Below are 72,089 nucleotides of genomic sequence, written 5' to 3'. Positions count from 1 at the left end.
TATGTTCTTCCTTCTTGATTGCTGAGCCTGATATACTTGAGAGATCAAATCAATCATAAAACTATCAGACTCCTCCCCATATGGGAAGGCCAAGATGTACAGACAGAATCTGATCATGAGAGAATGCTTCACCAGGTTCCAGATTACAATGAGAAGAACTTGTGTTTTGGATTTTAAAACTCACATGACATGCTCAGAGAGAGGTTTTACTGTACTTTAGACCTCTTCCGTGCCAAATAGCGTTCTTTTGCTGCAGCCACAGCATCTCCACTTCTCTTATGATGGTTAGTCTTTGGCTCTTCTGAGGATGGTTGTTCACCTGAAGTTTTTTCTTCAATTGAAGTGTTGGTAACTGGCATTGCATCTGAGGACATGAAGCTTCTAGGCAGAGTGGAAGTTTCACCTCCATGTTTTTCTTCCACAACGGAAGCCTCCAAAAGTGGATTTGAGTTATCCGATGTCTGACCTTTTTCTGATGTATCAATGGAGCCTTTTTCTTCAAGCTTCTCTAGCTCCCTTGACTCCGGTTGTCTCTCAGCCTTCCTTGACTCAACCTGCTTCTCTGGTTTCCTCAACTCAGCATTATTCGCACCAAAAGTGACATTTTTTTCGAAGGTTGAAGTGAAAATCGCTCAAGTCCTTTGTAACCTTTAAATCAGCCCAAAAATAAATTATCAGTATATGTTTTTCTCAAGAATACCAAGAAACAAAAAAGTATGTATATATAAAGATGTTTTAAAGACATTTAATTTAGTATCGTCATCTACAAAATTATAAAACCAGAAACCTGCCTAAAGCCGCCTGATTAGATCACATATAAGGTTAACATGCCAATAGTACTGGAGCCACTAAGCCAAACCAACCTGCCACATCAAGGTAACACCAACATGCGCCACCCTCACTCTCATGCTTACTGCCCAGGACCTTCCCCGCTGATTATGTCACACAACCCAATCCTAGCCTGTCTAGACCATGTCTGGCCTGAACCTAATGATACAGAGGCTCCATCTCTTAATGGTTAGCTGAAAGCCTATGAACTGACATTTACAATTGAAAACATTCAGGAATTATATACCACCCCAAGGATAAAGTTAACAAATAGGATTAAGATACCCTCGTGGAATTACATCATAAAATATAATGTCAGTGAGCCAGTTGAAGAATTTTTGGAAAAAGATGAACAGAAAACCCTTCCTATAATGCAGTTATAATCAAAGTAAGTGTGTGATGTGACATGTACAGTTAGTGTATGAGTGTCAAACGAGAGCTATCTGGTATTAATTGATTGGTCTACTATTTCATGCCGTTAGTCAATTAGATGGTACATTGAAAGAGAGCCTATTTAAAACCAAAGGAAAAGGATCTAATTATTGAAATTAAAAACCTAGAGACTAAATTAAATCGTATGAAAACCTACGGATTAAATTTGGTTTTTCCGTAGGTTTTTTAAAGCTTCTTGGATAGGGTTTGATGATTAAGGACTTGAGAATGGATAGATTACCAAAGAAAAAAAAAATTGAATCTATGTGTAGAACAGAAGGTAAAGAGTTTTCTCTCTAGAAAAAATTGCTAAAGAGAGAAGCCAAGATGAACGTTCTTTTTCTTTTTCTTTCAAAATCTCAATATATCTTTTTTTTTTTTTAGGCGTGACCATCAGGGTTCCCACCCGTTGTGGAATGTTCGATTTGAGCCATAACTACTGTCTGGGAAGGAGAGTCCGTCACCACAATCTCACCAAAGTGCAAGCCATTGAGATCTTAAGATCTCAATCTTAAATCTTAATTTAAGATCTCAATATATTATGGAAAATCACTTTTAATTCAACAAAACATTATCTTTATTTTTTTATTTTTGATAGTTAGCAAAACCCACAGATTATTCATGATTGATATACCTCAAAAGTTTAAGAAAACTACTGGAAATCTCTTTGAATTTGACAAATTACATAAAAGACTTTATCTAAGCATATTCTCAATCATTTTCCTATATAGACTAGGATTCCTAATTAAAAAGAAAAAGAATTACTAAAAAGAGCAGGAAACTACTAAAACAAATTAGAAAAAGACTCTAAAAGTTAAAATAAAACTCCTTAGCCTTTCGTACAGCCCATTCCAGAAAATCTAAGGTTTATCAGATTATCCCTACTTAAGTAAAACTTAATTAAAACTGAAGCAAGTTTCCAACCTAAAGTAGCTTATGAAGGTAGCCAATTAGGTCCCACATCAAAACTAGACCATTTTTTCCATTTTTTTTTTTTAATCTTTGATCTAGTTTACTTTTTGCTGACTGCATCATTCTACCATGGTTGGTGAAAACTCAACCTAGACATTGGAATCCAACTACTAACACCCATATGCCATCTGCCTAAATGAAAAAAATGAAAACATAATAAATAAAAATAAATAAATAAAAAATAAAAATCTAAAGTACAACGAACAGAATAAAAAATAATTAACATAAGTCACAAGACGACGCAAGAATTAGATGCATAAATTAAACTAGCAATCTTCAGTTCATCATATGCAAAAGTAATACAAAACAAGCAACGTGATCATTATTGTCAATCAAAACTGAAGTTAGATCACAACAAGACTTGAAAAAAGTTAGACATACATCCTCCTTTGCTTCCCGAAGTTCACACAAACGTTCTTACTCCTGCCACTTTGCATGCTTTGCAAGTTTCTTTTTGTAAGCATGCGTGACAAATTTGTCATTGTCTGCATAGAGGTGGTCATCTTGGCTTCTCTCTTTAGCATTTTTTCGCTCAAACACTACCTCACGGTATTGCTCACGTTCTTTTGCTTTTTCTTTCAAAATCTCAATATATCTTCTTCTTCTTTTTTTTTTCTTTTTTTTTTTTTTTCAAGCAAAAGGATGGGAAATGGTGACCAGTGTAATTTCTCTCCTTGGGCGTGACCATCGGGGTTCTCACCCGTTGTGAAATGTTTGGTTTAAGCCATAGCTACTATCTGGGAAGACGAGTCTGTCACCAACACCCCACCAAAGCGCAAGCCAATAAAGCCCCTTCTTAGTAGCATGTGGTTCATGCAACTACTATCGCAAGCGAATTCGAACAAGCGACCACTAAGAAGAAAGGAGGGGACTTGACCGTTAAATTAAATAATTATCTAGTAGATTAACGATCTCAATCTTAATTTAAGATCTCAATCTACTATGGAAAATCACTTTTAATCCAGCAAAACATTATCTTTATTTATTTATTTTTGATAGTTAGCAGAACCCATAGATTATTCATGATTGATCCCAATTCCCGTGATCTCGACCTCCACTTTGTTATACAAATAGGAAAAAATACAGAAAACAAAAATGCTCCTAACGTGTGTTACAAAGTTACTTTCCTTAAGAAAATATTTGCCTCCACCAGAACTGGTATGCAATAGGGTTACAACAATTTTTCTACAGGATACAGTAGAGTCCTGAAACTTGTGTGTTATAACTGCGTTCTACACAAACGAAGTTAAAACCCAAAAATACCCTCAAATTTTCTATTCCAATCAGAGACAAAAAGAAAATAATATATTCAAATTTCAAAAACAAATAAGGATATAAAGAGAATTATATTCTCAGAGATTAATCAATTATCTCTTAAAACAGATCAGATAATTTCAAAATTTGAAATTAAACTGCTATTTTTGAATTTCAAAAATAAACTGCTATTAAACTGCTGTAAACTGATAATCCAACTGACACTTAAATCTGACCGTTCGATTAAATAATTATCTAGTAGATCTCAATCGTTAATTATTTAACGATCTCAATCTTAATTTAAGATCTCAATATATCTTGACTGCAACAGAAACGAGCATGTTGATCAGTTACAACCACTATTTAATTACTTCTTCTTTTTTTTGTTGGCAAGCACAACGACCATTTAACCACATCAATGAAGAACAAGAAATTTAAAAATAATTGCTGCAATTTACTTTTTCAGAATTAAAAACAAATGCTCCAATTTCTCAACATACAAAATAATAACGAATAAAAAAAAAGGTCAAAAGCGCTGAAAAAAGAGGGTGTCATATGCCCATAACTAACTACCAAGTTTTCTAACTAAAAGTGAATCCATATTTAGAAACTTGAAGATGTTGACTTTCTTAGCTACTGAAATTTAAATATTAACATGAGAAAAAAAAAAGAAATTTATTCGGAAAAGGCTCTTTGAGACATGAAACAAGATGTTGCTACATGAGACTAAATTCCATTCACCGACTAAGTATCTCTTTAGTGTTTGATCACATGGTGTTGAGACAAGTAAAGAGGTGAGACTTTTCCTACTGAAACCTCAAATATAAAGGTCTTTCACTTTTTAAAGAAGAAAAACATGGTTTCATATGACATATATGGTAAGATTCACAAGTCATATGACACCGGACTTCATGAAAGCTAAAAGCTAAAATGTGTGCAAGGGTATGGAGTTGCAATTTGCGATAAATCAGCCCACAAAAAAAAAAAAAAAAAAAGGCAGAGGGGCGTAACCCTAATACACAAGACATATACAAAGAATGGACTAAAAGCAAAAAGAAGAACAAAAACCCACAAATTGAGGCATAGTAGAAAATTGAGAAACATTAAACACTCCTACCCAATTGAGAAGGTCTTAACAAACATCCTTTTGAGCTCGTTTGTCTTCTCATGATTTTCAAAACATCGTGTATTCTGCTCTCTCCAAATAGTCCACATTAAGCATAGTGGGGCTATTCTCCACACATCCTTAACTAAATGATTGCCTCTTTGACATCGCCAACACACTAACAAATCTACCACCCTTCCAGGCATGACCCATGGGACCTCAAATAGAGATTTCTTAGATAAAATTATAGAAAATCACTTTTAATTCAGCAAAACATTATCTTTATTTATTTATTTATTTTTGATAGTTAGCAGAACCCATAGATTATTCATGATTGATCCAGATTCCCGTGATCTCGACGTCCACTCTGTTATACAAATAGGGAAAAATACAAAAAACGAAAATGCTCATAAGGTGTATTACAAAGTCACTTTCCTTAAAAAAATATTTGCTCCCACTAGAATTGGTATGCAACAGGGTTACAACAAATTTTTTTCCAGGATACAATGGAGTCCAGAAACTTCTGTGTTATAACTGCGTTCTACACAAACGAAGTTAAAACCCTAAAATACCCTCAGATTTTCTATTCCAATAAGAGACAAAAAGAAAATAATATATTCAAATTTCAAAAACAGATAAGGATATAAAGAGAATTATATTCTCAGAGATTAATCAATTATCTCTTAAAACAGATCAGATAATTTCAAATTTCGAAATTAAACTGCTGTTTTTGAATTTCAAAAATAAACTGCTATTAAATTGCTGTAAACTGATAATCCAACTGGCACTTAAATCTGACTGTTAGATTAAATAATTATCTAGTAGATCTCAATCGTTAATTATTTAACGATCTCAATCTTAAGATCTCAATATATCTTGATTGCAACAAAAACGAGCATGTTGATCAGTTACAACCTCTATTTAATTACTTTTTTTTTTGGCAAGTACGACCATTTAACCACATCTATGAAGAACAAGAAATTTAAAAATAATTGTTCCAATTTATTTTTTCAGAATTAAAAACAAATGCTCCAATTTCTCAACATACAAAATAATAACGAATAAAAAAAGGTCAAAAGCGCTAAAAAAAGAGTGTCATATGCCCATAACTAACTACCAAGTTTTCTAACTAAAAGTGAAGCCATATTTAGTAACTTGAAGATGTTGACTTTCTTAGCTATTGAAGTTTAAATATTAACATGAGAAAAACAAAGAAATTTATTCGGAAAAAGCTCTTTGAGACATGAAACAAAATGTTGCTACACGAGAATAAAGTCCATTCACCGACTAAAGTATCTCTTCAGTGTTTGATCACATGGTGTTGAGACAAGTAAAGTGGTGAGACTTTTCCTACTGAAACCTCAAATATAAAGGTCGTTCACTTCTTAAAGAAGAAAACATGGTTTCATATGACACAAATTAAGGTTCGAAACATTAAGATCAAACTACCCTCAGTTACAAAAGAAGTAAAACAAAGTAGTGGGACTTCGTGGAAGCTAAAAGCTAAAACGTGTGCAAAGGTATGAAGTTGCAATTTGCGTTAAATCAGCAAAAAATAAATAAATAAATAAATTCTGACCATTGAAGAAGTTGATAATGATAAATTAGCTTTAAATCAGCCATCATAAAATTTATCACATTACCTTTAAAAGTTGATAACGATAAATTAGCTTTTGAATATCCTTACTATATTTTTTTTGATAAATAATTGATTCATTGAAAAACGCATAAGGGCATAACCCTAGTACACAAGACATATACAAAAAAGGGACTAAAAGCGAAAAGAAGAACAAAAACCTACAAATTGAGGCATAGAAAAAACTGGGAAACATTAAACTCTCCTACCCAATTGAGAAGGGTCTTAACAAACATGTTTTTGAGCTCGTGCATCTTCTCATGATTTTCAAAACATCATGCATTCCGCTCTCTCCAAATAGTCTACATTAAGCATAGTGGGGCCATTCTCCACACATCCTTAACTAAACAATTGCCTCTTTGACATCGCCAACACACTACCAAATCTACCATCCCTCAAGGCATGACCAATGTAACCTTAAGGAGAGATTTCTTAGATAATATTATGGAAAATCATTTTTCATTCAGCAAAACATTATTTTTATTTATTTATTTTTGATAGTTAGCAGAACCCATAGATTATTCATGATTGATCCAGATTCTTGTGATCTCGACCTCCACTCTGTTATACAAATAAGGAAAAATATAGAAAACGAAAATGCTCCTAACATGTGTTGCAAAGTCACTTTCTTTAAAAAAATATTTGCCCCCACCATAATTGGGATGCAACAGGGTTACAGTAAATTTTTCTCCAGGATAAGCTTAGAAACTTCTGTGTTATGACTGTGTTATGCACAAACGAAGTTAAAACCCGAAAATACCCTCATATTTTCTATTCAAATTAGAGACAAAAAGAAAATAATATATTCAAATTTCAAAAACAAATAAAGATATAAGGAGAATTATATTCTCAAAGATTAATCAATTATCTCTTAAAACAAATCAGATAATTTCAAATTTCAAAATTAAACTGCTGTTTTTGAATTTCGAAAATAAACTGCTATTAAACTGTTGTAAACTGATAATCTAATTGACACTTAATTTTGACCGTTAGATTAAATAATTATCTAATAGATCTCAATCGTTAATTATTTAACGATCTCAATCTTAATTTAAGATCTCAATCTTAAATCTTAATTATTTAATCTCAATCGGTAGATTAAACAGTCTAATAGATTCAACCACTAGATCGAACGATCTTTATCGTCCAAGTGCGCCACTAGCGCCCTACAGCCTACGCCATGTGCGCGCTTGCTTGTGTGCGTCCGGTGCTTCGCACTGTACTATAGCATGCACTAGGGTGTACCCTAACATAGCTCATTTAATAGCTTGAATTAGTTAGGCCTTATAAATGCCAACAAAATCTTCACACTTTCCAATGTGAGACAATCTTCATTCAATGCTCTTTAAAGCCTTCCATTTAAAACATTCCCAAGACACAAAATAATATATAATATATATATATATATATATATATATATATATATATATATATATATATTGAAAATATTTCAACACTCCTTTCTTTTAGAGGGAAGAAAATGCCATTTGGTCCGAAGACCATTAGCTAATCCATAACATTGTTACCTTCTCTAATTCTATACTATCTAAATGATTGTTACCTCTCATCAATTATTATGAACCAATCAAACTTCTTCTTCAATGGTCTCATTCAAAATCATGGATTTGTTCATTAAATATAAATTACATTGGGACAATTTTTTTTTCTTTAATTGGTAAGTTATACACACACTCGGTGGAAATGAACCCATGCTCTCACCCTCCACCTTACTATAAAGGGAAGAAGTACCATTTGAGCTAAAGCTCATTCGTAACTTCTTTGTGAGAGGGAATTGTGTTATGTAATCGCTCATTTTCAATAGCCAATTATCTTACACAAATATTATGCTTTCACAGTCCCAAGCTTGATAATTGATACAACTATAGTTTCAACATACTCATCTAAAAGTAAATTACATTAAGACAGATTTTAACACTTCCCTAATGATGCAAAGTACATTTTCTTCAAGGTTGATTTCCAAATGTCAATGGTATAAATGCATACAGTCAAGCAAAAAAAAAAAAAACATACTGTAAATTCTATAAACAGCACCTCTTCAGCTGCTATAGGGGAAGGAGGCAGAGAGAGAGATATAAATAAAACAAAGATGTAACAACAGAAAAAGAAGTACGTGTGGTGGTAACCTGAAGAGCTTGGATGCTCAACAACCTCTAAGTAGAAAACAATCATTTAGAAAGGAAGAAGCCTCACGTAAGCCCATTTTCCTTTTCTTTTATTTTATTGTATAGGCAAGACTTGTACCTAAGACCTATCCTAATCTTAGGGGTGGACAGATTAACCGGTTACCGATTATCGGCCGTGTACCGGTTTCGACCGAACCGATATTAACTGTAACCGATATACCGATATCCTTAGTGGTTAAATTTTTTTATACCGGTATGCTTATCGGTTCGGTTAGAAATTTCATATCGGTTAACCGTTTAACCGATATAAACCGTTAAGTATGGATGCCAAAACGACATAGTTTTGGGATTGTATATATACCTATGTAATCTTATCTTAATTTGAGTTTGGGTAGGTTTGATTTTTTTCTTTCAGTAATGGCATTGGATGTGATTTATTTGCATTTGGTGAAAGCATTTTTTATTAACTAGTTTTGTTAATCTAATTAGCATTCATTATGTTAATTAGTCCATTTGCTATGGAAAAATGTATTTTATAATATAAAAAAAAGTTGTGGTGGATCAATATAAAAAAACTTCAATTTTTATCCTAAAAAACAAATATTTAGGTCCCAATAAAAAGTATCTGAGCCCTAAACAGCTCATTTTTAATAGGTTATTTTAGCCCAACAAAAAGTATTTGGGCTCTCAAAAGTTAAAAAAAACTCATTTTTGACCCAACAAAATAAATCAATATAAAGCACACGGTTAAATCGGTTAACCGGTTTAACCGAACCATTTAACCGTGTACCATTATAACCGATAATTTCGGTTAAAATTCTTATTGGTTCGGTATCGGTTAATAAACCATTTAACCGAAAATTATCAGTTAATAACCGATAAGAGCCAAAACCAGACCGTTTTGACCGATACCCAGGCCTACCTAACCCCTAACACTTCAAGCATCCTCATTATTTCAACTAGAAAATCCCAGTTCCTTAACCTAGCTAAAGAAATTTGAAAAACGCTTAACATGAAAAATATCACAATTTATGCAGAATTAACGGATATTTAAAAATAAGCAAACAATCACCAAATTATGAACAATCACACACAAGGATTTTGGTGGCGAAGATGAAGCATTTTAGAAAACGATCTAAAATTAAACCTATCCGAGACAGCCAAACCCAGGAAATCACTATTAAAAGATGTTCAGAGATTACAGACACTATGAACACTTACAAGCCGATGCAAGACCTTGACTCTTTAAGATCGACAAGCCTCCAACTCATCTCCTCACTCACAATCTTTTTTAACGTGATTCTCCTTTACCGGACCTTTCCGGTAGACTTCAATTAAGCACAATGAAACTAACACAAAATCCTCTACGAGGAATAATAAGGCTCATGACAATTGATCGCTCAAGCACAGCCTCTCACGAACTCTAGGGTTCTCAAATTCATGTTTCTCTCTTCTATAAAGTTGTATTTATATCACATACAACACCCTAGACCTAGGCCCACATAAAACATACATTTTTGGCATAATTTCTATGAGGTGTCCGGACAGGGTTAGTGCCTGTCTGGACAGCAAGCTTCGAAGACGCATTTCGGCACTTTCGGGAAATGCTGTTTGGATAGGGTGAGGGGCTGTCCAGACAAGGCCTGCAAAGGGAGAAAATAGCTTTCTAGAAATACTGTCCAGGCAGGGAGAGAACCTGATGAGAATGCAAAATGTTAAACTTTTCTCCCTTAATGTTTAGTCTTTTATACTTATTTGGTGCCTAAATGTACTCATTATTCTTTTATTTTGATTTAAGATGCAAATGGAGGCATTAAATGCAAAAGAAAGCTAATTGGGCGGTTTTGGACAGTTTCGACATCGCTTCGTAATCTGGGCCTAACTCTCTCATCCAAGCTCCGATTAAGATGATTCAAGATTCTATGGAACACCAAGAAAAAGTTCTACAACTTTCATGTTTTGAGTTTTGAGAGATACTAACCACATCAAGGTCGAAATTGGGCTTGAAGTTGCGGCATCTACACTGTTGACGTTCTGGAATGTTCCTTAGCATGCAAATCTAATATATGGATCTGATGTAGTTATTTGCGGAAGTTTTGATCTGGTGCACGAAAATTCCAGCTGCAAATACCACCTTCCTAGTTATATTAATACTTTATTTTATTTTTAATATTTTCCTTAATTATTCAAATTTGGACATTGTTATTTTAGGATAATATTTAGAATATTTTTTTAGGAGATTTTGGAAGCTTCTAGTATAGGGCATAAACGTGTATAAAGAGGGGAATCATCAGACTAGAAGAGCATCTTCTCCCCTCTTCTCTAACTTCTCCTTTGAGTTTTAATCATGGCCTTGCGTGGCTAAACTTTCATAATTGGTCGAAGGAAACGGAAGCCTCGGAATCAATAAAACTGTGAGATCTAATTTGTTTTTATTGTACAATTTATGCTTTGAGTATTAGATGTTCTTCTGTGCCTATTTTTATGATTGTCACGTTTAATTACTAGGAGGCCTACTAGTTTATTATTCGTTGCAATCTACTGCTAGGTTAGACATCAAATCCGTAATTGTTTGATCCCTTTAATTTGTGAAGCAACTAAGATTTAATGATTTACTGCGTCAGAAATTATTAAATCTTAGGAAGAACGTTCGACGAAATTAAATGCAACCGCTTGTGCTTGTGTTGTTTAGCTTCATCGATCTCTCTAATTCTTAAAGCTGCTACTAGATTAAACCCTTAGCGCTTGTCTTGGGTTGTTTAGTAGTTAAGGTTAATTAGATCGTTTGTTTTCTAATTAATTGCGACTAAGGAGAGATAGGAAAATAGTTCCAACGGTGAATATTCAAAGTATGAATTGATATATATTTGCATCGATGATCAGTTGTAAAATTCCGATGGTGGATGTTGACTTAGACCAATGTTTGTTCTTTTGATTGATTTCAATATTTTAATTTGAATTGTTTCTTAGTTATTCTTCTTAAAATTGTTTTCGTTATACTAAAACCCCCCATCCTTGTTCACGTAGCATAAAATTAGGCTAAATACTCTCCGTGGGATCGACCCTTACACGCACTACTACATGTATTTTTAGAAGTATAGGTTTTATTTTTGGGTGCCTACGACAGCACACCAGAACTTGTCCAGACAGCCTTGGCAGGGACTCGAACTAGACTCAAACTTGATGCTTTCAGACTTCCTTTTATCACCGAATTCACCAAACAACAAGAACTAATAAACTCCTCCTTTGGCAATTTAGTGACAAAACCAATATGCCGAGCCATGCTATCATCTCCTCATATTTACTTCCCCTTTTTGTCATAGAATGAAAAAAGGTCTCCATGGTTCCTGAAACACTCACAAGAAAACATCAATGCATATGTGGAACAAGAATAAACGAAAATGCATGAAGAATGCGGCAAGATCATGAAGACACGCAACCAAAAACTTCCCCTCAAACTATGACTCATTTATCAACAAGAAACTAGAAAAGAAAAACATGTTTCTCCCCCTCAAAAGTCAAATGAATACACATGATACACACATCAAAGACTCATGTATTTCAGCAATGAATATCCCAAACATGTTCCAAATATGCAAAATATACATGAGACTAGAAATGACTAGAAACTCTTATTGCTTAACCCAAGCAAAGAAAAATGTTTCATTCAACCTATGCTTGTGTGCTGTGTGTAAGCCATTCAATGAGAAAAATTACCAACTTACAAAATGAGGAGAAAGTTTCAAAAAAAAAAAAAAAATTGCACAAGTTTGACACAGTGAAATAGATTCCATATAGAACATGATCTTTTGATTTTTGCTTCACTATATTGCTTTTTTTTTTTTTTTTTCTCTTGGGAAAAATGCACTTTACCTCCTTGAAGTTTCAGGTGTTTTTCAATTTAAACCTTAAAGTTTAAAAATTGGCAATGAACCCCCCTAATGTTTCAAAAAATTTTAATTTAAATCTTCCGTTACTAATTTCCGTTAAATTGGACAGAAATTATAAATAATAATAATAATAATAATAAATAATAAAAAAAAAAAAGCCTGAAGGTAATTACGTAATTTCATTGATTTTCGTCCACTTTGACTGAAATTAGTAACAGAAGGTTTAAAGTAAAAATTTTTGAAACATTAGGGGAGTACATTGTCAATTTTTAAATTTTGGAGTTCAAATTGAAAAACACCTGAAACTTCAGAGGGGTAAAATGGATTTTTCCCTTTTCGCTTTGAGAAAGTGTCCTTAAACAATTGGTGTTTATCATAAAAGAGAAAGCAAAAATTTTTAAGCCCTAGATTCAACTAGCATATGGTAAATTTGAAAAATATAACTAGTCAAACACCTCATATAGTTACCTAACAGACCTTACACTTAAAGTTTGGGACCCCCCCAAAGTTGACAGTGTTTTTCAATTTGAACACCAAAGTTTCAATTTTTACAATCCACCCCCACAAAGTTCCCATTTTTTTCAATTCGACCAATATTATCCCAAAGTTTCTATATTGCCCATAATTTTTATTTTTTACGAAAAAAATAAATAAATTTGGGGATGCAAAAATGGCCAGATGGCTAAAGGGTTGGCTACGGCCACCCCGAATTGTTTTTTTTTTAAAAAAAAAATAAAAAAAATTAGGGGCAATATGGGAAGTTTTGGATACAATTGGTCAAATTGCAAAAATTTGAAACTTTGGGGGAGTAGATTGCAAAAATTAAAATTTTGGTGTTCGAATTAAAAAACGCTGTCAACTTTGGGGAGGTAAACTGTAATTTTCTCTTAAAGTTAGAAATAGTCTCAAATTAAGCTTACATGTGCACAAGAGAAAATCACAGGCAAAATGTATCACATGCTTTAGGTAACCACAAAAACAAGTCTATTGACACAAATTTTCATCTCATGCATATTAAGAACATTCCAAAATGTAAGGAATTAAATCCATGAAAGCAACAAGAGAAATTAATGGACTATCTAGGTGCATAAGACAAAAGAAAGAAAGAAAAAAAAGAAAAAAAAACAAGTAAAGAAAAATATTTTTGTCTTTTTGAAATTTTTCGCAAATGAAATGCACACAAAATGAAAACACATGGAAAACAAATAAAAACAAAAATGCATTGCAAAAAGAAAACAACATGCTCTACGATATGCAAAGATATGTAATAAAATCAATTCTAGAGATGTTATTGACTCACCTAACATAAGGTGAGATCACTGCCACTCATCCTCAAAAGGTGAATGATATCATCCTTCCTAACCTACACTTGAGAAATCTTAGGTCTAGACTTATGAATTTGTTCATACTTATCTAGCTTAGATAACATTTCTCTCATCATCAAGACCAAACCCTCACTTTCATTTTTAGGTACATGAAGTTTCAAATTAAAACAGTTTGGTCGAATGTGACCAATTTTTCCACAGTGATGACATGTATGGACAAACCTTTGAGAATGTAGTTTCCTAGGAGGATGCATGACTCTAGATTTAGGGTAAGATGCATGAGGCTCAATGTAGATTTTCTTTCCTCTCTTACCCTGAGGAGTCGGAGCAATTGCCTACTTTCTTCACTTGAAGATTCTTCTACTTTCACTGATTTAACAAAAACAGTCTTTGAAGTAGAAGCAAGGTTAAAAGACAAAGAATAAGTTTTATCAAATCCTAGGCCAGATCTGTCACTAGAATGCTTTTGAATATGCAACATTTGATCAAGTTTTTCACTAGAGAATTTACTCAAGTGATTTCTAGATGCAATCAGATCATTTTGAAGGAATTTATTTTTAGCAATTAACACATGATTTTCAGATTTGAGAGTATTGTAAACAGCATGTTGTTATGCCAAATACCTACCTAAATTAATAGGAAAAAATTTGGTACGTTTTACTTGCAAGTGCACAAAATCAAAACGATAGTATAGCAAGCAAATACGAGATCATTTCCATGAGGATTAATAAATTATGCTTATAATGTATTTTCTTATTTAATTAACAGTTTTAAAATAATTGTCACTAATTGAATTAACATAAATAAATAAAATAAAAGATTAACTAAACTAAAAAGGATTAGGGTTTTAAAATCCATCACTAACCATACTCAAATAAGATTAACAATATGCCAATATTCTAATTATTTCTAGATATTCAATGTTTGTCAACCTAAGAGCATGGTATCTACTCCTTAAGCTATTGATTTCCCTAAACGGCGAACTAGACATAGTATCTACTCTAGGTCTTTTATTCCTCAAAGGATTTAGCATGATATCTACTAAGTTGTTCGTTAAGGAAGTATAGATCTATGGAAATCGCCAATCACACAAGGCCTAGAACATGGTATTTACTCCCGGTTCCCCATGTTGATTAGCCCAAGAACCTGTGATGGGATTCTTTTGTCACTTTATTAAGCCTAAGACTCGGTCATCATAATTGACTTAAATAACATAAATCCAAACACATGTATATGGTAATCAGACACACACAAGACACACACATATGAAGAATTCAAGTAAACATGAATTAATCAAATTAAATACCCAAAATATAATTGTGGCAAATACGCCAATATTGTAATCCTAAACAAACATGATTAGGGCTTCAAACTAGCCCTAATTAAAGTACTAACTACATAACAAAAATAAAAGGGGAGGAGAAGAAAAACTCAAACTCTTCTTGATCTAACCTTCAGTTCTTTTTCAGAGCTTGTGTCTGCTTCTCCACCATTGAATCTGTAGAATAGAGGGTCTATTTATAGAGCATAGAAAAGACCTAGAAGCCCTAGTAATCCTAGGAAATTCGGAGGTTTATCTCTTAGTTCAATTAGGATAAATCCAAGTACAAATCGGAATAGGATTCGTCTAGATTTGCGTTCTTATATTACGGGACAATTTTGGCATAACATACATCTGAAATAGGAAAATCCTATTTCGTAATGATTTGTAGCATTTTGAGTTAGCTTTCGAGAGCCGCTTGTTTCACCTCAATCCAATACTTGAGCAGAAAGTTATGGTCAAAATACTGAAACATGTGCAGAATCCAAATTTGAATCAAATCTGATTTTTACTCCAATTAGAGAAATTCCGAATTAATTATTTTATTGATTTAATTAAACTTAACCACATCATATAGGTCCTCTATTATGATTGGTTATGCTTAACCACATCTTCTAGATCTTCTCCAATTGTGCTTTAAGCCCAAAGCTTCCAACTTTTTCCCAAATTGCCTTTTAAGCTTGTAACTTTTCTAGAAACCTATAAAAAGACAAAAAAACACAAAAAGAAAACAAAACATCACAAAATAACAAAAGTAAGAGATTAACAAATGTAAATTAATTGGCTAAAATATGTGAATCACTCAAAGATTTCAACAAATTATCTCATTCAAGCTCATGATTCTTAACATCCTCAACAATTTTCAGGTTAGTATTTCTAAGCACAATTTTTTTTTTTTTCCATCAAATTGTCGAAGGAGTTTTGAAGATCACTAACCCTATTTGATTCATTATTAGAAGCAGACTGAACACATGCATGGCAGCTGTGGTTTGTTCTCACACAACGTTGTCCCACTCACAAGGAAGCCATATCATGGTATGACGAGTGCATGTTGCGCTACTCAGGCCGCAACATATTTAGCACCATCCTGAATTTTCAATGGGGAACCTCTATAACGTTTCAAACGAAGCAAGGGCTCAATTCAATAACCAACTCTTGAGCTTGTTGCAAAGCCTAAGATATGGAGCTGCAGCAGTTGGTTCTTTCGTAAGTTTGCAGTAGGACATGCTGCAGCACTAAATTTTAATACCTTCTATGCAATTGTGCAGCTGATTTGTCTGAGCAAGGCTGTAATTATTGCTTGAGTAGGGCTTTTGGAAATTTCCGGAAGTATATGCTAGAATAGGATTATCTCCGGTCCAAATGGATTGGAGAATATCTAGTTCATGGCTATAATTTTTTCTTAGAAATCCTAAAGCCACAAATAGGACATCTGTTCACTAACTAAAAATAATAATAAAATATTATTTTAAATTTAAATAAAAATAAAAAACAAAATAATAAAATATTAAAGGGTAGCCAAACCACCCCAGTTTGGGGCTAGGGTAGCTTCGGCCACCCCATAGCCCTTGGAGGGCCACCTCCAAGGGCCAAATCTTAAAAAAAAAATAATAATAATAATAATAATAATAATAATTCGTTTGGCCCTTGGGGGTGGCCTCGACCGCCCCAGACGGCTGGTCTGGGGTAGCCGAAGCTAGCCCCAGGCCCAACAAGGGTGGTCCGGCCACCCCCAAGGGCCAAATCGAAATAATAATAATAATAATAATTTACTTAGCCCTTGGGTGTGGCCGGACCAGTTCAGCCACCCCCATGGCCCTTGGGAGTGGCCAGACCACTCCCAAGGGCCAAACGATTTTTTTTATTTTTTATTTTTTTATTTTTTTTAGACTTGGCCCTTGGGAGTGGCCTCCCAAGGGCCATGGGTTGGCTTCGGCCACCCCAGACCACCACCCAATGGAGTGGCCAACCACCTCTTAAAATTTTAATATTTTATTATTTGATTTTTATTTAAATCTAAAATAATATTTTATTATTATTTTTAGTTAGTGGATAGGTATCCTATTTGTACCTCCATGAACTGAATATTCTCCAGTCCATTTTGAATTGGAAAGGATCCTATTCCTATTATGCTAGGGAGAAAGGTGGTAGAGTTAATAGGCCTAGCTGTAATTTTAGGCATGGGATCTACGCCTTCTACGACCCCACAGCTGAAGCACCACCACCATCGCCGCCAACTTCAAGTACCGCCTCCTGCTAGCTTGCAAGCTAGCTGTTTCTTGAATTTGTTTGTTATTTTCCTGATCATACTTTTTAAAAAATAAATAAATAAATAAATAAATTTTTACGTTATTATTTCTTGTTGTTTGTCCGACTGGGATATTAGAGTTCCTTAACTTTTAAGTGCATAATTTGTTGAGTTTCAAAACAAATGTTAATTATATATGGTAGCTAGCTCTTTCTATGTATTCCACCGCTTAAATTTAAATTCAACCCCCATAATTAATATAGTTTAATGTGAACAAATATATATTTCTTTTGATAAGTCTTTAAAAAAAAAAAATTTGATAAGATCTCCGACACAAATATATATTTCTAATCTTCGCAGGTAAAGGGAGTCACAAATCTCTAACTACAATCATTATAGTTGGGCTTGCTGTTGTGGTAATAGCCATCTTCATCTGTTTTATAGTGAAGAAGCGAAGGGAGAAACCAAGTATAGAAATTGGTTCGCATTTATTTGTGATGAAAAGAGTTAGAAGTTGAATTATCAGTGTTCGAATTATCAATGTTCAAATAATCACAAAAAATAAAAACAATCACACGATTTTGGTAATGAACAGGAAACTTTTTAGAAAACAATCTAAAAGTAAAACCTCTTCGGGGCAACCAAACCCAGAAAATCGCTATCAAAAGATGTTCAGAAATTACAAACACTAAGAACACTTACAAACCGATGGAAGACTTTGACTCTGTAAGATCGAAAAGCCTCCAACTCGTCTCCTCGCTCACAATCTTCTTCAATGTAATTCTCCTTTACCGGATTTTTCCGATAGATTTCTCTCAGTACAGCCTCTCATGAAACCTAGCCTCTAATTTCGTACATCTCTCTTAAATGAGATGTATAATCACACACCAAAACCCTAAACACCGACACACGTAAAATCACATTTTGGGGCGTAACACGGTTTCTCGGATAGGTTAGTGGGCTGTTTGGACAGGGCCTTGCAGATGATAGAAACTAAGTTTCTAGAACTACTGTCCAGTCCGGATAGGCCATGCAGTGGGTGAAACCTGCATTTTGAAAATGTTGTCCGACCTTGATCAACAACTCCGATCAATGAGCGTTTGTAGTCCAACTGAGCTGAAACTTTGTGAGGATGTTCATGAAACGAGAATTTTCATTGTGAACGATGGAGATTGGATTATGAGCATTTTATATCAATGTTTGAGCCTGTGGACAGGAGCCTCTCCATTTTAGAACCGAATTAAGCCAACTAAAATACTAATAAACTCCCCCTTTGGCAATTCGATGACAAAGCCAATATGCCGAGACATCTCATCATCTCTCCATCTTTACTCCTTTTTTGTCACAGAATGACAAAAAGTTCATGTTTCCTTAAACACTTCACAAGATACATCAAGGCATATGTGAAACAGGAATAACATAAGAAAAACTCATGATCACATTTAAACGAAAAATGCATGAAGTTAAATGCAGATCATGGAGGCACATCAACACAAACTCCCCCTCAATGTATAACTCATTTATCACCAAAAAAAAAAAAAAAGGTTTCCTTCCTTAAAAGTCAAATGAACACACATGATACACACATCAATGACTCATGTATTTCACATGAGACTAGAATTTGTAAGAAACTCATATTGCTTAACCCAAGCAAAGAAAAATGTTCCATTCAACCCATGCTTGTGTGGTGTGTGAGTAAGCCATTCAAAGAGAAAAATTATAACTTACAAAATGAGGAGAAAGATTCACCACCATGAGGTTTTGACAAGTATATCAAATCAAAAGTCAAACCTTATCATACTAGGGCTTAGCCACTCTCATCCTATACATTTCTCTTTGTAAAACAAATTGCACAAATTTGACACAGTAAAATAAATTATTTTTGGATTGTGATCTTTTAATTTTATTTGTTTCACTATTTTGTTTCTTTTTCTCTATGAGAAAGTGCCCTTAAACCGTTGGTGCTGATCACAAAAGATAAAGCAGAAATTTATAAGCCCTAAGTTTAACTAGCGATATGGTCAATTTGAAAAAATATGACTAGTCAAAAACCTCATATGATTACCTAATAAACCTCACAAATAAAGTTAAGCAAAACCTCAATTTAAGTTTAAATGTGCACAAGAAATAGAACATGGGCAAAACGTACCACATAAGTTCAGGCTTTAGGTAACCACAAGAACAAGTCAAATGAACAAATTTTATCTCATGTATATTAAAAACATTCCAAGATGCAAGGAATTAAATCCACGAAAGCAACATGAAAAATTAATGGATTATCTAGGTGCATAAGACAAAAAAGAGAAAAGAAAAAGAACCAACAACTTTTTGAAATTTTTCAAAAAAAAAAAATGCAAACAAACTCGATGCAAAAAAGAAAAATAAATAACAAAACAAAGCATAAGACAACAACATGCTCTAGGATATTCAACCGAATGCATGACAACCAATCCTAAGCATGTGGGTAACTCACCTAACATAAGGATGATACCATTCACCACCATTATGACCAAACTCACCTAACTTGAGAAATCTTAGGTCTAGACTTATGGTTTTGCTCAAACTTATCTAACTTAGATAGTACTTCTCTCATCATTATGACCAAACCCTCACTTTCTTTCCTAGAATATGAATTTTCATTTATATGCATATGAGGTTTCAAATTAAAACATTGAGGTTGAATGTGATCCATTTTTCCGCAGTGATGACATGTAGGGACAAACCTTTAATAAGGTAATTTCTTAGGAGGATACAAGACTCTAGGCTTAAGGTAAGATGTATGAAGCTCAATGAAAATTTTCTTACATTTCTTACCTTAAAGAGTCAAAGCAACTGCTTGCTTTCCTTCACTTGAAGATTCTTCTACTTTCATTGGCTTAACAAAAACAGTCTTTGAAGTAGAAGCATGATTAGAAGACAAAGATATAGTTTTATCAAATCCTAAACCAGATCTGTCACTAGAACGCTTCTAAACATGCAACATTTTATTTAGCTTTTCACTAGAGAAGTGAGTTCTAGATTCAATCAGATCATTTTGAAGAGATTTATTCTTAACAATTAACACATGGTTTTTAGATTTGAAAGTATTGCACACAGCATGCGAATCACTCAAAGATTTCAACAAATTATCCATTTCAAGCTCAAGATTCTTAACATCCTTAACAATTTTCAAGTTAGTAATTGAAAAACACTTAACAGGGAACATATCACAGTTTATGCAGAATTAACGTATATCTTAAAATAAGCAAACAATCACACACAAGGATTTTAGTGACAAAGAGAAAGCCTTTTAGAAAACGATTTAAAAGTAAAACCACTCTGAAGCAACAAAACTAAGGAAATCACTATGAAAACATGTTCAGAGATTATAGAAACTATGAACACTTACAAACCGATGCAAGACCTTGACTTTTTAAAATCAACAAGCCTCCAACTCGTCTCCTCACTCACAATTTTCTTCAACATGATTATCCTTTACCGGACTATTTCGGTAGACTTCAATTAAGCACAATGAAACTAACACAAAATCCTCTACGAGGAATAATAAGGCTCACGACAATTGATCACTCAAGCACAGCCTTTTATGAACTCTAGGGTTCTAAAATCTGTGTTTCTCTCTTCTATAAAGTTGTATTTATATCACATACAACACCTTAGACCTAGGCCCACATAAAACAGACGTTTTCGGCATAATTTCTACTAGGTGTCCGGACAGGGTTAGTGCTAGTCTAGACAACAAGCTTCGAAGACGCATTTCAGCACTTTCGAAAAATGCTGTCCGGACAAGGTGAGGGACTGTCCAGACAGGGCCGACAATGGGAGAAAATAGCAATCTAGAAATGTTGTCCGAACAGGGAGAGAACTTGTCCGGACAGCCTTGGTAGGGACTCAAACTAAATGCTTTGAAACTTCCTTTTATCATCGAATTTGCCAAACAACAAGAACTAACAAAATTGATGCTTAAAGTTTCAACATCCAAAAAGATATCTTCCATCCCTCCCTATCTTTTCCAAGTCAGTGCCAAACTGCAATCCTTAATTAAGTACCACGCTGCTCTTAAAAATGTATGAAACATTCAAAGTTGGGTTACATGCCCTGTTGCTATAGAAGTGTATTAAAACTGAGCACAAAATATAAGAAAAATGGAGGGTGCCTCTCAAGCTTCAGAATATACCAAACTTTTACGCTCTTTGAAAGATAAAATTTTTACTGTTTCGAGATTAGCTACTTGATTGATTACCAGACCTTCTGACCATAAACCATTCAATTATGCTCTATAAAAGTACTTGCACAGAGTGAAGGAATAAGACATACCTTTCTCTCTTCACGGTCTTGCACTCGAGGCCGAACAGCTTTCTCTTTCAATTCATCATAAACTCCATCATAATCAAAAACCGTGGGACGCTCTTCCAAAGCTTTCTTCCGCTGCACCTCAATCTTCAAAAGCATAAATTCAAAAAAATAAAAAAGTCAAACCAATAAAAACAACATTACAAAGAAATCAAAACCCAATTGGGCATTGACTTGAGAGACTTGTTCTTGCTAGCCTGCCGAGAAATATCCCTTTCCAAATCATCTTCATCCTCATCATTAAATCCAAAAGGAGGAGGCCGGTGCGGCTTTGATGACTGTTGCTGCTTCTACTTTTGTGCTAACAGCCTCGGGTTCAACCTGTACCCTAACTTGTTCATTTCACTTTATCCTATCTCTCCCTCTCAAATATTGAACCAAAAATCTGTTCAAACCATTATCATAAACCAAGTTTTCTCTTATATAATCAATGTAATAATCTCTACTAAGATCAGCTTAACCAATTTCAACAATTGACAATTAATTATGAAATCTACTAAGAATAGAAAATTTTCAAGAATTAAACAAACCTTTCAAAGGAAAAGCTTGACGAGTAAAAATAATCTATGATTCTGACCAAAAAGACAAACCTAGATTGACGAATATTGGCAAATTCTGTAAAATGAAGGGTAAAACCATGAACAAATTATGAACAGAGAGAGTGAAAGAGAAGACAGCCTCAGGTTCAACCCATACCCTAACTTGCTCATTTCACTTTCTCCTTCCTCTCCCTCTCAAATACTGAACCAAACCATTCAAATGAGAAGCTCGACGAGTAAAAATAATCGTAGGTTCAATGATTTTGACCAAAAAGACATACCTAGATCGACGAATATTGGCAAATTCTGTAAACTGAAGGGTAAAACCGTGAACAAATTATGAACAAAGAGAGTGAAAGAGAAGAGCTGTATTTCGGACTACCTAATCAAACCGGAAGTTAATGGTCCAGGTTGATGGGCCTCGGTCTTGATTTTACGACAAGGTTAGTGCTCTTTCTCATTATTCGAATGCTAATGACGCTCACTTCCGTTATTCCCATGATGTTGTTTAGGCCAATTGAGAGTTATGTTTGCTCCAAGACTTTGAACATTATCATTTTTTTTTTCCTTCGTTTAGGCCAAGAGTTCTGTTTGCTTCCTTCATGTTAATCAACCAAAATGTTTAGCTGTAACTCCAAGAATCTTGTCAATGTAGCAGTTGTAATAAAGGAATAGATGCATCCACATGAGTTGCTACATCCATGCAATGGTGTGGGAGGGGAGAGTGTAACAAGAGGTCTTGTTTCGTTTGCTAATGTATAGAATGTGCCTCTTGTTGATTGATTTATTTACTTGTTTTTGAAGCTGAGCCTTAGCATAGGAAATCAGCCTGTGAAGCAACAAGAAAAGCGAGAGATACTATTGAAGGTTGTGCTTCCTCTGGATCGTCCATATGTTAGGTGGCTTGCTCGGGATGTTGAGAGGATTCCCTGCGGATCCGGCAAATAGAGTCGGCAAATTTTGATGAGTCAATTATTTATAAAATTGTATCGAACAGGAGAAGTACATCATGCGAATGTGCCTTACGAGATTACAAAGTATCTTGTCTCCAGCTATTGGGGATCTTTTCCTCTAGCTACTAAGATGTTTACTCCAAGAAACCCTCATGCTGTAAAGCCACCAGAACATTCTTTAGAATACATGTGCTTCAATGGATGGTTGGATGTGAACTTGGCTGATCTGAATCTTGCCCATTTGTTCAAGTTGAGAATCATTTACTTATCTAAAAGTATGGATGATCTGAATCTTGGCCTAAACGAAGGAAAAAAAAAAATTGATAATGTTCAAAGTCTTGGAGCAAGGGAATAACGAAAGCGAGTGTCATCAGCATTCGAATAATGAGAAAGAGCACTAACCTTGTAGTAAAATCAAGACTCTCGCTTCCTTTTTATTTTCCTTCCGTTTTCTCGGCAACCAAATAGAGGGTTAGGAGAGCAAATTCTAGAGAGAAGAAGTGCAAATAGAATACTCACAGTCATAGACCGTTTTATCAAATTGCGATTAAGAAAATGGAACGTTCATGAAATGGTTATATGAGCTAGCCCACATCCGGAGGCCTTAGATAAGTGACTGAGGCCCATCAACCCAGCCCATTAACTTCCCGGTTCGATCAGGTAGCCCGACATATAGCTCCTCTTTCACTCTCTCTGTTCATAATTTGTTCACGGTTTTACCCTTCAATTTACAGAATTTGCCAATATTCGTCGATCTAGGTATGTCTTTTTGGTCAAAATCATTGAACCTCCGATTATTTTTACTCGTCGAACTTCTCATTTGAATGGTTTGGTTCAGTATTTGAGAGGGAGAGAAAGGAGAAAGTGAAATGAACAAGTTAGGGTATGGGTTGAACCTGAGGTTGTCTTCTCTTTCACTCTCTCTGTTCATAATTTGTTCGCGGTTTTACCCTTCATTTTACAAAATTTGCCAATATTCGTCAATCTAGGTATGTCTTTTTGGTTAGAATCATAGATTATTTTTACTCGTCAAGTTCTCCTTTGAAAGGTTTGTTTAATTCTTGAAATTTTTCTATTCTTAGTAGATTTCATAATTAATTGTCAATTGTTGAAATTGGTTAAGCTGATCTTAGTATAGATTATTACATTGATTATGTAAGAGAAAACTTGGTTTGTGATAATGGTTTGAACAGATTTTTGGTTCAGTATTTGAGAAGGAGAGGAAGGAGAAAGTGAAATGAACAAGTTAGGGTATGGGTTGAACCTGAGGCTGTCAGCACAAAAGAAGAAGCCGCAACAACCATCAAAGCTACCCTGGCCGCCTCCTTTGGATTGAACTATGAGGATAAAGATGATGTGAAGATAGACATTTCTCGACAGGTTAGCAAAAACAATTTTTTCAAGGATGTGAGTCTATACCCATTTGGGTTTGATTTCTTTGTAATGTTGTTTTTATTGGTTTGAATTGTTTTTCTAAATTTATGCTTTTGAAGATTGAGGAGCAGTGAAAGCAAGCTTTGGAAAAGGACCTCATGGTTTTTGATTATGAAGGAGTTTATGATGAAATGAAAGAGAAAGTTGTTCGGCCTCAAGTGCAAGACCGTGAAGAGAGAGAGGTAAGTCTTGTTCCTTCACTCTGTTTAAGTACTTTTATAGAGCATAATTGAATGGTTTATGGCCAAAAGGTCTAGTAATCAATCAAGTAGCTAATCTCCAAAAAGTAAAAAATTTATCTTTCAAACAGCGTAAAAGTTTGATATATTCTGAAACTTGAGAGGCATCCTCCATTTTCCTATATTTTGTACACAGTTTTGATACACTTCAATAGCAATAGAGCACGTAACCGAGCTTTGAATGTTTCATACATTTTTAAGAGCAACGTGGTACTTAATTAAGGATTGCAAAAAGAGAGGGAGGGAGGGAAGATATCTTTCTGGAGTTTGAAACTTTAAGCCTCAATTTCTTTAACTAGGTTAAGGAACTATGATTTTCTAGTTGAAATAATGGGATGCTTAAGGTGTTAGGGGTTAGGATAGGTCTTAGGTACAAGTCTTGCCTATACAATAAAATAAAATAAAAGGAAAATGGGCTTAAGTGAGGCTTCCTCCTTTCTAAAGGATTGTTTTCTACTTAGAGGTTGTTGAGCATCCAAGCTCTTCGGGTTACCACCACCAGATACTTCTTTTTCTGTTGTTACATCTTTGTTTTATTCATCTCTCACTCTCCCTCTGCCTCCTTCCCTGGTAGGACCTGAGGAGGTGCTGTTTACAGAATTTACAATATGCTTCTTCTTTTTTTGCTTGATTGTATGCATTTATACCATTGACATTTGGAAATCAACCTTGAATAAAATGTACTTTGCATCATTAGGGAAGTGTTAAAATCTGTCTAGATGTAAATTGGTCATAATTGGATGGATGAGTATGTTGAAACCATAGTTGTATCAATTATCAAGCTTGAGATTGTGAAAGCATAATATTTGTGAAAGATAATTGGCTACTGAAAATGAGCAATTACATAACACAATTCCCTCTCACAAAGAAGTTACCAATAAGCTTTAGCTCAAACAGTAGGGTGAGAGCGTGGGTTCATGTCCCACCGAGTGTGTATAACAACTTACCAATCAAAGGGAAAAAAAAATTACTTATTAATTGTCCTCGTTATCATTGTCCCCGTAAATTTACTTATTGGATGAATCCACTTATTAATTGTCCCCACCGAATGGTACTTCCTGTTATCATTGTCCCCGTCCCTGCCAATTTACTTATCTTTTTTTCCTGATAAGTAATAGTCAAGTTCTATTAAAAGCCTAAGCTTCCCCAACATATACTGAAAGTATACAAGCGGAAACACCTAACTAGTAAGAAAAGCGAACACCAAAAACCCTCCAAAACAAACACCCAAAAAACCCAACCAAAATCCCCACACACCTCCCAACAACCCTCAAAACCCACACAAAGCGCTACACCGTAATTGTGTTGCCCTTCCTTCTCCGAGATGACGCACTAGCAATGCCATAGTTAATGAAGCTTTCTAAATTCAACAGCTCTCTCTTGCCCTTAGTCCTATGCTGCGTGCCCTTTATTTCCCGTAGAAATTTCTTTTTCACCTCATTTAGCGACGCCAACTTCTGATCCTCCTCTTCATTGCCATCCAACACCTAATCAGGGGGATTTACCCGACAAAACTCCTCTTCCATGTCCTTCCAGAACGCCATATGTGGATCATCATCATCCTTTGCACCTTCCTTAAACCACTCAATAAGCCGCTTTTGGGATTTGGTCAAACCATTTTCAATAGGTATGGTGTCAGAGGTGCATACATCCAAAGACAACCCAATTGCTCTATTAGACCAAAGAACAGCTTGTTCAAACCCCAGCAAACAAGAACCCAGAACAAAGCCATCCAACCCAACTTTGATGGGAGGCATGATCATCGGCAAAACTGTCGGTACCAACAACACCTCCGGTGAGGCATCCCCGCACCCACCCAAAAAGGATGGGAGAGAACCTGGAGGCGAATTAGCCCCTTGGACATCACTCTTCTCTGCTATGGGGATCAAAGAAGTTGTCCAAGAAGTCACCATCAAATTCTCCGGCGACCGGGAAGTGTCGTGGAGACTAACCCCCGTCAGCTTAGCCACCCTAGAGGAAGAATCACCAAAGAACACTGTAGAAACAGCCGCCCTAGAGGAAGCAGCATAATCTTCCTTCACAACCAGTGACGATAGAGACGCATCCTTCCCCTTAAGCGGAGCTGGAGAAACGAATCTCGGCCCAACCCTCGCATGAGCAAGCCCTTCGCTGAAGAAGGCTTACAATCAATATTGCCGAAAGCTTTCCCCACCGCCGGAGATACAAAAACCACCGTAGGCTAAAGACTAGCCAAACCCTCCATACTCACCAAAGGCTAAAGACTAGTTGAACCCTCCACCGTAGAGGCGATACTGTCACTGGGTTCGTCGAAGAAGCCATCAAAAACCTCTGAAGTCATTGTCGCTGACAGCAAGGACTCAGATCCACCGTAGAGGCGAAACCACTTCGTCGAGACATACCCTTGACCCACTACACACCCCAGCAATGACCCAGAAACATGTTCTGAATCCGAACCCAGAAAAGAGGTCTTACCTGATTGGGCTTAAAGAAAAATCTCCTTCGGCTGAAGCCTTTGGCCTTTAAACCCAATCTAGCATAATGACCCAACCAGCCTTTAACCCGATCCAGCTCAAAATGAAAATGCCTAGAATTGTCTTTAGCCAGCGAATGACGAAAATGCCCTTCAGTCACTTTCTTCTTTTTCACGGTAGCGCTAGCTGCAGCCGCCAATGAACCAGAAGACCCTAACTCGTAGGTCGAAGCAGTTCATCGTCATTCTCACCTCCTTACTTTTATTCGCCGACATCGGAAACATATCAAGAATTGTGTGCGGCGGCGCTAACCCAATAGGCTTCTCAACATCACTAGCCGCCGAATGAAGCACATCCTCGAAAGATCGGCCGAAAGTAAGAATGCACCTCTTATGTTGCCTTGCCGAGGCCGGAGAAGAATCTCCAGTTATCTAAGAGTATGACAGTTCCCAATGAGAAATGCTAGATATTATAATTCTATTTAACATTCATCCAATAAAACGTGTGGCATTGCCAACTAGCTCTTCGATTAATCATTGTGAAATAAATAAAGTTCAATGTTGATTTAGAGTGTCAAGTCAACATTATTAGACAATTGTTTACATAGAATTATAGTATCTAACACTACTCGTTCCAAATATAGTTTACTAGAAAGTACTAGATGCTTGGGTTGTTGAATGGGGTCGAGATAGGCCTTAGCTTAGGATGCTGCCTAGCAAAAATTAAAAACAATGTAATTTGTTTGGTCTAGATGCATTATAAACTCCCAACATGTTCTTCTATCCCATTGTTTTATGAAAATATATATAAAATTGAAGTCCATACTTAGCAAAAAGCCTAAAAAAGTGTGTAATTAATTTCCTTTTGATCTTCTTGAATCCTACGAGAGGTACCCTGCCAATTTGAGAGTACCAAGCACAATGATATAACACATGTAGAGTTCAAGAAACAATTAACAAATATAGAATTCAAGAATAATGGTCTATAGTTGAAAAGAAAAAATAAATGAGATGAGTAAGTTATAGAATTGGGAGCCCCTACTATGCAGTCCTGCTGCAAAATGGGTGTTTTGCAGCATCCACTCTTGTCGTGACACATCACCAAGCTCATTTTGACGAAATGAAATCAAAACAGCAAACCAAAACACAAACCAGCGCCAGCAAACCCACCCCCCCACCGGAGCCGAAGAGCATACAACCGGCCAGCATCGCTCGCCGAAAACCAGCTTTCCAGCCAAAAAAAAATCAGCATCGCCAACGAGCTTTCTTTCTCCTAAACCCTCTTTTCTTTCTCCCAAACCTAGCATCGCCAGCCGGAAAAAACCAAAAAAAACCCCTCTTTTCTTTTTTCTCCTTTCTTCATCCAGAAAAAAAGGCCGGCGAAAAAACAAGAAGAAACAATAGAAAAAATCAACAAAATCAGAAAAAACAAAACCCAAACTCCAAATTCCCTCTTCTTCCCAAACTTCAAACACGAATCAGCCGAACCAAGAGAAACCCAACAAAATCAACAAAAACAAATTTCTGCAATTAGCTACATCAACAACCCAATCAGAAATTACAATCAACCTAATCAAAAATCTGATAAGACCCAGCAAAATCCAGCCTCAAAACTCGTTTCTGATGCCTCTAAATCGTTTTCGGATTCAAAACTAAAACCTAGAGGGGAAGATTAACCCTTAAAAAATTTTATCACCCTAAAGGGATCCACCGAAGAGGGCTGCCGACTGGAGAAAGGAGACCTGTGGGTCTGCAGACCCACAGCCGGCGTGACCCTGAGAAGAAAGAAGAAGAGAAAGTGGGAGAGAAAGAGAAGTGCTGCAAATTTTCGGTGAAAAACATAGAAGAGAGAAAAAGAGAAGAAGAGGTGGGATAGAAGAATCAAGTGTATTAGGTTGTAGAGTTTTTCTGTGCATTTTATTTTCTTTATGTGATGTGTCTTGTTGCTATTGGGTGCTGCAAAACACCCCTTTTGCAGCATGACCGCATAGGAGGGTTTCTCTATAGAGTTTCTTTCTTTGGGAAACTTCACAAAAAATCTCTGAAGTACCACGCGATTTTAAAAGACCCCCGCAAATTTTAAAACCTCTCAATTTCACATTCCGAACTTTCAATTTGATGTAATATATCCCATTCATCAGTTTTGGAAATTCAAAGTGATGAAATTACATTTTATAACCTTGAAAACTTTTATAAAAAATTTCAAATTTACCCTTAATTTCAAATTTATAATTAAAAAAAATTAAAAAACAAAAAAAAAACAAAAAAGGATAATTTGGTCATTTTAGTGGTTTCCATTGCGGTTTAACGTCAAAATTTGACAGAGAGAGTCAATTGCATCAAATTGAAAGTTCAGGGGATAAAATTGAGATTTTTTGAAAATTTAGGAGAATCTTTTCAAAACACGTGGTAGTCCAGTGGTCCTAAGTGAAGTTATCTCTTATTTATTTTATTTATTTTTATTTATTCATCTTGTGATGCAAGAACTTAAGGCTGGATCTAAAATGTATGTTTTTGGTTGGCCTTATACTATGTCTTCAATAGCTAAGAGGATATAACCTATAATGCTATGTTAGAGTGAGGAATTTTAAAATGGGATTCAAAATTTGTGAATTTCACATTAATTTCTTTTATTTGGATTAATAAGACAATCATTTTCAAATTTTGATAGCATTTTGAACTTGGGACTTTCAAATATTCAAATTTATAGTTTAAATCATTGGAGGAAATGTCAATATTCATATCTCATTTATAGTTTAAATTATTGTTGCCATCATAACTGCTACTGTTGTCATTGTCCCCGTCCCTGCCATTGTTACAATAAGGTTTCAAAAAATAAGTATTTGAGTCACTACACCAGTGGATACAACAATCACATTTTCCAATCAGTTAAAAATGTGTGCTCAAAATGGTAAGTTCAGAAGACAATAAACGTTCCATCGGTCATATTTGCAACATAGTTGGAGTCATTAGGCATCATAACATTGTTTCAAAGTAAGAGCATTTTTAAAATATAATTCTTCTGTCTACAGATATACTAACTCAGTTGTGCCTGAACCAATCTTTCAGGAAGGTCTAACCTGTATGCTCTTATTCCTGTTTTCAAGTGAGAAACAAGAGATTTGCATAATCTCCAAATGACAACAAAATTAGGGGTAACTGGCACATTAACAAAAGACGTTTATTTTTTTACTGAGCGGGATATACATGGTTGGTCACATAACACCCCAAATAACACCACAAAATTAACACGGAGCACCCCAAAGAACCCAAACACAGAATCTAAATCTAAGTAATTTAGTCTTATTTTGATTTGAAATCGTCAAGAAAAAATAAAAAGAAGCAACCAGATTATGCATTGGGACGCACCTTTGGGCGATCGGCTTTCACGGAGATGGAAACCCCTCAAACTCAGAATCGCAGAGGAAAACCTTCAAACTCATACCCAATCTACAAACAATCAAACCAAAATCTACCACAATCAAACAAAAATCTTCACTCTCAGCCCCACCCATATCCATATCGCTTACAAGAAGGGGAAACAGAAGAGGGGATGTCCACAAAACGGGATACCGGAGAGCGAGCCGAGAAAGAAAGATAGACAGAGAGAGGAGCTTACTTTGAGCACGACGGAGGCAAGCGGTCTACAGAGAGAGACGCCGTGTGGAACTGTGGTTTTCCGAGAGAGAGATGCGATCTAGAGATAGAGAGAGAGCTGGAGAGGTGGGAAGACTGAAGCGGCTGCCGAGAGAGTGAGAGATAGAGAGAGGCTTTTGAACTTTTGTTTTAGGGTTAGGACTGCTGGAAACATGAAAGTGATGAATATATAGAAGTGTAAAACTACGCAGTTTTGACTAAGAAATGGTTTAAAAAAATATTAAAAGATGGAATAAAAAAAAAGTTATTATATATGTATAATTATTATTTAGGGATAAATATAAAATTAGTCTATTTTTTTTTTTTTAATTGAACTTTCTTTTTTTTTTAATTGAACTTTCAATTTGATGAAATCGATGTAATCTACTCCTTTCGTTAGTTTTGGAAATTCAAAGTGATGAAATTACCTTTTATACCCTTGAAACTTTTTTCTAAAAAATTTCAAATTTACTCTTAATTTCAAATTTTAAATTAAATGAAAAAGGGCAATTTGGTCATTTTGTGGTTTCCATTGGGATTTAACGTCAAATTTGATGGAGAGAGTCAATTGTATCAAATTGAAAGTTTAGGGAATAAAATTTAGAGTTTTTAAATTTTATGAAAGCATTTTCAAAACGAGTTGTAGTCCAGTGGTCGAAGTTATCTCTTATTTTTTTTATTTAATCATCTTGTGATGCAAGAACTTTTTTTGAAAAATTACAGTTTACCCCTCCAAAATTGACAGCGTTTTTTAATTCGAACACCAAAGTTTCAAATTTTGCAATCCACCTCCCAAAGTTTCAAATTTTTGCGATTTGACCAACTGTATCCACAGCTTTTCATATTGCCCATAATTTTTTATTTTTTATTTTTTATAAAAAAAAAATTAAAAAAAAAAAAATTGGGGTGGCCGTAGCCACCCCTTTGGCCATCTGACCATTTTTGCACCCCCAAATTTTTTTTTTTTTTTTTATATAAAATAAAAATTAGAGGCAATATGAAAATTTTTGGATAATATTGGTCGAATAGAAGAAAAAAAATTGGAACTTTGTAAGGATGGATTGCAAAAATTAAAACTTTTGTGTTTAAATTGAAAAACGTTGTCAACTTTAAATGAGTAAACTGTAATTTTCTCATCTTTTTTTGAAGAAACAAATTCATCATTCATTCATGTAGGAAAATGTCAATAAATTGACAGAGCCGCAGCTCTACAAAAATAGAGCACTAAGATCTAAAGTAATTTCAGATTTCTTTGGTAATCTTGGTCTATTTTGGGGAGCGGTGACTTGGTTGAATCTGTTTGGTTCTTTGACTGACTTCATTTCTTGCTTAATAGGTAAAATTTGAAGTCTTTTTAGGGGGGACATTTGGTTCATTGTGTGGTTGACTATGTGGATATGGTGATTGTTACATTTCTTGTTAGTCATATTGTGAAACCATGATTATGATATGATAATTGGCATCCTGTTGGTCCCCTCATCTGCAAATTTGGAGAGAGGTTGATAGTCACTAATGCTCTTTTTGTCTGGAAGATGCTTGGGTCTTGCGCAAGAGAATGTATTCCTTTGCAAATTGTTAATAGTTGTTCTAATGATAATATTTGACCAACTCTTAGTTACTGATTTGTTTGGGTTGCTATCTATTCTCAGCCGCCTACACAAGTGTTTGACTAATAAGTTTCGCATTCTTAGTTTTATACTCTTCTTTGGTGCTTGTTGGAGAGCAAGCAGCTCAAATTTGATGTAGAACTCTAGCTACATCTAGATCTTCTTACAAGCAATAGAGTGACCTATCTGAAAAAGTGAATGCTCATCTAAGTAAATAGTTTGCACATTCAATGTTCTAAATATGTGTTGATAAGTATGTTGAGATCATAAAATAAGGAGCTATGGTGTTCTAATATTTTTTGGAATTATCGGAGACATCAATGTTGTTAGTGATATGGATAAAAGCTGTGTCAGAGTCATTGATAAACAATTAATAGTCAAGATTTTGGACATGGTAATTGGGCTAAGAATATCGGATTCAAAAGGATCAATGATCAAAGTACTATCCTCTGTCACCTTTGACATAAAATTACAAGATGCGGATGGAATACGGCAATGATGTGTACTGGAATGGTGATCCATACCACATGGTATTATGAAGGATTGAAAAACAACCTCTTTTCCATAGTGATGCTAAATAAATAACTTGGGGTAACTTCGTTGAAGACTCCCGAACTTTCACCCGTTTTGAAATACACCTTTTAAACTTTAAAATCTCTCAATTTAATCTCCTGAAGTTTCAATTGCTTTCAATTTAAACCCCTCCGTCAATTTGATTCGTTAACTTCAGACGGAACCCTAACACGTGACCTGCACGTGGTTTTTTTTCGTCATACCCCTTATACCCTCATACTCCCTCACCCAAATGTCCAAACTACCCTCATTCGGAAAAAAAAAATAAAAAAAAAATAAAAAAAATCCAAATTTAACCTAAAAGTGAAATCTCGTTCGATATTACCAAAGACATCGAGAAGCTCTTGCAAACCCATACCTCTTTGTTGTCGGCAAACCATAGTGATTGAAGATTTGGTGTCGATTTGCAACGGTTTAGTCAGAAATCCTTTCTAACTGAGTTCATGATTGCTATAATCAAGTAAGCTTTACGTTTTGTGTTTGAATTTAGGGATAAATGCAACATTGGTCCTTGTGGTTGGCCTAATTTACAAATCACTCCATGTGGTTTAAAAAATAATTTATAGGTCCCTAAGGTAGGCCAAAATAACATTTTACTCCCTAAACTCATTTTCCGTTAAATGACTTAATAGAACCCGTTACATTGCCACATCGCACCCAATAAAAATAAGACACTTGGTCTTTTCCATTTATGCTTTTAAAAAATGACAAATAAGCTTTCACACGTCATTTTGAGGCTCCAACACATACTCCACGTCAAATTAAATAAACATAATCCCTCTATATCCCTTGTGCCGCCGTCGTCTTCATCTTCCCCAGTGATTCTTGCTATCGTCTTCATCTTCCGATGGGTGTGATCTTCGTTCTGTGAGTTACTCTGAGATTTTTGAGCATCAGCATTTTTGGATTAGTGCATTTTTAGGCAGCCTTTCTATGGAAATTTGGATTTGTTTTTGGGCATTGAAGCATCTTCAAAAATTGTTTCCGGGCATCGGAAACAATCTATTCCTCTCTCTATGTGTCATCTTTTTTGGGGAAGATGAAGACGATGGCGGCAAGAATCGGTGGGGAAGATGAAGACGATGGCAAGAATCGTAGGGAAAGATGAAGAAGACGGCGGCACAGGGGATATAGAGGAATTAGGTTTATTTAATTTGACGTAGAGTGTGTGTTGGAGCCTCAAAATGACGTGAAAAAGCTTATTTGTCATTTTTTAAAAGCATAAATAAAAAAGAACATGTGTCTTATTTTTATTGGGTGTGATGTGGCAATGAATGTTAAGTCATTTAACGAAAAATGAGTTCAGACAGTAAAATGTTATTTTAGCCTACTCTAGAGACCTATAAATTATTTTTTAAACCACATAAAGTGATTTGTAAATTAGGTCAACTACAGGGACCAATTGTGCATTTATCCCTTGAATTTATATTGTAAGGTTTGTAGTTGACATTTTCTGAAAGTTGTTTTTCATCTTTCATTTGTATTGGATATTTGGGGGTTTTGCATGTAACGGTTCTGGAATGGATTTTGTGGAGTTTTAGTGTGGCTATTTTTGTCGAGTTGCAGTGGGTCATCCGTACATTTCGTCCTTGTCGCTTTTTTTGCATTGAAAGTTGTTGGGTTCTGTTAATGTTGTTAAAAGTTGTCATAATATTTGGTAATCCTATCGTATGATAGTCATTGTTTACTGTTGAAGTGTGGCCCCCCAAATTTCTTTTTCTTTGTCTGATCTAAGTGTGGTCCCCTAGTTTGTGCTTGTGTTGGACTTATGTCTAGCACTACGAATATTATACATTAAATATAGTGGTCACTTCCATTACTTTTCATTATTTGGTTGCTGATTTTAATGGAAACAAATAAAAAATCATATTGGCAGGAGAAAACAATTTGTGAAGTTATTATTTTTTTAGGTGTCCAATAGATATTTTAGATGGAAAATATTTGGGCTACTTCACTTTTTAATATAATTTTCCTATAAACTTACATGTCGGTTTCTATTATGAATGACATGCCACATGATGTTTCATACTTTTTAAATGGTCCTTTTTGCTTTTTATCATGCTTTTTAAATTGAAATGGGTTGGTTTAGTCATGCTTTTTAACTGGTTCTTTTTGCTTTTTAGTGTTTAGTGTTTGCACATTTAAACTTGACAATGTAATGAATGTGGTAGGACACGTGATGGGGTCACACACTATGATGTTTAAGATGCACCATGGGGGTACTTTTAACAGGCAACATATGGTTCATTATGTTGGAGGCGATGTTATTAATTATCCAGACGTATATGATGGGTCTAAATTGAAATTTTCTAACATAGAGGATATATGTAAAACATATGGGTATAGATCTGTGGACCATGTTTATTACAGTGTACCAGGATATCCTTTAGAACAAGGGTTAAGACTTATGTCCTCTGACCACAATGTAACTGAAATTGTGGCAAACCATGTACGTCATGATCTTGTAGTATTGTATACAGTAATATATGGTGTAGTAAATGTTGTAGTTGAAAGAGATGATGAAGAGGATTCAGAGTATGAGAAGGCAGTTATGTTTAGGAAAGACGCTTTCTAGGATTCAGTCCTTAGTGATGATACTGACTGTCTTGACTTGAATGAGGATAGTACTCTTGCTTATGGGGACAATGATGAGGGGGTTGGAAATGATGAAGATGCAGAGGTAGAAGGGGATGACACTGATGAGCATGGGGGAAATGATGAGTATGGGGATGAGGATGAGGGTGATGCTGGAAATCCTAGGGAGGGTGATGCAGATGGAAATAATGGACAACATAGAGGTGGGGAAGAGATGAAAGAGAGTGATGGTAGTTCATACATGGATGATAGTGATCGGCTAAGGTCACCACATGATAGTGGTGATGATAGTGCAGTGCCCTCTCATAGGGATGTAACCAAGGAGGTGTTTGGCAAATGGGATGGCCTAAACACTGTAGTTGATGTAGATTAATGTGAAAAAAAATAAGAATGTTTGGTATAAAAAAAATGAAAAAGTGGTATGGAAAAGTGAAAAACAAAAGGGTGCAGTTTGATTCTACTGATATCAATAATCCAACATTGATTAAAGGAAATACATTTCACAATGCATATGAATTTAGAAAAGCAGTGAAACAGTACAATATTATAAGAGGTAAGGATTTGAGATTTAAGAGAAATTAGCTTAAAAGATTGTGATGGTTTGCAAAGACCCAAGGTGCAAGTATAGGGTATATGGGAGGCAGTTGAAGAATGAGATGACATTCCTTTTAGTATCCCTTAGGCCCAAACACACCTGCCCTAAGAGGTACCAAAATCATATGGTCACCTCAAGTTGGATTGCTGAGTGGTGCATTGATTCTTTTAGGGAGCAACCAAACATGTCCATAGATGTCTTGCATAAAAAGATGAAAAACAAATGGAATGTGGATGTCCATGTGAGTTTTCTGTATAGGGTAAGAAAAAAAGCAAGATAAACAACTTATGGAAAATTGGATGAGCAGTACCATCGTTTGTGGGATTATTGCTCCATGATTAAGAGCACTAATATGGGTAGTTGTTTAATTTTGATGGTTGAGAGACCAATGCCTGAGATACCATGCAGATTTCAAAGGCTTTATGTTTCATTGGCAGCGACGAATAATGGCTTTAAGGAAGAGTGTAGGCCTGTTATGGGTGTTGATGCATGTTTTCTAAAGGGTATGTATAAAGGGCAGCTAATGGCTGCTATTGGCAGGGATGCCAACAACAACATGTACCCAATTACAATGGTTGTTGTAGAGGCAGAGACAAAAGATAGCTGGACATGGTTCCTAGAGGCGCTTGTTACAGATCTTGGTCAAACTCGACATGGATGGACTTTTATTTCAGATCGACAAAAGGTAAATTAAGAATCAGTTATTATTAATATAAATTAATTGTTTGTTATAATGTATGCAACTAATTATGTTTTCAACTATTGTGCAGGGCCTCATTCCAAGCCTAGAACAAGTATGTCCGCAGTCTGAGCATCGTACATGTGTTAGGCACTTGTATGCTAATTTCAGAGCTGAAGGTCATCGGGGGGTGCTACTGAAGGATCTTGTTTGGCAAGCTGCTACATCCTACACAAAGCCAGAGTTCTACAGAATAATGAATGAGATAAAGAAAATTAGTAAGGATGTCCATGTCTACCTGGAGAAAGGTGACCCCAACACATGGTGTGGGGGTTGGTTCAACACAAATGCCAAGTTTGGCCTCTTACACAACAATACATGTGAGAGTTTCAATTCTTGGATTAAAAAGTTCTGTGACCAGACAATCTTGACCATGTTAGAAGGGATTAGATGTGAGTTAATGAGAAGGTACGTGAGGAAGAAGGAGTTGATTAATTCAATGGAGGAGGCCTTAGGGCCAAAGATTAGGAAAAAGCTAAAAAAAGAAGATGATGAAGCCAATAACTGTTGTTGTACATATGCTGGTCAAGGTATGTTTGAAGTTGAGTGCCTCAGGAATAGGTTTATTGTAGATGTGGATAGTAGAACTTGTGGTTGCAGGAAATGGGATGTAACTAGTATCCCATGTTCTCATGTCATTTAAGCCATTTTACACTAAGGTGGAGACTTTAATGATTATTTGAGTCCATACCACAGCAAGGAGATGTTCTTGGAGTCCTATGACTACATTGTCTACCTTGTGCCAAGTGAAGAGCAATTGCCTAGAAGCGACCAACCTAAAATTGAGCCACCCAAATCAAGGGTAACTCCTGGCAGACCTAAACAACTCAGACATAGGGGTGTTGAAGAACCAAGAAACCCTAATGCAATTAGGAATGGGGGTAATAAGAATCAATGTGGGCACTGTAAGAAGTTCGATCACAATAAGAGATCATGTGAAGACAAGCAACGACATGAGGAAAAAAGGGACCGTGTGAGACAATTCTACAAAGAGAATGCATCAACTGACTGAAATTTGGACATGGTAAGTGACTTGTTTAGTTTACTATATCTATGGTTTCATGTTTAGTGTTTAATTTACTATATTTGTCAACACTTGTGTCATGTTTAGTTTACTATATTTACTATATTGTTGTAGTTTGATGGATCTTCAACTACCACTTTAGCAACCACCACAACAAGAACAAGAGTGAACACACCATCAAATGGTGCAAGAGGGGAAGAGTGAACACACCATCAAATGGTGCAAGAAAGGGAAGAGCGAACACACCATCAGCAGATGCAACAAGAGCAAGAGTGAACACACAATCATAGCCTGCACTAGAGCCTCCATCACAACCTGCATCAGAGCCTGCCAAAATAGCACATTCTTCATCCCAGCCAGCCAAAACAACGAACAGGGCAGCAACACATTATGCATACAGGCCAAATGTGTGTAATTTTTCATATTCAATAATTAAAGGACAAAAAAATACAACTTGAGTGAGCTGATTGTATACCTATATTGCAGGCATCTACCATATTTGGTCATAAAAAGAAGACAACCCTAGGATTAGCTACAAGGACAAGGGCGGGTGGTAGGTTGAGGGAGCATGTTGGGAGTGAAAGAGACCTACCAACAAGTAGAAGCTTATCATTGATTTGACTGGGGACCCTACTGGCCCACCCCCAATTCTAGGTGGTGGACCAGTATGCTCTTAGGGTCCTTCCCGAGTTAGTGGTATAACATATAGAATTGCCACACCTGACTTTGACATACAAAAAGGTAAAGGGATAGCTGCTGACAAGCCTTCGCCAGGTTTTGGGGACCATGTTCGAAGAATGAATACGAGGAAAGAGAAGTCCACCACAATAGTGAAGGACAAAGGGAAGAAGAAAATGTGGGAACTATGACTTGTTGTTGTCAACTTTTTGTGTTTGACCGCCTAATAGTTGTATTTATATTTTGTAAATATTGTAATGGATGAAGTGAAAATGATGGTCATGTATACTTTTGGGAACATTTAGAAACTATGTAACTTGTGGATCCACTATTATGCTACTATTATGCTGAAATTGTTGACTAGTTGGGTGGTTGAGAAGTTGTTTAATAGAATTGTTGAATGGCCTAGAAGTCATGATGTTCATATGCATGTAATGTGTCCATATTCTGCTTTTTTAGCTTGATTTGACCATATAGTCTTTTATTGATAAAGATGAGTTGTCATGCCTGTTTCCCATTAAACCATTTACTCTCCTACAATATGATGCAATCTGTTTGTGAGTATTGGACTCTGTTAAGCAAGAAGGATGCTTCAATATTTTGTTTTTGAGATGCTTGGGTCATTTTCTATCCAAACATCAAGTTCTCCACCATTGAAATTGACAAACATCAAGGATTGCACTTAATGTAATTGACAGACTTCAAGTGACTCAAAGTAGTGAACAAATCTCATTTGCAGACTTGTCAAATTGTACGAACAAAATTCATACAAAGCATTTGTTACTATATTGTACAATAGTTGGGTACAAAAAAAAATTACAAAATGGTCAATTGACACAAGTCTGATAGTAGTTGGATTGGATTAACAAATAAAGACAACATAAACATGCACTTCAATTTTCTTCATCTTATCAACATCAGCCTTGATGCAAGTCCATTACAAGAAGGGAAAAACATCATTACACCAACAAGACACTAACAACATGCAAGTGCAACTCGGAACTTCAGCTGCAAGCCGTGATACTTATTCTTCTGCCTTTCAAGATTAAGTGCAAAATTAGCAGCATCAACTTCCATTTTCGACTTGTACTGAGCAATTTCAATCTTGCATTTGAAGACTTCCATTTCTCTTTCAGACTTCAAATCATGCTACCACTCCATCAATTTCGACATCACTCAATCACATGACACACAAGTTTGTGGTTCAACCCATTTAAAATAATTGCAACCACAATTTTTCTCATTCTGCATAGTCACGCAAATTAGAGTTTAACCTATTACTAAAGGATTTTATGCATACCAGGAAAATGATATTTCTGTTCAAATTAAATTCCTAAACACTTCTTATAACATAATTAACACATACATAAAACCTTTTGCCATGATTTTTAGTTGTGGAAGTTGTTTTGATCAATGTTTTACTCCCACATTTGCAAATCGGGTGGCTCGATCCTGAATCGCTTACCTCACCTTCTGAGTGCTCCATCTTTCATCGTCGTAACCTCGTCAGCGTGTGGGACTCCTTCACCGTCTTGAGCTCGTCGCTGGTAGAAGGGAACGAGTGTAGGTCGTGATCTTCAGCTGCTGCAAAACTTTTGTTAGAAAAATCTTCAAATGGGTGGAAGCCATGGGTCGCGATTTCCTCAGCTTCGACTTTTTTCCTTCATGTGGGTCAAGATTCAGTGTTGCATTTGTCTTCAAATCAGGTGGGAGTGCATCTTCCTCAGCTTCAACTCATTCCGAGAGTTGGAGTGCATCTTCGAGTGGGATTTTTTTTCTTCAAATCGAGTGGTTTCTCTTCAGCTTTTAAGTTAGCAAGGGTGAGAGAGTAAAAGGGTATAAAGGGTATGAAACTAAAAAAAAAACACGTGCAGTTCACGCGTTTAGGGCTCCGTCTGAAGTTAACAAGTCAAATTGAAGAAAGGGTCTAAATTGAGAGCAATTGAAACTTCAAGGAACTAAATTGAGATATTTTGAAGTTTAGGGAGGGTATTTCAAAACGGGTGGAAGTTCGGGGTCTTTAGTAAAATTACCCCAAATAACTTTCTTTACGTGTTTACATCTTGAACATAGATATTATAACACTTTATATATTGATGCATATATGTTCCAAGCGCTTATCACAAAGAAAATATATTGATCCGCTCCCCATTCACTGTAGAACATTGTATACATTGATGCATTTACTACAGGTGCTCATCTGTTCCACATTCGCCTGAATATGTACCCATTGACAGATATTTTGAACTTAGAGAGCTTTCTGTGTCATCTCAATGTTGCCCATGCAACCTACATCCTCATATCATGGGTGATACAATTAGCTAGGCTATCCATTCACAGAAGTAATTGTAACTAGTTGACACTTCACCATAGAGATTTTGATTGCAAATAGTTTGAAATGTCTAAATGTCGAACACATTTCTAGAATACCTGCCTATTGACTAATATCTTAGATTGACATCTTAGTATAGCATTAAGCCTCTATCCTCATATAATGATTGCTATGGGTTTAAGTCTTTTTTAACATGTGTCTGGATGATATGAATGTTTGGGGTATCCTGGTCCGTGCCCATATCTATAATGTTGAGTTAATTTCTTCTAGTGGACAAATTGAATCTATTTTAGAAGCTCTAATTACTTATCTATGGAAATGACTGAAAGATCTTCTAAACAGGATAATTTTGCATTGATTTTATTAAAATTCAAAGTACTGATGCTAGTTTTGACACGCTTGTTTGTCAGATCAATAGTCTGGTCATTTTAATGTTTAGATGTATATCCACTTGTTGTGCTGGAAATGGATGTAATTGTTATGTGCTTCCAAGACTTCTTTGATTGACATATACCAATGAAGTGTTATGAGATAGTGACATTGCTGCTCAGTAGTGCTGCCAAAAGTATTGGGCCATCAAAGAATTTTATTTCTTCAAGATTGTTGTACCCGAGATCGGTTAGTCAGTCATTGGGAAACTTAGATAAGATGAAATGAGATATGCCAAATCTGATGGTTTTGATTTGAGCTTTGCTAGCCTTTTGTAGGAATGACATCTTACAGTTTAGTTTTGCTTCACTATTTATGAACATGCCCCGTGCTCCGGCTGTTGAAAAAAATGATGGCTTTCAGTGTTCTCACACCTTACTATGACGAAATGGTTCACTTACATTTTTTTCTGCAGATAAGTGGTGTTGCTGGCTGTTTGTTGTTGGTAGAATCTCTTACAATGATTCTCCTTCTCACTGTATTTTTTTAGTTTGAAAAGGACAAAGAAATGGTTCACAATAAGTGTGACTTATTGTTGAATAGGCAAATGTATTTTCACGGAGTTTAAGATATTTGGTTGGTTTGGTTTCACTTTTAGACGTTTATAGGATGTATCAGAGGTTATTCTATATGGAAGCACTATACTCGTGTTTGTCAACTAATCATACCATATTTATTTCATTTCCTTATTCAGTTATTTCCATTATTTTATAAATAAGTTTGCTACTTAGAAAATTAATATTTTTAATATGATTTTGCCATTGAGAAATTTCAGTTATATAAAAATTTCAGATGTTTGTTTGTTTGCTATTGAGAATGATGAGATATTTACAACTCAATGATCTTTTGGTTGACCAAACTAGCTAGTCTTGCTGTTGCTACTTGTGTCAGTTGATAAGTTGGAAAGCTAACTTCTCTCTCTAGTTGCATATCTAGCCTCTCGAAAATTAGGCTGGCTGTGAATTCGTTGAATTTTTTTTTTTCAGCCAGCATATTTGTATGTTTCATTAGAATTCTTTTATCTTGAATGGAATCTTGAATTCTTGCATTAAATTGAATTGTGATCAAATGTATTTGCTCATGTTGCTGATTGAATTTTTCAAGAACATAATGGTGTTTATTAGTATTTAAAGCGGAAGAGTGACACAGCAGACTATGAAGCTGAGTTTGGTGATAGAATAACAGGTTCTGGATTCACTGAAGTCCCCTTCAGACACCTGTGTCAGTAAAAGAGGGAAAGGCAAGCAAAACGCCAAGGCTTACCAAGTGCAATAAATCTGGACCTCAAACTCCAGTCTCAAATGTTGGTGAGCATAAATATTGGGACTATGTTCCCATATATGTTCCTGCTATGTATCTCTTTCATTATTTGTTGTAAATCAAAGGATAATTAGAAGTACTTCTCCATTGGTCCTAGCAGAAAGTGTAAGATGCATTTATGGCAAAACTTTCTCTAAATTTTGGCAGCTTCTCCTTCCGGCAATAATCTCACTCCAGCTGGCCCTTGCCGTTATGACAGCTCTCTTGGTAACAGAATTACTACATTTGCCTTTGTTGATTAATTTGTATTTTATTTTTAAAGAAGCACGGCTCATTTCATTATATCTGTTTGTGGAATAGACCAATTTCTTGTTTAAGAGTGACAACAATGTCCTACGATTCTCATTCAGGTCTCTTGACAAAAAAATTTATCAATCTGATCAAACATGCTGAAGATGGTACTCTTGATCAAAATAAAGCTGCTGAAAGTTCAACACACAAACAATCCGAACCCTAGGTTGTACACCTAGTAATTGATTACGCATTCCTCAGGATTGAGCGCTATTTTTTTAAAAGAAAATATAATGCTTACAAACTTAATATTTATATCAATAATGATTTACCACTGAAACTGGCAATTTTTTGTCATTGCTCATTTTCTGTACGAGCTAAGCACCAAAAAAATAGTTTTAGAAAAATTTCGTTGATTCCAACCGTCCAAACAAAAAGAGCTTCGAAGGAACTAAAATTCCCTGAATTCGGAATTTGGCTAGGGAGTGAAATAGGAGTGCAGGACCCACCTACCAGAAACAACTGAGCAGCAGAAATTTTAGGAGATCCCCAGGCATTTAAAAAAATTTATCTATATTTTAGGCACAGCGCTGCATCATGAATCAAATTGAGACCAATGGATACATATATAATATTTGGCTTCACACGGGTTTAAAAATATACATAACATTCTAAATATGATGATGGATCTTAGGTCACTGGCTTCAAGATGTTTCCTATGCTGCTTAAATACAATCTGTTTTAGCATTAACATCAGAGATCAAGATCTTGGCCTTTTATGTTCTTCCTTGATTGCTGAGCCTGATACTTGAGAGATCAAATCAATCATAAAACTATCAGACCAATTTTATCTACCCATATGGGAAGGCCAAGATGAACAGACACAGAATCTGATCATGAGAGAATGCTTCACCAGGTTCCAGATTACAGTGAGAAGAACTTGTGTTTTGGATTTTAAAACTCACATGACATGCTCAGAGAGAGAGGTTTTACTGTTCTTTAGCCCTCTTCCGTGCCAAATAGCGTTCTTTTGCTGCAGCAACAGCATCTCCACTTCTCTTATGATGGTTAGGCTTTGGCTCTTCTGACGATGGTTGTTCACCTGAAGTTTTTTCTTCAACTGAAGTGTTGGTAACTGGCATTGCATCTGAGGACATGAAGCTTCTAGGCAGAGTGGAAGTTTCACCTCCACGTTTTTCTTCCACAACTGAAGCCTCCAAAGGTGAATTTGATTTATCCGATGTCTGACCTTTATCTGATGTATCAATGGAGCCTTTTTCTTCAAGCTTCTCTAGCTCCCTTGACTCAGGTTGTCTCTCAGCCTTCCTTGACTCAACCCGCTTCTCTGGTTTCCTCAACTCAGTATTATTCGCACCAAAAGCGACATTTTTTCCAAGGTTGAAGTAAAAATCGCTCAAGTCCTTCTTCTTTGTAACCTTTAAATCAGCCCAAAAATAAATTATCAGTATATGTTCAAAGAGTTTGAGAACAACACAAAAATACCAAGAAACAAAAAAGTATATATATATATATATATATATATATAAAAACACCCATATGCCATCTGCCTAAACGAAAAATAAAAAAATAAAAAAAATTCTGAAGTGCAGCGAACAGAATATAAAAGAAATAACAAACTTGAAAAAAGTACATACATCCTCCTTTGCTTCCCGAAGTTCACGCAAACGTTCATCCTCCTGCCACTTTGCCTGCTCTGCAAGTTTCTTTTTGTAAGCATGCGTGACAAATTTGTCCTTGTCTGCATAGAGGTGGTCATCTTGGCTTCTCTCTTTAGCAATTTTTCGCTCAAACACTACCTCACGGTACTGCTCACGTTCTTTTGCTTTTTCTTTCAAAATCTCAATATATCTTGACTGCAACAGAAACGAGCATATTAGTTACCAATATTAAACCAATGCCTCTCATTAATTATTATGAATCAATCAAACTTCTTCAGTGGCCTCATTCAAAATCATGGATTTGTTAAAACAGAGTGAAAACAAGATTTACCTTTCTCTCTTCACGGTCTTGCACTCGAGGCCGAACAGCTTTCTCTTTCATTTCATCGTAAACTCCATCATAATCAAAAACCGTGGGGTCCTCTTCCAAAGCTTTCTTCCGCTGCTCCTCAATCTTCAAAAGCATAAATTCAAAAAAAAAGTCAAAAGCAATAAAAATAGCATTACAAAGAAATCAAACCCAAATGGGCATTGACTCACATCCTTTAGAGACTTGTTCTTGCTAGCTTGCCGAGAAATATCCCTCTCCACATCATCTTCATTCTCATTGTTAAATCCAAAAGGAGGCGGCCGGGGCAGTTTTGATGGCTGCTGCTGCTTCTTACGTGCTAAGAGCCTCAGGTTCAACCCGTACCTTATTTTGTTCATTTCACTTTCTCCTTCCTCTCGCTCTCAAATACTGAACCAAAAAGCTGTTCAAAACATTATCACAAACCAAGTTTTCTCTTATATAATCAATGAAATAATCTCTACTAAGATTAGCTTAACCAATTTCAACAATTGACAATTAATTATGAAAATCTACTAAGAATGACATTGAACACCTATTTTTCAAGCAAGGTTTCATATTTCTATAGGAGCTTTATTATCTATGTCTAAGCAATAGGATACCAGTGGTATTGCCAGAATGCCATTCAAACTAAACCAAATCAAACTGAGCCCTAACTAGTGAAAAGAGAGTGTTTCAATGGAAAAATAAAAAAATAAAAGGAAAAAATATAACACGGCCCCCCAAACTATTAGCCGTTTGCAATATAGCCCCACAATGTTCAAAATGAACTAAAGTAGCCCCAAAACTACTAAATTGTATCAAAAATGCCACTTATTTTTTATATTTCTATAATACCCCTATTCTTTTAACAAATAAAATAATAAAACAATAAAACCAATGGGCGAATAAAAACAAAAAAAAAATGTTTTTTGAATTAAATAATAAATAATTAGTCAATGTAGTTAGCCTAATTAATCAAATTGTTTCATCTCGTATTAAAGTAAAATCAAAGGTACAGTTCTTGAGATATTCCAAAAAAAAACAATTTAGTTTCTGGAGTCAAATTTTGTACCTTTGATTTTACTTTAATAGGACATGAAGCAATTTGATTAATTAGGCCAACTACAGTGACTAATTATTTATTATTAGTATGTTTTTGGTTGGCCTTATACTATGTCTTCAATAGCTAAGAGGATATAAGCTATAATGTTATGTTCGAGTGAGGAATTCTAAAATGGGGTTCAAAATTTGTGAATTTCACATTAATTTCTTTTATTTGGGTTAATAAGACAATCATTTCAAATTTTGAATGCGGGACTTTCAAATATTCAAATTTATAGTTTAAATCATTGGAGGAAATGTCAATATTCATATCTCATTTATAGTTCAAATTATTGTTATCATTGTCCCCGTCCATGCCATTGTTACCATAAGGTTTCAAAAAATAAGTATTTGAGTCCCTACACCAGTGAATACAACAATTCCATTTTCCAATCAGTTAAAAATGTGTGCTCAAAATGGTAAGTTCAGAAGACTTTAAACATTCCATCAGTCATATTTGCAACATAATTGGAGTCATTAGGCATCATAACATTGTTTCAAAGTAAGAGCGTTTTTAAAATATAATTCTTCTGTCTACAGATATACTAACTCAGTTGTACCAGAACCAATCTTTCAAGAGATTTGCATAAATCTCCAAATGACAACAAAATTAGGGGTAACTGGCACATTAACAAAAGAAGTTTATCTTTTTACTGAGCGGGATATACAGGTCACAAAACACCACAAATAACACCACAAAATTAACACGGAGCACCCCAAAGAACCCGAACACAGAATCTAAATCTAAGTAATTGTCTTATTTTGATTTGAAATCGTCAAGACAAAATAAAAAGAAGCAACCAGATTATGCATTGGGACGTACCTTTGGGCGATCGGCTTTCACGAAGATAGAAAACCCTCAAACTCAGAATCGCAGAGGAAAACCTTCAAACTCAGACCCAATCTACAAACAATCAAACCAAAATCTATCACAATCAAACAAAAATCTTCACTCTCAGCCTCACTCATATCCATATCGCTTACAAGAAGGGGAAACAGAGGAGGGATGTCCACAAAACGGGATACCGGGGAGCGAGACGAGAAAGAAAGAGAAAGAGAGAGGAGCTTACCTTGAGCACGACGGAGGCAAGCGGTCACAGAGAGAGACGCCGAATGGAACTGTGGCTTTCCGAGAGAGAGATGCGATCTGGAGAGAGATAGAGAGAGAGCTGGAGAGGTGAGAGGATTTTGAACTTTTGTTTTAGGGTTAGGACTGCTGTAAGCCTGAAAGAATATATAGTGCAAAGTCCTTTTTTTTCAAGGAATTCCTCATATCCAAGGCGGCTAACCGCCTTATTCCCTTACGCCTATCTACGGCGCCGATAACTCCCACCCATTCTCCCTACCTCAAAACGACGTAGTTTTGACTCATAAATGGTTTTAAAAAATAGTTAAAAAATGGAATAAAAAAAAGTTATTATATATGTATAATTATAATTTATGGATAAATGTAAAATTGGTCAATTTGGTTGGCTTAAATTACAAATTCCATTATATAATTTGTTATTATATAATCATGTCATTTAATGATTAATTGATCATGTGAATCATATGATATAATCATATAAATCCAAATGACAATACATTAATACTTTAATTGTGATTAAAAGTAACACACAGTTGAATCTAATTTCAATTACTTAATTTGATATTATATTAATGACATTATCATTATACACGAATACTATGATTAAGTATTGATCTTATACATCTGTATTATTCAATATATATGTATAATTATAAATTATAATGTATATGAACTTATAATATACATTGGAAGTTGGAACGAAGTCTCTAGGTACTTAATTATTGTATTAGCATGAATTTGTATATATATATATATATATATATATATCGAGCTAGTCAAGTTTGGCTTTATACGAGCATTAAACGAGCTAGGCTCGCGAGCCCATTAACGAGTCGGGTGAGCAAGTCGATTAACGACTTCAACGAGTCGATTAACGACTTTAATGAGCCAAACTCACAAGCCACCGTCGAGTTTAATCGAGCGAGCCGGGTATGTATCACTAGCTAATCGAACGAGTTTCAATAGTAACAAGCGAGCTTCTACAGTATTGAGCTCGAGTTTGGGCCGAGCTTAACCAAACGGGTATCGAGCAAGCCGTCAAGTGTGTCGATTCATTTACAGCCCTACTGACAATCCTTTCATCCTGGCATATCTTCAAAAAGAGGATCCAATTACTGTGATTTTTATGTATTTTTTAATGTGCTTAAATTAAAATTAATTAGGGGTTTTATGTTTTAACTCATTCCAGGTTTTCTTCTTGCTGTTTTTTTTTTCTTTACCCTTCTTTCCATTTTATCTTATACATATGGGAATCTTTTAATATGTTTTATTTAATTTATATGGATTAAAACTACAATTATATATGGTTCTTATGAAAGTATATTTGTATGTAATTTATATATTCGTGCAATCTTATGTGCAATTGTGTCACTATGTTCGGCAATATATTGTTGTATAACCTTTAGTATGTTTTTTTTTATTATTATTATTGAAATAGGCGTGATATATTTTTTTACACTACTTTTTTGACCTATAATAAAAAATACAATGGATATGTGTTTTAAGTTTTAAAATTAAATTATAGTGAATAATTTCGAAGATTGTGGATTTCATTGGAACTGGGAAAAATATACCAAAAAGATAGTTATTTTTTACTATATTAATATTTTTCATTTATTTACGTTTTTTTTCCTTAATTTATATATTATTTTTCATTCAAATTTTCTTAATTTGATTTAATACAAGTTACAAATTTTCTTTTGTAAATTTAATTGACTTTTGTTGTTCATTTTTGTTTTCGGGGTGTTCCAATATTCCTGTCACTGTTTTTTTATCTCTTTCTTTTTTAAAATTAAAATTAAACTGCCAACATTCTTTTGTTTACAAAATTAGTAAGTATAACTGTAATTAGATATCAACATACTCATATATTTTAGAACACTTTTTTATTTTTGTTAGTGTAATAGAAAAATTTCTCAAAAAAAAAAAAATTTATAAGGAGAAAGTTCAACTCTTGAAAGACAAAAGTTTACTATAATGAATTGTGTAGTGGATGAGAAATGGTATTATTGTTGGAATATAATGATTAATCAATTATTTTCTATAATTGATTAATCTAGGTCTTTATTTTGAATTTGTTTCCTTTATATTTTGTTTTAAACTACATATATGGAAACAAATATTTAACATGTTTCAGTTTATAAGAACTACAATTTTGAAATTTGTAAATTTATTGGATATGTGGGTTTATGCTACTAAGTAAGACTATGGTTCAAAATTAAATGATCTTATGAACATTTTTCATTTTTGGTAGTTAATTCGTTAAGAGAAGAAAATAAAATTTGTCATCGATAATCTTTTAAATACTTTTTAAGTAAATTATATATATATATATATATATATATATATATATATATATAAATAAATAAAAAACCAGGCGCATAGCGTACTCTAAACTAGTTTATGTAAAATATGAGTTCATGGTTTCAAGAAAAAAAAGAGAGATGAGCAAATTTTTGCTGCATTTATTAGGGTGGTAGTAGTAGTAGCGCTGCGTGGAATATGCGAAATCTTGTAATTATTATTTGGTGGGTCGTTACAGATAGTGCTCACTTTTTGTTTGACAAAGAGATTTGCGACGTTGATTTATTTCCAACATTTTGAAAGCGGAAGAAGGATGTCAAAAGTTTTTCAATGTGTACACATATTGAAATCGTCTCAAGGTATACTTCCTACGTTATATATTGATTGATATTTGAATTCTATTTAGAGTCGGTTTGGCTCTATGATTTTGCGGGTTAAATTGTGATTTTAAGCAAAATCATGGACTTTATATTGTTTGAAAGGGTATTTTTAAGAAATTGTTGTTTGAAAACGCTTTTTTTTTTTTTTTGCATTTTCAAAATGGTGTATATTTTAAAGGACAAAATTTTCTTCCAAACTCTGTCCTATTTTAAAGGCAGTGTAGAAGAAAACTCTGTCATATTTTCATGTGAGAAATACATATTTTTAAATAGTATGTGAGAAGCACATGTTTTTTGAATAAAATTTATTTCAACTTTGTCCTTGTAATTAAAAAAAACATGTATTTTTTACATGTGTAAGACACATGTCATTTTTATAGAATAGGTTAGAGAAAATTTTGTTTAACCCAATTTAGAGGAAAACTCTATCATTTTAAAAATATGTAATTTTAAAGGCTAAACTTAAAAAAAAAAAAAAAAAAAAAAAAAAAAAAAAAAATCCTTAAGGTTCTATGCATACGCCTGCGTAAATTATTAAATATCAAACAATAAATATTTGCTAATTGGTTAAGAACAATGCCTCAAGAAGTAGGAATCATTAGTTCAAATTCTCTCTCTTTATGCAGGCATGTCAAACAAAAACAAAAAGAAAAAAATCCTTTGCTAATTACAAATTATTTGTGCTAAACACAAATTAGACCCCGAAATCAACTGTTAATATTACAGTATTAATGGGAAAGAAAGGAATATCGTTAATTCCCAGTATATTCCCAACTCTTTTCTTTTTGTCTAACTGTCTCTCCCCCCCTTCTTTCTCTCTCTCTCTAGACGCCATGGCTTCAGCTTCCAAGCACCAAAATCCCACCTTTTCCAAACCTCCGAAAACCCCATTCACTCTCAACCCCACCATTCACACTGACTCCCAAGACCCAAAGCCCACTACCGGTAAAACTACCACCTGCTCGCCTATCAGACCCTCCCAAGAAGACCTCGCCCTCTCACGCTCCTCCCACCTCACGCGCCAGGAGCTCCTCCGCCGCCGGTCCCGCCACCTCAAGCAGCTCGCCAAATGCTACACGGACCACTACTGGGCCTTCATGGAGGAGCTCAAGATCCAGTACAGGGAGTACTACTGGAAGTACGGTGTCAGCCCCGTCAAGCAAGCGCTCCAACACCACGCTTCCCAGAGAGATATTGAAGCCGGTGATCTTGAAGGCACTGGTGAGAACAACAACAGAAACAATGTTAATATGGATGTGACATGCAACCAGCGGTGCGTGTTTGTGGGTTGTAAGCTAAAGGCCATGCCTTTGACGAGCTTCTGTCACCTTCATATCCTCTCGGATTCCAAGCAGAAGCTTTACAAGGCTTGCAATTATGTTATCAATATAAAAGTCAGGTATTGGTCAATTTGAATGCTGCACACACACACACACTATTTATAAGAGTTGTTGTGGTTTACAAAATGGAAAGATAATGCAAATTAATTGGTCAAATTTTGGTTTTCCTTCTTAAGATGAGCTAGCCGTTGGTGATTGATTTCTTCCCTTGTATATGCTAGCCGTTTGGGTGATTTGAGTTTCCTTCGTTGGTGCTAGCCGTTGCTTGTTTGATTGTTTCTTTCTTGGGTGTGTTTCCTTGTTGAGTGATGGTTTGTTCATTATGCCCCCGCAAGCAAGGCAAGTGGCACACAACGTTGAGCTTGGTAAGCATAAGAGAGAAATGAGACGATGCTGTGGGTTTAGTGAAGATGTCAGCCAAATTGTATATGCTGGAGAGGAAGCGAACTGCCAGAATGGTTTGTTGTTTGCGAGAAGACCAAGAGATGAGATTGGAGCCAAGGAAGATGCTGAACCCACCGGTGGACTTTTTGTCGTCTGGACAGTTGACCTAGTCAACATCAGAAAATGCTTGAAGGGTGTGAGATGGAGACCGGCGAAGTAACAAACCATAGGAAATGGTGAACTTGAGGTACCACAACATACACTTCGCTGCTTGAAGGCGGGGAGAGGTGGGCCGGTGCATGAATTAAGAGATTGTTGACAGCAAAGGAGATGTTGGGACGAGTAAGAGAGATATTGTAGGGTGTCGACAAGACTGCATTAGGAAGAGGGCTCAGTGAGCGGATCACTAAAAGAATATGGAACAACAACCCTCCTATCCCACATAAACAATATACCACTGTAGCCCCTTTAGAAGCTAAGTAGCACTAATCCACAAAATGACAACTCCACAAGCTACGCAAAACCCTACTAGAAACGAGCTCCAGTTTAGTTTCTGCAAACAGATCATGTCCGACTTCCATTGTCTAGTGAGGTATCTAACTCTCAATCGCTTGTCAACCTTCTTCAACCCTCTCACATTCCAAGAAAGCAACTTAGGCTTCATAAACAACCGCTAGCAACCCTCCCCTGGTTACTAACATGAGCAGCACTGCCATCATTATTAATTGAACAAGATAACCTTTTGAGTTCTCTAATACCTTTTTTTTTCCCAAGTTCGAACAAGAACCAGCTTCCTTCTCAGAATTGCTTGCTACAATGGCTGCAAATATGGCCTTAAGCTCCTCTTCGAAGCCATCAAGAAAGCCTAACAAAAAAAGGAACTCCTTTTCTAACTGAAAAACCCAATCAGCTAGCTCTAGGTTGGGCTCCATCACTGCTAGACGCTTCAATTGGAGTGGGCTCCACCTCCAAAAATAGATCCAGCTCCATACAACACCAGAAATAATGGTGATAGAAGCTTCAGAACAAACGATTATCCTTCCTTTTCCCACCACCACCTCCTTGCAAAACTTCAGTGGGGACTGAACAACTATCCCTCATAGTAATCGACTTGCAAGAGATAGCCTCTTCAAAAGGAAAATCTTCATTTTGACAGATCTTCAGAGGGAAATTTTGCAAAACAATCAAAGGCCTCCTTCACTTCGGGTTCTCTAGAAACAGAACCTACTATCTCTCCTTCATGCTAGACCTGATAAGGCTTAGTGCCACTATGAATCACCACTGAAAGCTCAGAAGAAAGGGGATCCAAATCCACCACTTGTTCTTACATTTAAATTGTATTGACCAATATTTAGTTGCCTTAATGATTTGAATCCCATCAATGGGATTAATGAGTTGGTTGGTTTACTCAGCTGGTGGAATTTGCCTTGGTGCATTGGGGATGATTTCAATGTCACTAGATTCCCTAGTGAGCTATCGGGCGAAGCTTGTTTATGCCAAGCTATGGTGGAGTTTTCTAATTTTATTTTTGATCAAGGCCTGATGGACCTCCCTCTTATGGGCAGAACTTTTACCTGGTCAAATAATTGTGAAACTCCCTCTTGGTCCAAAATTGATAGATTCCTAGTCTCTTTGACATCGGAAGCCCAATTTCCTGGCGTGTCACAAAGAAAGCTTCCTAGACTTTTCTCAGATCATTTTCCAATCCTCCTTGACTGTGGTGACTTTCATAAGGGTGGTAGGTCCTTTAAATTTGAAAATATGTTAAGTCTGAGGGTTTTGTAGATAGGGTGAAACAGTTGGGACTTATCTTTTCCGAGGCTCTTCTAGCTTCATTTTAGCTTGCAAGCTCAAGACTTTGAAAGTAGGGATATATAAGTGGGCAGTTATTAACTGCTAATATCAACTAACTGCTTTAGTAGGCGGTTGACAAAAACCATTAACCGCCTAGGGTGATGCGATTAGCAGTTTTAGGAGTAGGTGATGGCGGTTAATAATTGATAACCATTTGCCCTTTATATATATATATATAAACCAAACTTCGTTTTCTTATAGGCCTAAAAGGCCCATACGTGACAGGCTTATTAAATAATTATTTTTTTCATCCAAAACACTAAAGCTTAAAAAGTAAAAAATAAAATAGGCCCAAAACCGTCTAAAATAGGTCCAAAAAGAAGCCCCACCCCAGGAAGGCCCAAAACACCACAATTAGCCCCAAAGCCCATACGTGAAAGGCGGTTACGCGATGTGGTTTGTGTTTTGAATAACCGCTAAACGGTGTTATTTCAAAACCACTAACCGCCTAAGGTGGTATGGACTGTATGGTTACAGTTACAAAAATCTGATAACTGCATAAGTGGTGAATAGCAGTTTTAGGCAATTACCGCTAATGATAATTGCTTGTACACCCCTATTTGAAAGTTGACTTAAAGAGATAGAATGAAGTGGTGTTTGGCAATGTAGAAAGGAAGAAGAATATCCTCTTGGTGGAGCTACGTGTTATTGGTATCACTGGAGAAGGAAGGGCATTAGGTGTTGAGGGGAGTATGAAGGCAAAAATTGTTAGCGATTTAGAAAAAAACACTATTGGAGGAAGTGAGTTGGAGGCAAAAATCTAGGATCTTGTGGCTCAATGTGAGTGACAAGTGCACGAAGTTTTTCCACATAATGGCCAACTCCGACAGAAGAAGGAACTCCACTGACTCCTTATTGATTGACGACACAATTTCTACCAACTTATTGGAGATCAACGAGCACATTGTCTAGTACTCTCTTTATTAGAGCATCTTTAGCAATAAAATGTAAAATACTTAAGCAAAAAGTACTTTTCTCTATTTTACCTACTCCTTTTTCTATACAAACTCCAACAGATTATCTTGTATCTTCTTTACTTTCTTCTAATATTATTTCTCATTCCTTTTTTTTAATCATATTCTCTCTTGGAGAAAAGGAGAAAGAAGAGAGGGAGAGATAAAATATTAAAAGAAAGATCTATTGTGCTACAGTGAATAGCAAGAGATTGCTATTTATTGTGTATTTTAGCTAGCCTCTGGCTAATCTGCTGGAGGTGAAAAAGGGGGTAATATTAGCTAAATTTAGCTAATATGGAAATTTTACCTAGTGTACTGGAGTTGCTCATAACTTTCCATTCAAACCATATGGTTAAAGAGATCCCAGTGAGCCCTAAGTTTTTTTTAAATAAATTAGGAATTGTAGAAAATGACCTTATTAGTTGTTGAAAGGCTGTAATCAACACTTTTTTTTTATTATTATTATTAGCAAGTCTACTATGGATACTTTAGAACTTAGTCATTTTCGATTATGAGTAGCGGAGATTGAATTCTCAACTGACTTGTTAATTGTATTTTTTAATTTTTTTATTATTACAAAGTGTTCAGGCAGGACCTGTTCCTTGGCAACTGACATGCGGGAAGCCCATACTGAGATCAACTGTTCCTTCTCTCTGTAGTGTCCACTTCCAAAAGGCTCAAAGGCATGTTACAAGGGCCTTGAACAAGGCAGGTCTGAATGTTTCCTCATCATGTAAGCTTGCTCCCAAGTTCCACGTCGTAGTCACAGAATATGTATGCCAAATACAAACCAAAAGGAGAGCTGCAAAAAGGGAAAATAGAAGTAGAGTTGTGGTTAATGAAGAAAGTGCTAGCTGAGCCCCATGTCTGTTGATCTACAGTGCACAAGTGATTGTTTAAAAGATGCAAAAAACTGAGGTGAGATGTTTATCTTGTCAAATTGAGTGACTTATAACTGGAAAGTGTAAGATTTCACCTTTTTTGTTTTGTGTGAAAGAAGGTAGCTGTGGGTTCTAAAACGTGAAGAACATGAAAGAAGAAAGTTTCTTAGAAGAAGAATGTAAGAAGTGTAGAAATGGTTGAAGAATGTAGCTAATGGTGTGACTTTGGTTAGAAATCTAATAATTTTTGTATAATGTTTGTAAGGCAAGGTAGGGTTAGAAAAGCGAATGACATCACCAAATGACACTGACTGAGTCACTGAGGGCATCTTTCTAGGTTAAGGCAATGTTCTAACAGGGCAGGTAACCATGCTAAGCGCCATAAGCTGGCACCCAGTGTTTCTTAGAAAATACTCATTGCTTTACAATGCTGAAGTCATAATGAAAACATGTTTTGAAGTATGTTTTAGTCTTACAATGATCACATACCATTCTTTGGATTTGGGTTTGTGAGAGTTGAGGATTAAAACTTTTGGAAAGTCTCTTTATGCAGGGCCTTGATAGATATGAGTCATTGAATTGGTTAGGAGCAACAAATTAAAATCCAGCTTGTTAGGTGGATATCACTATTGTATAAGCATTTATACACTGATAATTGTGTGATCCCTTTTGTCTAGGTGGTACAAAGCTTTTGCCCTTTACTAAATTGGCCTGAAAATACTGACCTATTGGTGTATGCCCTGACTGCTCCTAGCTAATATGTCACTTCATTCTCTCCATGTTGGGCCTTATATAATGCCTATATCATAAATCAAATCTCCTTCTCACTATTCTCTCATATATCAATTAGAAATCCAAAAACTTACATATCCAAGATAAGTTGGTTTTAAATGGCAAGGATGTCATTGGGACATAAAGGCAAAGTTACTAGTTGTCTGAGTAGAGTGTGTCACAGAATTGCCACTCATCCAAACATTCCAAAATTATTTGTGCTTTATAACTATGCAAGATTTAATGAATAATATTATGATTATTATTTTAATAGCGTGCTAACTGTTTCTAACATTACTTTTCACTTGAATTTCATTAAGTAAACATGTTATGGTAATTGTTAGGGAAATTAACACCTTGGAGTCTTCTAGTGATGCCATAATAATATATTGGGACACTACTCAACCCAAAAGTTTAAATCTATGAGTTTGGACCCAACTATGTTATATTAACCAATCACTCTTGTGACAAATTTTCATTGTGGGACTTAACCTTTCTATACTCACATGTATGCTCCACAATATCCTCTTTATGTGCGAGTCTATCATTACATTGTTACACTCACTCTTGAATGGAAGCTTTATCCATTTTATGGGCCATTTATAGGATCATTTATGTATGTAGCTTCCCATATATACATGTCATGCATCTTCGACCCTGCTCCAACTATGAAAGGGACTAACTAACCATGCATGCGTGCCATATCCGCTCTAATTGTGAAAGGCACCATTATCATCCACTACTATTGGCTCTAATACTACTTGTTATGAAGATTAACCATAAAATAACATATTGGGACACTAATCATCCCAAAAGCTAAAGCATTGGATCCAACTATGTTATATTAACCCGTCATTCTTGTGATATGTTTTCAATGTGAACCTTTATAGACTCACACATGTAAAGACTCACACATGTATACTCAATAGTCAATGGTAACATAGTTTCTGAATTACCATATGTTTTCCTTTCTTATCTTAATTTCATAGTGTAACAAATCATCTGCTACTTCAACCAATCATGTCTGCTTAATTCAGGTGTCAAACTGCTGGCTGACAACTGGAAGGAAGCTGGAGTGGGCCTGTGCTGTGTTTTCAAATTAACCTTGAAAGTTGGACTTGTATGGAAGTTTTTAGGACTCTTCAGCTTCACTAAAGATGCGCCTGCTTTGCTGTTCTACTCTGTAGGATGTTGTACATGTGCTTCAACCCCTCTTCCACCTTTCATTTAGATAATTAGGTTTAACTCCTTTTACTTCACAAAACAAGGCAAATCCGGCTGTATTAAATTATTAATGCCAAATTCTGTATTTAGTTGATTAGTGAACAGAGTGGCATCATCAAGGAAAATATCGCAGGGTTGTATGGTTCAGTGTCTTTAACGACCCACATAATGCTGCAATAGCTCCAACACTTTTTCCAAGTTATTATATTCTTCTCCACATTTTCTCTCTTTTCACTCTTTTGCTTTAAAGATGATAAATGCTTTTGCGCAAACCAAAAAAAAATAAAATAAAAAAAATGAAGAATTCTTCTTTACAAACAAACAAAGAAAATTACAGTTACTTTTATCTTATAAAATTGTTGTTGTTAATTGAATGACATTCTGAATGTTGAAATCAATGGGATGTCTATGTTTTGCAGTAAGTTAGTAACCAATGCTAGGGATGACTCAATAAGTTTAGGCTCTCTTCTAGATCCAAGGTTTAACACGTGATAGGTGCAAACAATTCTTTAGGACCACACCTCCCGGTGAAAAGCCAACAACTTAACCAATTCCGTATATAAAAACTTTCGAGAGTGCGGTACACGGAATCGGAATTTATTCTGCAGGGATGAATATGAAGGGCTTTGCCTTGGAGAGATTTCCCAATGTAAAAATAAATAAATAAATAAATAAATAAAAAAACTTCAGTTGATCGTGTTGTTTCATCATTAATATTTTCTTCACATTGTTGCTTTTTACTATTTATACGTTTTTCACGGAAGATGAATTCTATTTCTATTTCCATCACCACTCTTTTGGATAAAATTAAAGCAAGTGTTTTTTTTGTAAAGCTGATGATTGTGGTGGCTATAGAATGCTCACTAATCTACGGTTTCTTTAAATGATAAGCTTCCACAAATCAGTGATCGGAAGAAAGTTCATGACTAGTGGACCTCCTCTCATGTCGACGGGAATGGCTAGAATGTTTATGACGCTTGTGAGAGCGTTCGTCTTCATCCTTGGAGCTCCTCTTGCGAGTCCTGTCTGAAGAGCTCCTCTTGTGATGGCGTTCTTCCCTCCCAGTAGACCTCATATTGGCAGAATGATCATCTCGTTCCATGGAGGTCCTCTTGCCATGATATTCTTCCCTCTCGACAGAGCTCCATCTCTGAGAGAGCTCCTCTGGGTCCACAGAACTCCTGCTGTGATATCGCTCTTTGCCGTCCACAGAACTCCGTTTGTGAGTGTGTTCTCGCCCGTCCCTAGAGCTCTTGTGAGAGCTCTCTTCCCTGTCCACTGAACTCCTTTCTTTTCTTGGGGGAGATGGGTCCTACAACCACATATTAGATATCAAAAAAGAATTACTTATGTAGGTTTCATGAGTTCAGGTTTGATAATCAGCCAAAAGCTACATGGTTTGAAGAGACTTTCTAGATGGAATATGCAGGATAAAGTCAATTGATACCAGAGGCAGAAACAGTTTGAGACTATTAAAGCAGTATTAACATCCGTAACATCAATGACATTGATTATCCAACCTAACTTCCAACCCTAACGGAGTGGCTGATTTGCTACAAAATAGTAGTTTGATGTATCTAAGTGACCCTTATCAGTTTGTGAGCCTTTTTTGAAAATGACTGGTACTTTAAGGGGTTTTTTGTATTTATCCCAAAATAAGAGGTACAACTGCCGAGACCTTAAAAGACTAGAATTATTCGTGACAATATGTAATGGAGCCCAACCGTAGCCTATACCATCATTTTTCATTTCTCCTCTATTTTTCCCTTAAACTATATTGTAGGATAGTAGGCTTGCAGCATATACAGGTCAGTAAGATTCTTTGTGAAGGAGCAGTAGAAAGCTAATAAGGTAAGAGAAACACTACCTGAAAGCGTGACATGTATCTTCCTTCTGGTGGAGGTGGAATTCCTAGCCTCTTCAAATCATCAAACGGGATTGGTCGCCTGGTTATGTAATTTACCATATATGAGAAGAACGGTGCAATTTGCCAATATATAGCCACAAAAGGTTAGCATTTTCAAAGTGAGATCTTTGGTTTCATTCAGGTTTTCCAAAAGGGGAAAAAAAAAGTTGAATTTTTGCAAATGCCTGTGGCTATACCAAAGAAATGTTGGTACATAATGCTCCGAACCTCAAACAGCTCGGTAGAAACAAAAAACAAAAAACAAAAACAAAAATAAAAGACTGGCAACCCAAAAGCAAGGTTTTAATGCCAAAAGCACTTTTACCAACTCTCAACAAAGAGAAGCGTAAAAAGATGACATAAGCTTCGACTCATCATATAAATATGCTGGTTAACATGATGGATTGGGTTGGTTCAGTTGAAATTATATCAGCAAGATGTTAACAAAACTGGAATGAGGTCGGGAACCTACCCTGACAGAATTGTAGTGGATCATGATGTGAAAAGGTAACTTCACTCACCTGGTCTCTAGTTTATGACTTCTAACCAGTACACTTACCGAAACAACAATTATACTACATCATGTATCACAGGTAATGTATGTGTGGGTCTGTATTACATGAGATTGCCAATGCAACCACCTAAATTTGATCCAACATTGGTCAAGTCACTGTTTTTCAACTCAAGCCCAATACTATTGTCTGAAAAAACAAACTTATCAAAAAACCAAAACCCAAGTTCACCCATAGGTAACTCACGCTAAAACAGCATTGGATGTAACATTCCCAGGTTGCAGCCTTATAATAACCAGTAAAGATTTAGGTCAACCAGGTCCAAGAGCTAAACTAAAGATCCTTAGCCAACACAGGTTTGTGGAATTCGCTCAAAATTTGCCACCTCTGAAAGTAACTTTCCACATTAAATTAATAATACAGAAGAAAGCTAAGTAAACAGCCATGCAGTGGATCAACTTCATTTTTACATTAGCCAAAAAAGGTGTAAGCAGTTACTTTTCCAAAAAAAGATAGGTAAATAGCCATGCAGTAGATGAACTTCATCTTTGCATTGGACAGAAAAGGTGCAAGCAGATTGCTTTTCCAAAAATTATTAATCGACTATTACTTGTATGGTAAAGCATTGTGGCCGTGTATTTATGATTTACCAGGTAGCATTCTATTATCAATGCTTGTGTACTGTGTATGCTGTTCTGAATCTCAAAAAATGAGAACGTATACGGCACTGGTTTCCAGTTTACATAAAGTCCAATGTACCAACTGGAGCAAAACAAATAAATACAGGAAAAGGAGATAGTGAAAGGACAATGACTCCATCCTCTACAGCATGCTTCAAAGCTCACTTCTCAACTGTCATTATTCCTAGATTTCTGACCAATTACTCTTTTACAGTAGTGAAAGGACAATGACTCCACCCTCTACAGCATCCTTCAAAGTTCACTTCTCCAACTATCATTTTTCCTAGATTTCTGGCCAATTAATCTTTTTACTTAAACAACTTTGATCTATATACTTGCCAAGCACCTGCTCTTATAAGAGCACGGCACAGGGTAAGGTTGTCAGCTCAAGATCCACTGGTGCGTAACTTAAAAAAAAAAAAAAAAAAAAAAAAAAAAAAAAAAACTTTGATGTATATACTTATTCTTCCTCCCTACTGGACCTTTGATATGCAATTTCTTTCCCATCAAACTTTTATACAACTAACAGAGTTCCTAAAAAGAATTAAAAACAAACTAACTTATCGAGGGTGGCAAAAGTTGTATCTAGGAAAGTACAGGCCAATATGACATCCGAAAGATCAATAAAAATAATTAATCTACATAAAAATATGGAAATGGTGCATACAGAGGAGCTCGAAATGGTTTTTCCCGTCCTCCAAAACGAAGTTGTCCAGATTCCTTCTTACCACCAAGACCCCCTCCTGTTCGGAAGAAAACGATAATAATACAGAATTGATCTATGGAAGTGACAGAATTTCAGAACTGAGAATCTTTAACTGACCTAACCTTCGTGGAATCCATCCTGGCATCAACTGTTGTCTATTGTAATCAACCATAATTTCACAATCATCAATCATAGAATGGTGAGCATCCTGCAACAGAGTCACAAAACAAAGATCAGCCCTGGTTCTCCCACCAGCATAACCATCACAAGCAGAGTGCGGCCATGCAGCTATGATGTCATTATATAATACTTGACACATTCATTGGCATAAAACCAATTAAAAACCATGATCAGTGTGTTCAATCAGGTGCTCAAAAAAATAGATATACATCGCAATACACATACATACATATGAGAGACACAGAAACAGAGAGAGAGAGAGAACATGCTTTATGTGTCTTAAGACTTAAGAAAACAAAATATGCAATGAACACGAAATGGCCCATGAATTCCTTGCTGCACAATTGCGTTTGGGTTGACTATCAACAAACTATCACTTCAATAAGTATGCTGCTTGTTATCAACAGTTGGCCTTTTGGTGCATCTATTCTTAGTTTATTGTGAATGTGTTCAATTGGTAAATGTCTTAATGCTCTACTTAGTTGTCAGGACAGTCACTCAAAAAAGTATACCCTAGGAAGAGTTTACAAACAGATCATCAAGTCCGGACAGTCACTCAAGAGTATATGATGTGAGCCCACAAAGCCTTGGATTTGTGTTTAATTCATGCGTCTCTCTGTACGTTTATATATGATTTTATTTTCTTTAAAGTAGTTGTGACAGGCTGCTTCAAGCAAGGTATTTAGCTAGATTTCAATCAAGCATTAGTTTTTTTTTTTTTTTTTGTAAGTACCTAGTAAGCATTAGTTATCAACATAAAAATGTGACAAAATGGAGCAAACATATTCCAAAATTCTTCATGACACTATAACTACCACCAACCTAACATGACAAATGATTCTTGTTACACTATAAGACTTGTTTCGACTTCAACACAACCAAAAAATTAGTTACACATTCTTCATCTCCAAGGCCACAAACATAAATAAACTTATTATAGGGCTTCTACACCGCAATATATGATTGGAGCTCTTCAAATCACTCAAGCTCATGGAAGGCTAAAACAAGCACTTATCTTTCAATAAATACACACAATAAAGTCCACCATAATAAAAGGAACCCACTCAATCATCACACATCAAAAGATACGCAACCATATTTTCTGTCACTGGCAATCAAACCCAACTTAATTTGATTCAACATGGAGGGAAGCAGGACAAAAATAGGAAGTATGCTAAAACAAAAATTCGTAGAGCAGAAGCAAGAATTAACATTAAATCTATGATGTCATAGTACTAGTCACAGAAAATGATAAAGCCCCACTTGTGATGTTATACAAATCACTCTCTCTATTTTCCAATAGATGAAAGTTTGTAATTTTAGTGACGAAGACTCTTCTTAACATACCTCTAGATGGGCCAGAAAAGGTGAGTTCAAATTTGAAGAAAGGTAGGCTTCAATTTAAGGGTAATATGGGAAGGTACATACATAACTGACTTTATTTTTTAAAACTTTAATGTATTTTGGCACAATCCAAAAAGGAAAACATACATCTTTTGTGGGAGAGAACAAGTAATAGGTAACAAGATATCATATTTTAAGCTACTAATGTGTTGCAGCACCTTGTATGCACGCCGCATCTCTCTCTCAGTTTCATATTCAACAAAAGCATAACCACGTGAGGCACCAGTTACTGAAAGAAAAGCACCACATGAGTTAGAAAGATTGATCCTCATGTGTAAACAATGTTCTATAGAAAAAAAAAAAAAAAATTTACACATTACAAAATTATTTGAATAAAAAAGGGAAGAAAACAATTAAAAACAATTCACATGAAATTGAAGGAAGCCCATTAGAAAAACAAAATGCTCATTATCCCTTCCCATCTTGTATATCTGACCTGTTATATTGACGTTTAAAGATGTTTATGGCATTAATATTAACTTGAAACTTAACAATAAAAAGAAACATAATAAGGTTTATTAATTTTAGTCAACAAGCAGGGGCCAAAAGATGAATTATTTTGTAAATAAAGCATGATGAAAACAAACTAACTATTTTTTTTTTTTTTAAATGATGTGGAAAAATATATTAACATGAGCACTGTTATTCTTATACAATTTTGGATAATGGTATAAGAATACACAAATTTGAATCTAAATCCATTACATTAATATGCTTATCTAATCAGTGGATCACATTCATAAAGTTTTTTGATAAGTGGACCACATTCATAAAGTAATTAATAGTCACATTTCACAAAGTATTAAATAAAGTCAGTAATATGGCATATACAGTAGACAAAGACATGGGAAAAAAGAAAAATAAAAAAAATAAAAAAATCAAATTTAGAGCTTTATATAATTAGACATGAACCAAATAACTAAAATTTCATCCATTAGAATTTAGAGAGAGATCAACATAGTTCTAGCAGGGAAACATACTCTTGCATAGCAAGAAAGGGAGTCCGATTCTTCAGAAGTTGGTAAACAACTCAAAGAAAGTTTAGATAAATAAAATTATATAACATAAATAGACATCTAGGGAAGCGATTGACATAAAATGAAGATCATTACCAATGTGCCTGACCAACCGCAAGTTCCTCACCCGCCCATACTTGCTCATAGCCTAAAAGACCAAGACCAATTTGTTGATAATTCGTTAAAATAAAAAAGAAACTTTGTTTATAATAGAAAAAAGAAGGAAAGATTTTATATCTACCAAATGAAAAATGATACATACCAGGAAGTAAATAAAAATCAATTCAACAAGTGACAGCTTAAACAGAGCAGCAAGAGAAAATAAACTGAATCTGGATTACAGATATTGAACTGGCGGAAAGGTAACTACCAAAATTTTGAATCTAAGATAGTGGCTGAGTGTAGGGGAGGGGGGAGAACAGAGTGCTTGGGTTTTGTAAGAGGAGAAGATTGGTTAAGAGAGCCAAGTGTGGTGAGAATTGGTTGGAGGCTGACTCCACCTGCATCTAATTCCATCTATAGCATTAACATTCCACCCTTATAAACAACCAAAATTATTATTATTATTTTCCTCATCTTCATCAACATTACTTTTTGTTCATCACTAGAGGATCATTTCTCTTCTTTCCCACTGCTTGGTTCGTAAAATGAGGAACGAAAATAAAAGAAATAATGGAAGAAAATAATTTAGGCTCACCAAAATTTTCTCTCCAAAATAGGTAAGATTGAAGAGAAATTCGGGAAGCATGAATAAAGATTACTATTTGCTTCCCTCTACTTTCTCTGCATAGTGAAACAATGGGATATAATACCCATCCCTCCTCTTTTCTTTTCTCACCTATATGTTCTCTTCCAAAAAGTAAATCCAGTGTTAGCACTTTCTTACACTTCCTATTAACCAAATAGGGAAAATTCCATTAAAACCTTCATGAGTTTGAAAAACACCTATATAACCTGGAACTGTTTCTCACTGTCATACTTCCATTTCTTTTGCTACAATTTCTCAGGAACCAAACAAACGTGAAATCAAAGGTATTACAATTTTGCCAGACTGAAAGTACTCCAAAGACACAAAACTTCAAAATCTGTACATAATTTTCTTTTCCTTAGTTTTCTCAGCAATCAAACAGGCAAATAGAAAGGGAAAGCTAAAACTTTTAGACCATTACCTTGCGGAGAGTGTCTTCGGTGGTGGAATGAGAGAGGCGGCCAACAAATACGGTGCAATAAGGGTCTCCGATGACCTTGGGATCTCCGAAGGGCTCATCTGCAAAAGGATATTTTGAGTGAGGGGTGGAAATAGGAATATTAGAGTTAGAGCGGAGGGAAGTGAACATTTTGGGAGAACTTAAGAAAGAGAGCGAGAAATACAGAGGCCAGCGGAGGAGCAGAGTTGGGCTCGGTAAACAGCGTTGTCGTGGGGGAGAATGTCGGTGCCGTCTATGCTTCCGGCTTGGATCGGATGGTAGGACTCGGCGTAGAACACTGCGTTTACTTTGCTCCCACTCATTTTCCCTCGCTAAACTTCCATGAACTCGGTTGCTTTCTTTTATTTCGAGGGGATTCTCATTAGTGGGAAAATTGGAGATTTCCGATTGTGCATCTAGCCGTCCATTTTCATCCGACAGACGATACTGTGCCACGTGTTCCATTCAAATTTAAATAATAAAATATTAATTAATTTTTAAAAAGAAAATTAAAATATAAATAATAAATAATTAAAATCAAATAATTAAAAAATTAGGGTGGCCGGCCGGCCACTTCTAACCCACCCCAGCTGAGCCATGGGGTAGCTTCGGCCACCCCAAGGGCCGATTAGGGGTGGCCGAAGCCACCCCATGGCCCCAAGGGTGGTTCGGCCACCTCAGTTTTTTAATTATTTGATTTTAATTTTTTTATTTGATTTTAATTTTTAATTTTTTTTAAAAAAATTAATTAATATTTTATTATTTAATTTGAGTGGGACACGAGTGTGGGCTAATGGATGAAAATAGACAGCCAAAATGCACAATTGGAGAATTTTCAATTTTCCCACTAATGGGAAAGAATCTGATCCAGATCTTTGAGGAAGTTATTTTGATGAAATACTTTATATATTACAGTCTTATAAAATAGTTTCAAATAGAGTAATGTAAAGTAAAATAATATTAGGATATTTTGGAATTGGAAAAAAATTCTGTATAAGTTCTTTGATTTTGACCTTTTACTCAATCATTTTATAGAGATTTTTTTTTTTTTAAGGAATTTTATAGAGATTTAAAACACATTAAATTACCCTTTAAAATACTCATCATTATTAAATCACTCATTGTTATTTTTTTATTATTATTATCATTTTATATGGCATGTTTAAGGTAATGTGGCTAGGTTCATTGGTGTCCGCTCAAGGACATGTACACGTGTTAAAATTTTATTGAATATGATGTAACCACCATCTAAGATTTTGTAACTCTTTGTTTTTTGAAATCTTGTAACTATTGTCACTCAAGATATTGTAACTCTTGTCTCTTTGTAACTATTGTCTCTTTGAAATCTTGTAACCATTGTCTTTTGAATTCTTGTATCAAATATAAAGAATATATATGTGTGTTGGGTTCGTATAAATCCACAGAGTCAATGTTCTCTTTGGGAAAAATTGCGTCCAAGATGGCGTTGTTTTCGTCACTCTCATCGTTGAGGTGAAACAATTTCGATGTGTCTTCATCGGAGTTGATTCGAGAGACGTTGGTGGATTTGCCAGGGAACCAACGTTTTCTTTAGGAAGAAACATTTTTCCCAAAATTGTTTGTGTATCTTCTGGAAAAAAAAAAAAAAAAAAAAGTTTTGTCCAAGATGGCGTTGTTGTTTTCATCGCTCTCTTCGTTGAGGTGAGATGTGTTTTCGTCAGAGTTGATTCGGGAGACGTTGGTGGGATTTGTCGGGTAACCAACGTTTTCTTCAAGAAACATTTTCCCCAAAATTGTTTGTGTATCTTTTGAACAAAAAAAAAACAAAAAAATCGTTTCGTCCAAGATGGCGTTGTTGTTTTCATTGCTCTCGTCGTTGAAGTGAAACAACACGGTTGATTTGTCTTCGTTGGAGTTGATTCGGGAGACGTTGGTGGGATTTATCGAGGAACCAACATTTTCTTCAGGAAACATTTTCCCTGAAATTGTTTGTGTATCTTCTGAAAAAAAAAAAAATGTTTCGTCACAGTCGGTGCTCTCACCCTCACCGCCGACAAAACCATGAAAGTTTTCATTCATTTTCACTCACTTTGGGAGGCACAGGGGAGGCAAAGCAACAGTTTCTGGTGTGGAGGGTATGTGGGTACTGTTTGTAGGATACTAGCCTTTATAAGGTATGCACAGAGGCTGGTCTCGGTGGGAAAATGATATTCACGAAACCCATTTCCCCCTCCCATCCGTCTCGTGCTGGATGTGGCGTGGTCCTTTCGGCCATGTCACATCGGACCCTTTTTTTAAAAAAATAAAATAAGACACAAAAAAAAAGGTGTAGACTATATATATATAATGATTTTTTTCTTTATATTTGATACCAGAGTTACAAGAGCTCAGTTCAAGACACAATGATTACAAAAGATCAAAGATGCAATAGTTACAAGATCTTGTAAATGATGGCTATAGGCCAAATTATTTAAAATGTGTTTTTTCTCTTTTTCTTTATCTCCTTTTAGTTTATTATCATTATATATGTGTGTGTGTGGGGGCTCGTATAAATCCACAGATTCAATGTTGGCGTTGTTGTTTTCGATCTTGAAACATTAGCAAGAAATGAAGGATTGTACTTAGAAGTCAAACAGTCATCACATGGCATGGATCCTAGTATGATGAATGTATCAAACGATTGTCTTCATCATCAAGAATCATCTTATGTAACTCCAAAACCTGAGGATGTAGCTGCTAGTGACCAAACTACTCATATCTTTGGATTTGATCTTAATGAAAATATCTTGGCCAATGAAGATGGATACCCTAAACATTCAGTCTATGAAACTATATCTTATCATGCAAAAACTCTTGTTGTTGAGGTGAAACAACTTTGATGTGTTTGTCGGAGTTGATTCGGGAGACGTTGGTTGGATTTTTTAGGGAACCAACGTTTTCTTCAGGAAACATTTTCTCCAAAATTGTTTGTGTATCTTCTTTAAAAAAAAAAGTTTCGTCCAAGATGGCGTTGTTGGTTTTGTTGCTCTCGTCGTTGAGGTGAAACGACTCTGATGTGTCTTTGTCGAAGTTGATTCGGGAGACGTTGGTGGGATTTGCAGGAAAAAAGAAAAAAAAAAAACCATTTTGGCCAAGGTGTGTTGTTGTTTTCATCACTCTCGTCGTTGAGGTGAAACAACAAGGCTGATGTGTCTTCATCGGAGTTGATTCGGGGATGTTGGTGGGATTTGCCTGGAAACTAACGTTTTCTTCAGGAAACATTTTCCCCAAGATTGGTTGTGTGTCTTCTGAAAAAAAAAAAAAAAAAAAAAAAGGTTTCATCCTAGTCGGTGCTCTCACCCTCACCGCCGGCGCAACCATAAAAGTTCTCGTTCTTTTTCACTCCCTTTGGGAGGCATATGAGAGGTAGAGCGATAGTCTCTGGTGTGGAGGGTAGGGTATTGTTTATATAGGGTACTAGCTTTTATAGGGTACGTACAAAGGCTGGTCTCGGTGTAAAAAGGCTATGCGCGAAACCTATTTTCCCCCTTCCATCCGTCTCGTGCTAATGTGGCCTAGTCCTGTCAGCCACATCACATCAGACCGATTTTTATAAAATAAGACACAAGAAAGGCATGTATATATATATATAAATTGATAATAAAATAAAAGAGAAAAAACACATTTTAAATAATTTGGCCTATAGCCATCATCTACAAGATCTTGTCACTCTTGTTTCTTGAAATCTTGTAACTATTGTTATTTGAAATAAAATAAAGTTTTCAATGAAATAGAACGATAAAAAGACATACATATAAGCATTTCCTCATTTTCTGCGTAGTTTATTTGACATGAAAAATTCAATAATCTTCCTGCAATTTTTACCTAAGGTAATGTAATAAGGTAAAGTGAGTAAGATAATAGATTTTGTCTCAATTGTTACATAGATTTACAATTATTCATTCGAATTAGAGAAACCACAAAATACTTAAAAACGAGGTTCAAAGAAAATACACATGTAACTTGATTGTTTTTTAATGATACTCGAATAGATGCAGACATTGAAATTGGTATTTTTCGTTGATGGTTAATTCCTTCTACCCCGTCAATTCTATGAAGATGATGAATCATAAATCAAAAAGGAATCCTATATTATATGTAGTTTAGGGAATGCTAGAATATTTTGTAAGATCTTGTAATTCGTCTCTTGAGCTCTTGTAACTCTTGTATCAAATATAAAGAATAAATTATATTATATATATATATTGTAAGAATTATATATAATTAAATACTAATTAACAATAATAACTAGCAGTGAAAAATTAATTATATAAATACCTCCGGCCATTGTTTTGCTCAAGCGTAATGAAGAACATCTTTCTTGAACAATTAGAGAGCTGACAACAAAAAGGTTCTTCTGACCTATGCCTACTAGTATAATACTGTGTAAAATGATGGAATACACATGGCCTTTTATAGGTAGGTCAGGACCTTGGCTCTTAATTGTTATTGATTTTTTTCCTCTCATCAAGGAGCAAAATCACTCAATAACATAAATTTCATAATATCCTTTTGAATTCCATAACATCTTTTGCTAGAATAAATTCCTTGATATTGTAACCGAAATGTAGCATAAAGACTGTACCTCATAAGGATATATATATATATATATATATATATATATATATATATATATATATATATCTCTCTCTCTCTGTGTGGCTCGTGTAAGTCCATAGATTCAATGTTCTCTTTGGAGAAAATTGCGTCCAAGATGGTGTTGTTGTTTTCGTCGCTCTCGTCATTGAGGTAAAATTCAGGAGACGTTGATGGGATTTGTTGGGGAACCAACGTTTTCTTCAGGAAACATTTCCCCCAAAATTGTTTGTGTATTTTCTGGGAAAAAAAAAAAAAAAAAAAACGTTTCGTCCAAGATGGCATTGTTGTTTTCATCGCTTTCGTCGTTGACGTGAAACAACAGGGCTAATGTGTCTTTGTTGGAGTTGATTCGGGAGACATTGGTGGGATTTGCCGGGGAACCAACGTTTTCTTCAAGAAACATTTTTCCAAAAACTGTTTGTGTATCTTCTGAAAAAAAAGGTTTCGTCCAGTCGGTGCTCTTACCCTCACTGCCAGCGAAACCATGAAAGTTCTCGTTGATTTTCACTCAATTTGGGAGGCACAGGGGAGGTAGAGTGACAGTCTCTAGGGTGGAGGTTTGGTGGGTCCTGGAGGCTGGTCTCGGTGGGAAAATGCTATGCGCGAAACCCATTTTCCCCCTCCCATCCGTCTCGTGCTGATGTGGTGTGGTCCTGTCAGCCACATCACATCAGACCCCGCTTTTTTTTTTTTTTAAAAAAAAAAAATTAAATAAGACACACAAAAATCCCAAATAAGGCGTAGACTAGATTTTATCATATATATAAACTGATAATAAAATAAAATGAGATAAAGAAAAGAGAAAAAATACATTTTAAATAATTTGGCCTATATCCATCATCTACAAGATTTTGTCACTCTTGTTTCTTGAAATCTTGTAACTATTGTCACTTGAGATCTTGTAACTCTTTTCTCTTGATTGCTGAATACATTAGAAATATCGTTCTTATGGGGATCAAGACTTATAAACAATTATTATTGAACAACGAACAACTATAGCTATTATGCAATACATCAAACAAAATTCATTAATGAAAAATACATAAATTCATTGGAAAGTAAAAAATACACATATCGGATGAATTGTTGCTATATGTTATAATAATGAATTATTGGTTTAGTTGAATAACTAAATAAAATAGATAGACCTAAATTAGTTGAATAAATAAATAAAATAGATAGACCTTTCTCTTTGTCTCTTAGGTCACATTTTAGTTGACCGTGAACTTAATTCTAATTATTTTTATTCCAAAGTGAAGATACCTACACCATCCAGATCCGAATAATAAAATGGTTCATTTGTCACAAATGTTATATCCAACGGCAAATTACTAAATTTAAAATTCTATTGATCAAGTTGACATTTGTATGAGAGTCTACTAATAAGGGCAAAAATCCAAATGGGAATGAGTATTACTAAAATGCAACAAATTGGAACGAAACTACCCCTTCTATATATATATTTTTTGAACAATGTAGAAATACCCTAATTTCCTAACTGAAATTGAGACTTACTTAATTATTATTTTATGAGTAATTTTAAATATTTATTTTCTATCTCTCTTATATAATTATATAATTGATGTAATAAAGCCGTCGGTTTTTTTTTTTTTGGTTTCTCAATAAAAATTAACTCAAATGCTTATTGACATTCAAAGTATTCGGGTCCCTTCATTAATAGACTTGGTAGGTAGTTTTTAGTTTAAAAGTGATTGATATGATATAAAGTGAATACAAATTTTAAATTTTTTAATGAAAAATAAAAGATTTTGTTTTATAGTAAATTTTTTATTTAAATAAGGGATAAATGTATAATTAGTCTTAGTGATTAACCTTAATTACAAAACGTTATTTGTAGTTTCAAAATGAACTCAGAGGTCTTTTGCCAAAAAAATGATTTAATCCTTGTAGTCAAATTCCGTTAAAAAATTTAACAGATTCTGTTAGTTGTCACGTCACCACCAATGCAATGGTGACACGTATTGCTCTTAATAAAAAAATATAAATATATAAACGTAAAAAAAAAAAAACTATAAAATAATTTTTGTTTTTAAAAAAAAACTACACAGTTTTCTCTCTTCCCCCATTTCATCGTTCACTCCTCCCCTTTTCATCTCTGTCTCTTCCCCCATTTCATCTCTCTTCCCTCTCCCCTCACCGACGGCCGGCAACAAAGACCACGATGCCGAGCACCGATGATGACGAGCCAGCCACATCTCCGACTACAAGCTAAACCCACTTTTTTTGGATGAATTAAACCCACTTCTTTTCTTCTTCAACAAAGACGAGAGGATAAGAAGAGCTAAGGAAATTGAACTGACTTCTTTTCTTCTTCAGCAAACCCACAATTAATTCAAATATGATAGGGAGCTTCCTTTCCACAAAGAAAATACCAATAACCCATTTGAAACAGAGAATTACTCATGAAAAATTTGAGAACCCATGAAAAAATTGAGAACGAAAAAAACGTAATAGACAAAAGACTAGGTCGGTGAGGGTCTTCGGCATGGTAGAACAGGTCATCGCACGGTGGGGAAGGCCGACGGTGGTGGTCGTCGTTGCACAGGGGAAAGTTTTGGGGGCGGGGAATATGTGTTTGGGAAGAAAATTGGGGGAAATGAAAAAATGGGTCTAGGGGAAAGGATTGATGATGAAATGGGCGAAGACAAAATACTGTAGTTTTTTTTTTTTTGAAAAGAAAAATTATT

General features: G+C 35.3%; 4 protein-coding genes and 2 long non-coding RNA genes across 8 annotated transcripts in view; 2 read left to right on the top strand and 4 right to left on the bottom strand.

Moving 5' to 3' along the window:
• Positions 1-21,604, bottom strand: part of LOC148587740 (uncharacterized) — a 21,655-nt gene extending 51 nt beyond the window's left edge. The window contains exons 1-3 of the mRNA XM_088512791.1: positions 21,470-21,604; positions 211-554; positions 1-109 (exon numbers count right to left, since the gene is read on the bottom strand). The exon at positions 1-109 is cut by the window's left edge and continues 51 nt beyond it. Coding sequence (XP_088368917.1) covers positions 1-109; positions 211-554; positions 21,470-21,604 — 588 coding nt within the window. The remainder of the gene's footprint in view (positions 110-210; positions 555-21,469) is intronic.
• Positions 21,605-27,961: 6,357 nt separating this feature from the next.
• LOC132176168 (uncharacterized) lies at positions 27,962-30,902 on the bottom strand. The gene is made up of 3 exons (XR_009439494.2): positions 30,742-30,902; positions 30,492-30,572; positions 27,962-28,479 (listed from the first exon to the last, which is right to left on the bottom strand). It is a non-coding gene; the product is annotated as an uncharacterized LOC132176168 (long non-coding RNA).
• An 11,692-nt stretch (positions 30,903-42,594) lies between these two features.
• On the top strand, positions 42,595-43,044 carry LOC132167145 (uncharacterized). Its single transcript, XR_009438656.2, has 3 exons — positions 42,595-42,637; positions 42,798-42,857; positions 43,001-43,044. It is a non-coding gene; the product is annotated as an uncharacterized LOC132167145 (long non-coding RNA).
• A 435-nt stretch (positions 43,045-43,479) lies between these two features.
• Positions 43,480-47,246, bottom strand: LOC132176153 (uncharacterized). Of its 2 annotated transcripts, none has more exons than XM_059588285.2 (6): positions 47,063-47,246; positions 46,816-46,896; positions 45,101-45,312; positions 44,892-45,014; positions 44,537-44,755; positions 43,480-44,317 (listed from the first exon to the last, which is right to left on the bottom strand). In XM_059588285.2, exons 3-6 carry the CDS (start codon positions 45,266-45,268, stop codon positions 43,871-43,873), a joined length of 957 nt encoding a protein of 318 aa, XP_059444268.2. In that variant the 5' UTR covers positions 45,269-45,312; positions 46,816-46,896; positions 47,063-47,246; the 3' UTR covers positions 43,480-43,870. The 2 variants fall into 2 exon arrangements, with proteins under 2 accessions (XP_059444268.2, XP_059444275.2); XM_059588292.2 differs by having other exon boundaries at positions 45,101-45,299.
• A 3,306-nt stretch (positions 47,247-50,552) lies between these two features.
• Positions 50,553-57,315, top strand: LOC132192089 (uncharacterized). Of its 2 annotated transcripts, none has more exons than XM_059607310.2 (3): positions 50,553-51,162; positions 54,957-55,215; positions 56,987-57,315. In XM_059607310.2, exons 1-2 carry the CDS (start codon positions 50,597-50,599, stop codon positions 55,153-55,155), a joined length of 765 nt encoding a protein of 254 aa, XP_059463293.2. In that variant the 5' UTR covers positions 50,553-50,596; the 3' UTR covers positions 55,156-55,215; positions 56,987-57,315. The 2 variants fall into 2 exon arrangements, with proteins under 2 accessions (XP_059463293.2, XP_059463284.2); XM_059607301.2 differs by having other exon boundaries at positions 54,879-55,215.
• A 548-nt stretch (positions 57,316-57,863) lies between these two features.
• On the bottom strand, positions 57,864-65,108 carry LOC132162976 (RNA-binding (RRM/RBD/RNP motifs) family protein). Its single transcript, XM_059573185.2, has 8 exons — positions 64,949-65,108; positions 64,747-64,844; positions 63,674-63,725; positions 62,720-62,790; positions 61,095-61,185; positions 60,939-61,014; positions 59,041-59,119; positions 57,864-58,485 (listed from the first exon to the last, which is right to left on the bottom strand). The coding sequence occupies exons 1-8, from the start codon at positions 65,085-65,087 to the stop codon at positions 58,075-58,077; spliced, it is 1,017 nt and encodes a 338-aa protein (XP_059429168.1). The 5' UTR covers positions 65,088-65,108; the 3' UTR covers positions 57,864-58,074.
• Positions 65,109-72,089: the final 6,981 nt, after the last annotated feature.

Source organism: Corylus avellana, chromosome 2 (genome assembly GCF_965113065.1).
Source record: "Corylus avellana chromosome 2, dhCorAvel1.hap1.2, whole genome shotgun sequence".
NCBI lineage: Eukaryota > Viridiplantae > Streptophyta > Magnoliopsida > Fagales > Betulaceae > Corylus > Corylus avellana.
This window is presented reverse-complemented; position numbering and strand designations above follow the sequence as displayed.

Coding starts and splice junctions, on each gene's coding strand:
- LOC132162976 (XM_059573185.2), bottom strand. CDS start 65,087: ATGAGTGGGAGCAAAGTAAACGCAGTGTTCTACGCCGAGTCCTACCAT. Junction 61,015..61,094: donor ATGGATTCCACGAAGGTTAG/GTCAGTTAAAGA, acceptor TCTTCCGAACAG/GAGGGGGTCTTGGTGGTAAG. Junction 58,486..59,040: donor GATACATGTCACGCTTTCAG/GTAGTGTTTCTC, acceptor ATGTGGTTGTAG/GACCCATCTCCCCCAAGAAA.
- LOC132192089 (XM_059607301.2), top strand. CDS start 50,597: ATGGCTTCAGCTTCCAAGCACCAAAATCCCACCTTTTCCAAACCTCCG. Junction 51,163..54,878: donor GTTATCAATATAAAAGTCAG/GTATTGGTCAAT, acceptor ATTATTACAAAG/TGTTCAGGCAGGACCTGTTC.
- LOC132176153 (XM_059588285.2), bottom strand. CDS start 45,268: ATGAACAAAATAAGGTACGGGTTGAACCTGAGGCTCTTAGCACGTAAG. Junction 44,756..44,891: donor AAGACCGTGAAGAGAGAAAG/GTAAATCTTGTT, acceptor TTTCTGTTGCAG/TCAAGATATATTGAGATTTT. Junction 44,318..44,536: donor TTCGGGAAGCAAAGGAGGAT/GTATGTACTTTT, acceptor GCTGATTTAAAG/GTTACAAAGAAGAAGGACTT.